The sequence below is a fragment of the Diabrotica undecimpunctata genome, chromosome 3 (assembly GCF_040954645.1).
Source record: "Diabrotica undecimpunctata isolate CICGRU chromosome 3, icDiaUnde3, whole genome shotgun sequence".
NCBI classification, from domain to species: domain Eukaryota; kingdom Metazoa; phylum Arthropoda; class Insecta; order Coleoptera; family Chrysomelidae; genus Diabrotica; species Diabrotica undecimpunctata.
The window spans coordinates 152,816,794-152,888,882 of NC_092805.1; the positions used below are offsets into that span (position 1 = coordinate 152,816,794).

Consider the following 72,089-nt stretch of genomic DNA (forward strand, 5'->3'; position numbering starts at 1 on the left):
CCTGTTGCAACCGTAAAATATAAGAATAAAGTATCAGGTCGTTTTGCTTCATATTCCGGCTTTAGCTTGCTTATATTCCGCTCTTCAGTGGGTATGTACTTTACTTCTTTTAATTCATTATCCCTTTCAAAAGTATTGCTTTCAACCATTTTACTTTAAAACTAACCTTGTTCAAAAATAATTTCAATTAATTTTAGACTGATTTTAATATTATTATAACATTTATATAAATTATTTTTATATTCGTGTATACCTTTTGTCAAGACAGGAAAGATAAGGTGTAATAAAAGAATTAAAATAATAAATATACAAATATTTGCTCCGATATTTTTTTTTCGTTGCTTTTTTTTAGTTGCTATATTAATAGTCCATTGAAAAGTTATAAGATTACGTTTTTGAGCAGATTTAATTTTAGTTTTGTAATGTGTGGGGGTGGTTAGTCTAATTTCAAGTTTGTGGGGTCGCCATCCTTGTCCACCGGCCGCCATCTTTGAAAAAGGGAGGCAAATGGTTTTCGCGCTGTATCTCAGAAACTGTAAACCCTAGAACTTTTATTTAACATTATTTGTAGCAAATGAAATTGTCTATAACTTTATATTTATTACTTTTTTGCATAAAATGCTTTAGCTTTTTAGCGTAAAAAATTTAGCTTTTTAGCGATAATGATTTTCAACCTGTTCCGTGTGGATGTTGTCTGTCGCCCATCGGACGCGTCCCCAGGTGGTGGATAGGGGAACGCCCTAACCAGTCCTAGGACTGGCGGGTAGGTGGGAAATAAAATACCACGCGTGAACCAAAACAGACTGGCATGGCAACCCAACAGAGTCCCTGGCCCTCCAGGTTGGGGGTTAGGCTAGAGGCTAACAACCTCTTCCTGTAAAAATCATATGTTACGGAACCTCAAGGAGTATTAGCCGGACGGAACTTACGACGACGACACTGCAAACTAAAAATGGAATTAAGATTAGGAACATGGAACACCCGAACCCTGTACCGAGCTGGAGCACTCGCATCTCTACTAGACATAGTGAACATGTACAGAGTAGATGTTTTGGCACTGCAGGAAATGCGATGGACGGGAACAGGCATTCTTGACAAGAGAACCCACTCCATATATTACAGCTGCAATGAAAACCAACACATAGATGGAGTGGGATTTATAGTAAACCAAAGAACAAAAGGCCTAGTTATTGATTTTAAAGCCTACAGTCAAAGAATGTGCTATTTACGCTTAAAAGGTAAATTCTTTAATTACAGCTTAATTAATGCACATGCCCCGACCGACGACAAACTAGAAGACATTAAAGAACAGTTTTTCGAAGACCTAGAACAAGCCTACAGAAGATGCCCCAAAAATGACATTAAAATAGTGCTAGGTGACATGAATGCAAGAATAGGACGAGAGCATGTTTTTATGCCGACTATAGGAAGGCATAGCCTACACAACATCAGTAGCGATAATGGATTACGACTGATAAACTTAGCAGCAGCACTGAACATGACCGTCGCTAGCACCTATTTTGAACACAAGAATATACACAAGGTAACCTGGACTTCCCCTGATTTAAGAACAACTAGTCAGATTGATCACATCTTAATAGATTCAAGACACGGAACGGACATAATAAACTGCAGAAGTTATAGAGGCGCAAACATAGACTCAGACCATTGTTTAGTGATCTCAACACTAAGGGCTAGAATTTCAAACTCCAACAAAGAAAAAGAAATAAATAGAAAGAAATGGAATGTACAGAAGCTGAGAGATGCAACTGTTGCAAAACAGTACTGGGAAAATGTTACCAATAGGTTAAGGAATCAAAGTCTAGGCGAAGAAGACCAGAGAGATATAGACTCATTCTGGAACAGGATAAGGGAAGATATTGAGTCAGCAGCACAAGATGAAATAGGAACAGAAACTTGTACCCGAAAAAATCACTGGTTTGACGATGAATGCAAAGACGCAACACAGAAAAAAAATGAAGCCTATGCAAAAATGCTTACCCGCCGAACTAGAACAAGTATAGAGAATTACCAGACAAAGAGAAGAGAAGAAAAGAAGATACACAGAATGAAGAAACGAAACCACTTAAAAAAGGAACTTCAATATATAGAAAACCTCAACAGAGAGAAAGAATTCAGAACATTCTATAAGAAAGTTAACATCAACAGAAAAGAATTTAAGGCAAACACAAATCAATGTAGAAGTTTAAATGGCGATCTCTTAACAACAAGAACAGACGTACTAAACCGATGGACGGAATATTTTAACCAGATACTTAATATAGATGAAGAAGAAAACCCGGAAGACGAAAGCTGCGAGGTAAGCGGAGCAGACGAGAGGGAGGAGGATCCACCAACGATCCTGGAAGTTAAAGACGCTGTAAACAAACTAGCCAGAAACAAATCAGCCGGAATAGATAATCTCCCAGCGGAATTATATAAAGAAGGTGGCCACGATATCATAATAGCCCTACAGCAGCTTATAAAAGAAATATGGATACAGAAGTCCCTTCCCAATGATTGGAATATTGGAATACTTTGCACCATACACAAAAAGGGTGATATCTTTGAATGCTCTAACTATCGAGGAATTACGCTCCTAAATGCAGCGTATAAAATATTCTCCAATATACTATGCCATCGTATGGCACCATATGCAGAGCGAATAATAGGACAATACCAGGCTGGTTTCAGAGGTGGTAAATCAACAATTCATCAGATTTCAACCCTAAGACAAATTCTAGAGAAAACACTGGAATACGGTGTAGACACGCACCACATATTTATAGACTACAAGGCAGCCTACGACTCTGTAAATAGAAGAGAATTGTTTAGAGCAATGATAGACCTAGGAGTACCAAATCAGTTGGTAAGTTTAACCAAACTAACCCTTGAAAAAGTTGAATGCAAAGTACGAATCCAGGGGGAACTCTCTGAACCTTTTAAAACAAATAACGGGCTACGTCAGGGAGACCCACTCTCCTGTATACTATTCAATCTAGCTCTGGAAAAAGTAATACGTACGTCACAAATCACAACTACCGGTTCAATATATAACACATCTGTGCAAATCTTAGCATATGCTGATGATATCAATATTGTTGGGAGAACGGAAAACGCAGCACGAGAGGCGTACGTAGCATTAAAGGAAGCGGCTACAAAAATGGGTTTAATAATAAACACCAACAAAACAAAATACATGAAAATAGGTACGCAACCACAAACACTACGGCCACTTGTTATAGAAAATGACGTCATCGAAGCAGTTAACGAATTTGTATACCTGGGAACGCTCGTCAATACTGAAAATGACACTACCGCAGAGATAAACCGCAGAATTTGCACGGCTAATAGATGCTATTTTGGGCTTAATCTCCTTTTTAAATCTACAGTTATATCAAGAAATACAAAAGTAAAACTCTACAAAACAATAATACGCCCAGTCCTAACATATGGTTCAGAAACCTGGACTTTAACAAAAAGCAATGAAAACATGTTAGGATGTTTCGAAAGAAAAATACTAAGGTGCATCTATGGAGCGGTAAATGAAAATGGTGTCTGGAGAAGACGATACAACTTCGAACTCTATAGGATATACCAGGAACCAGATATCGTAAAACACATAAAGATAGGACGTCTGAGGTGGGTAGGCCATGTAATGCGGATGGAACAAACCGACCCAGCTAGAAAAACGCTCCTTGATAGACCTATTGGTCAAAGAAGAAGAGGAAGACCCAGAACAAGATTCCTAGATAACATAGACCAAGATATGAGAAATATGGAAATACGTGCTTGGCGGAGGAAGGCGATGGATAGGGACGACTGGAGAAAAATTCTTGGGGAGGCTAGGACCCACACAGGGTTGTAAAGCCAAAATGATGATGATGATGATTTTCAACCTCCGATAGGAGAAGGAACCTGAAGAAGAAGCGTAAAATAGAAAATAAAAAAGTTAATAACAAAAAAGCTAACATTTCTGTACAAATCTCCTTTTGGGCATTCTAACTATTTTTCTGGTAATTTAACAAAAAAGACATCAAAGCAATATTATAGAGGGTTGTTTGTAAATCATTTTTACTACAGATTTGTTATTCTGAATTTATGTATTAATTACTCTGGATTTTCCATACATGCTTAGGCCTAAAAAATATACCATTTATATGGACTGAAGATGATTAAAAATATAGGAATTTTTTTACAATTTCATGCAAAAACCAAAAATTTTATTGAACGATAATTAGTGTAAAACCTGGTGCTTTTTACACTAAATCTTAAGTATCTATGGTACTTTAAGCTTACCTTAAATACATATCATAAAGTTGCTTGAACGTCGATGCATTCCATTGTTATATTTTAGGACTAGAGAAACGGTATATATGCAACACATAACACAGTAATTATTAGATACTGGTTAAAAATAATTTTAAAAGGTTGAAATGAAACAGTTGATAAGCAAGGGTTAACAAAAAGCGAAGTTTTGTCAATATTAGTGGGGTAGAAGGATTATTAAGTTTGATTCGTATGTCATAAATTGATAATGGGAGAAATTGTTTATGGTAACTAAACGTTTTATTGTTAAGGTTAAGTCCAACGAACAATGATCCAAAAAACTACCAAAAAACATACACAGAACTCTCCGACACAGATCTGTAACTATGTGTTCTATAATTATCATGGTTAACCATTTCCCTTTATTTTTATGGTTTTTTTTGTGAGGGTTTGTCATTTTTTTTTTCATTCCTTGTTAACAATATGAACTCGTTCGTTTGAGTGATGCGTTTTATCTATTGTTTAATTTTAAATCGTGTATACCACTCATGGCTATGGGTTCTGTGGAAACTTTTTTCTGCACAATCATAATATGAGGAGGTAACATGCAAACAACCTTAAGTTACACAAAAATCAAAGTTTTTAAGGGGATGGTTAGGTTGGGATGTGATTCTCGAGAAATAAGGGTTCATTTCGTAATAACTTCACTGCAAATAGGTAGCAACGCACAGGTTGATGTAAATGATAATAAAACACATTGCTTGATGTGGTGTATTCAGATGAAAAATAAAAAAAATAGACATTATTAAAACTACATTATATAGATACACACATGTTGATTACTATGCAGACAATATGACAATACCAATGAATATGGCAGACAACCTTTGACAGCATCCTACGTCACAGTGGTTAACAGGGTTGCCAAGTATAATCTTGTTACAAGTTGAGTTAAATGTGCCAATGCATTATTCTATTTGATTGATGCAAAAAAATATATTTCCAATGGTAACAGCGTGTTAAAAACCACCTTTACATGCAAAACAACTTATTTCCACTATACTGGTCCATGTAAACCAGCTTATTTCCAACCAACCAATAGAATTGCTGCAATTGCCACTCAGTACACCCAGTGAGCCTAGCAAATTTGAGGTTTTGTAAGGGTTTTGTATTAAAAGTTTGTGACTACTATTTAGATTGTCAATGTATTTAGAAACAATTAGTAATTACGTTATTACTTAAGGGAGAATAGATGGTGCAGATGGAAGTGTAAGTGTTGGTGAACGAAATGAAGGGACTAGAAAGAGATGAGTTACAGGAGGAAAAAGAAAAAGTGAACAAATTACCAGGTATGCAGCTCCTAAAAGAGTCCTGGTTTTTTTACCGTGTAAACACAACAATACACGTTTTAAGTGCGTAAAAATAAGGCCTGATTATATCAAAGCTTTCAAAGAAGAGTTTTTTAAAGTTCCAAACAAGAATAAACAAGACAATACAGTTGCCAGGCTGATTCATACAACACAAATCAAAAGACGTAGATCTAGGCCGGTAAACAAAAACAAAAGGAAAAAAACTTAAACCTGAGCGAAAGTATTCAATACAATACTTCTTTTCAACTGTTTCTGGTGTTAAAACTTCTGTATGTTTAAAATTTTTTTGGACTCTTGTTGGTGCTGAAGAAACTAGAGTAAAAAACATAGCCAAAAAAGTGCATTTTGGGTTTGTTGTTGAAGAGAAAAAAAGAGGTGACACCTCTGACGAGAGGAACTGAATTACATTACAACAGAAAGAAATCAAAAAGATTGTATCTAAGTATGGAGTTTAACATAGGTTTTAAGTCACTTGCCTCCGATACTTGCAGTACATGCTACCTTCTTAAAAAACAAATTAAAAGTGCACCAGCACGGTCTGCTGCGCACGTCGCAGCTTATAGTTGTAAAGCGAATTCATTCAAGAAGAGCAAAGGCGTTTTATGAGTACATGAAAATGAATGTTCCTCTTTTTGTTAGCCTTTGCTTTGATCTTCAACAAATTCAGCCACTACCAAAAAGTCCAATTCAAGAAGCTTATTACGCAAAAATTTGTCCTGGGTTTTATAACTTTTGTATTACTGATCTAAAAACTCAAAACCTCATGTTCTATAGGGGAAGTGTGCCTATGTTGGACCCCTGCCTATGATGGACCACCTGCTGTAATTTCAAATATGGCACGTTTACATGCACATCGCCGGTTGCCACTTACGCACGAACTTTGTAGTTTAGTATTTGCAAAGTTTCAGACCCTTGGCGGTTATAACAGTAAATTTGTAAAATAAAATTAAAATTTGGCGTTGCTGATGTAATAAAATTTTTTGATAAGTAATATTTTACTGGTAACATACGTTAAGCTAAGTATTGCTTTTGTTTTGTATAAAATGACTACACTTTCTTTGTCAAATACCATACTTTGTTTTAGGTTAGATTGGTCAAAACAAAAGTAACAGAATTAAATTTACTGTCTATTTGCCTATGATGGACCCCTTTGTTATTACCTATGGGGTCCATCATAGGAAAAAGGAAATAAGTTGCTACTTACCGATTAACATAATTCATTTTACAGGGATGGATTCTCATAAAAGGCAACAGTAGAATGAGAGTAACATGCAGCAAGCTGTAAAAATCATACAAGAAAAAACTATGGGGTTTAAGGTGGCAGCAAAAACATTTAACGTTCCAAAAACGTCTTTGAAAAGGCGCTTTAATAAGCAACAAGGAAGTACCAAAGGTGATTTTAATATAGTTGAACGTGGGGTTGAGTTTAAAAAAAATTGCAAATTGTGAGACATTAAAAAAGCAGTAATAAGGAGATTGTAAATGAAAAATTACATTTATAAATGCGCATGCAGAGAAAATAAGGCTGAGGATAGTAAGGGTGGATAATATGAGGAATTATATATTTCTTCATAAAATATCGTATGATATGAAAATTATTATATGGGATTTTAATGCAAAAATTACACCGAAGATCTACAGAAACAAATAACTAATACTGTATGTACTTGGACGAAGAAGCAGGCATGAAAAGTCAGTGTCGAAATATCATAGACTCTCCTTAACTATTTGACAGAAACTGATTTCCATGGCTGTTTTGTACTAAGGTTATTTGGCGATGATTGTGTTTCTCGAAATAAAAATAATATACTCCTGAGAACACCAATTTCTTTTTGTGGAAACACACAAAACATCAATCCAAAAGTTTTTATTGTATTTCCCTGTACGCGAACATAGTTTTTTACCCACCGACCGTGTTTTTGAAAGAATAGAAAATCATTTGAGAAAAAACCCATAATTTTAATTAAACAGGAATACCATGACATCTACAGTGGTATAGGCAAGATAGCACTAAGAAAAGATTGGCCACTACTAATTAGTGAAGTGAAGAGAATTGAAATACGTTACCGAACACAAGAAGAAATTGAACACCTACAAAAAAAAAGGATAAGGAAAGTCTTACAAAAAGATTGTATTGGTAAGAGGCTTAAAAAACTACAGGTATGAAGGAGAAGAGTCTTTTGTATCTTTGAGAAAGAAAGGAAAAATAATCTAAGACAAGTGAGACGAAAGAACTACCACTTCATCATGTGTTAACCAAAGAAAAGACCAAAGACGTTGACAAACTGTTGAAAAAAATGTTTGTAGAGAACTGGTCTACTTCTGATCCACGCCTTGGTTGGTATTAGAGCAGGACGAAATGTGTGTCTGCCTCGACAATGAGCGCTGTGACTTGCGTATTTAAAAAACTGTTGAATTAACTACCTATTATGACAATGTTTGTCACTTGGGTAAGGCCTATATTATTATTTTATACCAATAAAAGTTTATTCAGAAAACTCTTTAAACCTTTTATTTATTGCATTATTACTTTATTTACATGTCAATCATCTTATGTGCACATTTTATATAAAAACCGACTTATTTTTACTAAGTTCGTACAAAAGCTCTTATTGCCAAAACAAAATCAATTTTTTAAACTATTTTGTAGCTATCCTAACTAAAAGGAGTATCTTAATAGCATGTTTGGAACCAATACTATTGCATAACATTGATCAGAACTCATTACATTTTTCAGAGCAAAGCTAGAAGTTTTTTACCCTCCCTGAAAAATTACTTATTTGTGACTTAAGCTTCTTTGCATTTTACCTTCTCATATGATATAAAACTATAGGAAAGAAAGACCTCGTTTCTAAAATAAGTGCAATTTTACAATAAAAGATCATTCCAAATTAAATAATTTATTGGCAACTCAATATATATAATTTGTTTTTATAATATCATTACTATAATTTAAAATTTATAACCAACAAGTATATTAACTAAATTTTATACTGCATAACTAATAATTTTTTAGCAGCTCCTGAATTTCAACAATACTTTTTCCTGTTGTATTTGGAAATAAAAAGTAAATAAGAAAAGCACCAATCAAAGAAAAAAATCCGAAAATCCACATACACCAGTGATTACCAAGAGCTTCAGCAGCTAGGGGATAGCCTGAAATGTAGCAAGTTAGTATTATACTGGTGAAAGTAAGTATAAATGCCGATGCCGCGGATCGTGCCTCTAGAGGAAATAGTTCTCCAAATACAGTTATTGCAATCGGACCAAGTCCTATGGAATAAGAAACGAAGTACATCATTACACAAGTAAGTGGTATCCACCGAAAATGAAGTACGAAATCTGAACCAATGTATTTTAAATAAAAAAACAAACCTAGTAATGATATTGAAACTGAGGCTCCTGTAGACGATATAAGTAATAGTGGTTTTTTTCCTACTTTTTCTACTATTAAGGAACTGCAACCAAAGATAGCTACTTTTAAACAACCAACCATTATTGCCAATGTATTTCCAGAAAAGTCAGATCCAGATTCATCTAAAATAGGTGCCATTAAGGCCATAAAAACCGGTACACCACATAGATATTGCACTATAATCGGTAACATTCCCAACATTACACCAATTCGACCCTGTTTACTGTAAAAGAGACTAAGTATATTTATTCCTTTAGATTTTTTTGCTAATGACAAATCCTCACTTATCATTTTAAAATCTTCTTCTAATTCTATATAATTTTTGTTACTACGTAATTTTTTTATTATATTAAAACATTCCTCATTTCTGTCTTTGGACAAGACATAAACGGGACTTTCTGGAGCAAACGGGAAACATAGTAAAAAGGGAATTAAAGAAGCTGACGTCATTAAAGTAAATACTGTGAACGAAAATATAGATCCTATGGAATAGGCATAAAGTTGTCCAAGAGGTATGCAAAGGCACATAATACATCCGAATTTAGCTCTGTTGTGATTTTCGCATACTTCTGTTAAATAGATAGGAACTATTCCCAAAACACCAGAAAAAAAGAAGCTTAATATAGTAATGAAACATACTAGTACATCCATACGAGTTGAAAATGCCGCTCCACCAATACTTATAAACATCAACCATCCAACAATATATAAACTTCTTTTTCTTCCTATCATATCGCCTAACTTTGGAAAAATTAGGGAACCAACAATACCCATGATTCCCGGGATACCCAGTAATGTAGATATTTCAACGGTGGTTATTGGTCTGCCTAGAGGATTTATACTGGTGTCATTCGACGTTAATTTTAAAACAGCCGGTGATGACCATGCAATTGAACTGCCGCCAGCGATCCATGTTAAAATGACTAAAAATATACAAAAATCAAATTATGTCTTTCTTAACCTTAAGATGATATTAAACTTATATCTTATCGTTTTATACAGTGTTTTTCTTATTGACCGCATCAACCATAAAAGGTTATTAGCGGAGGAACAGTAAGTGACAAGTAATTACCATTTAAATATTTTTGTACAATCCAGCATATTTTAAAAAGTTTTTCACAAGTGCACTGGTTAAATAAGAAATGAAGAATAAAGTTGGGGATGATATGCATGAATTAGCAACAGCATTCGATATGGCCATTGATAACACATTCTTTCAAAAGAGAGAAACTTATTACATACAAAAGTGTACAAAATCAATCCCGCATAAATTATTTTATGACAAGAAAAGAAGATATACATGAATGTAAGGACTGCAAGGTAATAGTTAGTAAGACAGTAAAATATCGGAGAGGGCTACAAAAAATCAAGTGGTGGATGTTAAAAGATGAGAAAGGAGGTCAAAAATAGTAGAGAAAATGTGTTGAAACATGAAAAGAAGTTATAATATAATTTGGAGGAAGATGGTTAGGATTATTAGAGATACCGCTATTGAAATACTTGGAAAAAGTTGAGAAAGGAATTTGAGAATAAGGAGACCTGGTGGTAATCCATCTAAGTTCGATCAAAAATAAGAGAGAAGATAAGATTGCTGCAAGAAAATAGGTCTGACACCGATCTTCAAAACTATATGGTCGCCACAAAGAAAGCGAAAGTGGCAATAGTAAAAGCTAAAGCAGAAGCATATACAAATTTACACATCAACTGTACATACTATACTGTATCAACTACATACGAGGGAGAGAAAAGCAAAGATATATAAAATACCCAAACATAAAGCACAGAAAGCAAAGGATTTTGATCATATAAAATGTATCCGAGATAAAAATAGTAAAATACTTACCCACGGATGTCAAAAAGAGATAGAAAAAGTACACTGACAGGCTACTAAATAAAGAATTTAACAGGCAACCAGTTGATTTAACGGAGGTAGAAACAGAAATGGTGACCAAAATAGCAAACGAAGAAGTGGTTCAAGAAGTTAAAAAAATTAACAATGGAAAAGCAGTAGGACCAAATGATATTCCTGGGGAAGTGTTTAAAGCGGTGTATTAGTACCTGTCTACAAAAACAAACCAGATGTCTACAATAATGTACAAACTACAGGGCCATCAAACTACTTAGTCAAACCATGAAAATATGGGAGAAAATAATTTATTGATAGGGTAAAGGTTACAGTGATTGGCCACTTAAGCATTGGAGTTTGATAAATGTGTAAGGCATTAATTTGTATTAAAAACCATATATTTAAATAATACACTAAATATTAGACTACAGTATCCTCTTTATGACTCCGTATGTCATTTATTGTTTAAAAATGTTTAGTATTTATAAAAAAGGTTTTATTCTTGCAAAAGCAGATTTTATAGTGATTGGCCTAATTTTGATAATAATTGGCATAGTAAGTAGATAGTAATTGGCCACCAGTAAGAGACTAAGTTATCCTAGGTACATATTTTTCTTATTTATGTATCCTACGTGCGTTATTTTAATTTTGGTTAAAAAACTAAAAAACCATTAAAAATTTTAGTGATCAAAGACGAATTTGGTTTCAAAAATTTTTAATAAATGCAAGAAATTACAAACCATTTACAATGTTATCTTGTCAAAACAAACGTTACACAAACAGTTCTCCATTTCGAAGGATTTCGTGTTATATTATTAACACACGTATAGCACAGCCCAGTGTATATAGTTTTGTTCTTATATGGATTAGGAGCAGATGGTTTAATAATAACCATATTCGTGTTAATGATTCCTGTTGTCATCTTGACTGTTGTCACTAAACAGTTTTCTTTTTGTTTTTTCTGGCGCAACAGTAAGATAACTTTCGATGTTTTCAGGGCTATCTTGTAAGTCCATTTTTGACAAGGTTTTCGTTACGTTGAGTAAAGTATCACCATCGTCTGCGTGTACTATTTTAGATACTTCCCTGGTTGCACAGCTATTAACACTTACTTTTGGAGAATATTTAATATTGGGATCATTGTTTTCTATATCACCTGCTGTGCTTTTTACGGCTTCTGGATCTGTATTATTTTTAAAAACAAGTTTAACGTTAGTGTTGTTTGGTGATCTTTCTGTATAATTATGTTTAGGATTTCTTTTTGTTGCTGCCTTTTTTTTATTCATCCTTTTAGTTCTTTTTTGTTCAACCTTTCAGTCTTACGTTTCTCCTTTTTGATTTCCAGTTTTATTTTTTATAGCTATTTTTCTTTAATTGCCTTTTTCTTAACGGAAGAAGTCAGAACAAATGGTAGTTTCTCCGTCTCTCTTTTTCCTTTCCTTTCAGGAATTTTCGACTAAATAACATAATCGCTGATTGATGAAGATGACTTATTTAATAAGACGTGTTCAGAGGCGAGCGATGAAGTGCTAGGCATTTGGTTGTCGAAGCTAGTATTTTCTTCTATTAAAATAGAAATAGTTTCAATGTGTTCAATGTTTCAATTTGCTCATTTACGATAATTTCCGAAGTATGCTTAATAAAACCCTCATTTTTTTCATGCTGTAAATTTCCGATTTCAAGAGTTAATTCTGGCTCACAGATTTCGGATTGGATCGTCCCATGGAATTGGTCCGTTCCTCCTTGCTGCTCTATATCTTCGAGTTTATCCATATCTTCCAGTTGATCAATATTATTCACGGATGGACTTGCCTCCAAAAATTCTTTATAAACATAATAAAACGTCAAAAAATCGGAATTATGTGCATCACTTTCAACAAAGTTTTTAAGCCTTTCCATTTTTTCCTTTTTAACAATCTTTTTAAATGTTTCGAATGTAAATTTACTGACTTCCGTGTCTCTATCTTGTGTCATTTGGAATAATTAATTGCGGATACATCCCAAGGGAAAAGCCCACAGGCACGAAAACCATGTCTAATATTTTCTGGTTTTATATTATCAACCACTGTTTTTAAAACTGCAGCAAAATTGTCCTTTGTTACAACTTCAGTAGGGTACTCTCTTCGAAACTTTAATACAGCACTTTTTCATCCTTCTTTTAAGGGCTTAAAGACGGCCACATCTGCAGGTTGCAAGATTAGAGTCGAATGTCGCTATGGCTTTTCGCCTGCTACATACATTTATTACATCTAATTGATGTCTATATTGTCAGTTTTGAATTTTTGTAGATATTGTCGTTAATTGTATCAGGAATATTAAAGTATGGGTCAAGGTTATCATTTTAAATTTTTGGATATTTTTGGACTTTTACTGATGGATATAGAAATTGCTGTCAATATGTGGGCACGATTGCGTACAAAATTTCGACTTCTTCTTCTTCTTAACATGCCATACACCAAAGTGCGTAGGCGACTATCTCATTACTAGAATTCTGTTCTTGGCGGCGTGACACAGCTCGCCTGTATTGTGTATTCCTGTCCATTCTTTAATATTCCTTATCCAGGATAATTGTTTGCGGCCGGCTCCTCTCCTACCTTCGATCTTCCCTTGTAGGATTAACTGTGGTATTTCATATTTTGCTCCTCTCAATATGTGCCCAAGGTAACCAATCTTGCGTTTTTTAATTAATTCAAAGAGTTCTCTTTCCACGCCGGCTCTCTTAAGGACGTCATCGTTTCGAACTCTATCCACCCAAGGTATGCGCATCATTCTTCTTAATGACCACATTTCAAATGCTTCAAGTTTGTTGATGTTTTTTTCAAAGTCCACGTTTCCATGCCATAAAGCAAGATGGACCATATGTAGCACTTGACCATTCTGTAGCGTATTTCGAAATTTAGGTTTTGATTACATAGGAGCGGTCTGAATTTCACAAAAGCTTGTCTTGCCATTTGTATTCGGGTTTTTATCTCTTGTTTTGGATCCGATTGGTCATTGATTGTGGTGCCAAGGTATTTAAAAGTTTTCACGCGTTTTATGCGATCGTCACCTATGCATATTATCGGGTTTTCTGGAGGGTTTCTGCCAATGACCATATATATAAAATTTCGACTAAAGTATCCTAAAAGGTCATATATAAATAAAAATAAACTAGGACAGCACAATATTTTTAAAACTAAATCAATATAAAGGTTATCAAAAAGACCGTCCAAATATATCGAACAATAATAAAATACAGAAAATAATGATCTTAACTAGTGCAAAAACTGTTACAATAATAAATTAATAACAGTTTACTAATAAACAAAGCAGGTCAGGTCTTAACAGCAAAATAAATTAAAACAAATCTAAAAAATCAATTCATAATTAATTCTCAAAGCTAATATGGCCTAGTTGTAAAAATGTAAAAATTATTTATTGAAAGTTTAGATTTTCATTTTAAGCATCGTTTTATTGTTGCTAATAAATGAAGTCAAATGAAAAGGTAAAAGAAATAATAAGTTAGACTTACTCACAATCAATTTAATTTAACTAATCGGACGACCGGTTTCGCTTTCTATAATATGCAAAGCATCTTCAGGTCACGATACAAAGTTAAAATGCTGAAAATAATAATCCCATATTAGGGTGTTGTCTAATAAAGATAAAACAAAGGTAGGTGATATAAATTATATAAATTACAGTAATTATGCCAATATTGGATTACTGTAATTTATATAATTTATATCACCTACCTTAGTTTTATCTTTATTAGACAACACCCTAATATGGGATTATTATTTTCAGCATTTTAACTTTGTATCGTGACCTGAAGATGCTTTGCATATTATAGAAAGCGAAACCGGTCGTCCGATTAGTTAAATTAAATTGATTGTGAGTAAGTTTAACTTATTATTTCTTTTACCTTTTGAAATGGACTCACACAAGCAACACATTCATGATTTGAAGTCAAATGAGTTTTATAATCAGTCTGGAAAGGTAAAAGATACACCAAACATATTTAAGCTTAAAGCTTTTCATCTGCTCAATAAAAAAATTTCATCTTGAGTCTACCCCCTAATAATATACAAGCAGAACTACTCAAACTAATGGACAATGAATCAATAGCAATAATCGTAAAGATATTCAACAACATATACAACTCTGGAGAAATACCAACAGAATGGCTGAAATCTGAGTTAATTGAGCTTTCAAAAAAACCAGGAGCCAAAAAATGTCAAGATTACCGTACTATAAGCCTCATTAGTGATCTCCTAAAATTGTTCCTAAAGATAATTCATAAGAGAATCTACAAGCTGTGTGAAAGTCAAATTTCCCCCAACCAGTTGGGGTTCACAAATGCTGTTGGTACTGGAGAGGCTTTGTTCTCAGTACAAGTCTTATTCTAGAGATGTAGAGACGTCAACTGCGACGTATACGCATCTCTGGTTGATTACGATAAAGCGTTTGATCAAGTACAGCACCCCAAGATAATGCAAATACTAAAATAAGCCAATTAACAACCAAGATCTGAAAATAATTAGAAATCTTTACTGGAATCAGACAGCAAATCTCAGAGTTGAAGGTGAACACACTGACTATGTGAAAATCATGCGTGGAGTGAGGTATGGCTATATTTTGTCTTCTCTCTGTACTCTGAAAGAATATTTATCGAAGCTTTGCATGAAACTGAAAAAGGTATTTTACTAAATGGTTACCGTCTAAACAACATCAGATATGCAGATAACATCACAGTATTTGCGGACAACTTAGAAGACCTACAAGTTCTTATGAACAAAATCACCTATTAAAGTCAACAATATGGACCCAATATAAACGTTAAGGAGACAAAGCTTATGATAATTAGCAAGAAAAGGATAACAGTAGGTCAACTTTACGTCAACCAATCCCCTGTAGAAAGAGTGACGCACTACAACTACCTCGGCACCATAATAAATGAAGAATGGACCAACAACCAGGAGATTAGAGCGGAAGGAAAGAGCTAGAGATAGGATAGAGCTAGGATTAGAGGAAAAGCTAGATCCACCTTTAATCGGATGGGGGCCTTCTTCAAGAGTCACAACCTCTCTCTTGATATACAAGTAAGAATGCTGAGATGCTACGTCTTCTCTGTCCTTTTTTATGCTGTTGAATCGTGAATCTTCAACGAAAATATGTGCAGAAAACTGGAAGCATTTAAGATGTGGGTTTATCGGAAAATACTTAAGATACCGTGGACTGACCGACTCACAAATGAGGAGGTCCTCAGAAGAATGAATAAGAACCTAGAGGTACTAACCACCATCAAATCTCGAATTTTTTTGTACATATTATGCGAAATGAATCCAGATATGCTCTTTTTCAAGCCATCCTGCAAGGAAAAATATTTGGAAACCGAGGTTTAGGAAGAAGAAGAACATCTTGGTTGAAAAACCTCAGAATCTGGTTTAATACAACATATATGCAGCTTCTCCGCGCTGGTGCAGATAAGATAAAGATTGTCTTGATGATCGCTAACATTCGTAACGGATAGGCACATCAAGAAGAAGAATCACTGTTGCAATATTTATTTCTTTTATATAGTAAATTAGTAATTTAATTATTCTCATGCCATGGAAAAACGTCGCTATGTTCCTATTGTATCCATATGAATATCACCAAATGGGTTAAATCAATGCCGTTTTTCATTGATATCACATGCAAAGTTCACACTTCCATTCCATAAAACCAATTCGAGATAACGTAGTACTTGCCAATCTAACTCTTAACTCTAACTTTAAATATCTTGTACAAAAAAGCACTCTTCTTATTTTGTTGAAATTTGCTCATGTATGGCCATTGGCCATGTAGAAAAACTATTTCAAAATTTGTATAAATAAATTATTTACAATGTAGAGTAAATGATAAACTAGTGATGCAAATCATCATAAAACTGGGGAAAATATTATGTAAATAAAAACATTACAGAAAGCTCTGGATATTTTCTAAAAGGGCACGCTCACAAAAACAACGGCACTAAAAATGCGAGTGGCACAAAAGCATGGAAAGATCAATTCTCTGCTTGACAAAAAAAGACAAAATAAGGAATCAATCAATAAAGTATCAGTGACGTCGTCGAACGTATAGCCAAGCTGAAATGGAATTAGGCAGGCCACACAGCGAGACTGAAATACACAAGATGGACCAGAAAACTAATTGGCTGGCGCCCACGAGAAGACAAACACAGCAGAGGACCACCACCAACACGCTGAATGGACGACATTAGACGAATATCCAAAGAAATGGCAACAAGAAGCACAGAACCGTGAAAAGTGGCGAAAAATGGAAGAGTTCTATGTCTAGCAGTGGACAGAAGAGGTTGCATGATAATGATATATATATATATATATATATATATATATATATATATATATATATATATATATATATATATATTTATTTATATATATATATATATATATATATATATATATATATTCCCTAAACTATTATATTAAACTTACCTGTTATAATTGTAAAATACAAAAAGAAAGTTTCTGGCTTCTTGGACGAACTATTAGATTTAAACTGTGACATATTTTCTTGTTCTTGACCGACATATCGAACTTCATATAATTCTTTAATATTTTTCTCCATCTTGAGCAATGGACTTTTTATTACTGTTTACAAATATAATTTAATACTATCTGTCCTCACCCAAATACACAAATACCATATACTGTGATTACACTATATAAGAGATTATAAATAGTGGACAATACAATGATAGTGTAGAAGCCGTTATAACAATATTTTTAGCAATTTCTTTGCTTATTAATAATTTAATAATAAATATATCGGAGACGAGATAAGAGGTTAATAATGGTGCAAAAGTCATTTCCCACATTGATTCTCTTTACTGTTGTAAAGAATAATCTCTCTCTGAAGATTTTTTTAACTAAATCATGAAATGTAAGTAAAATTGAAAGTTTATTAATCTTTCTATGATTCTTTTCTCATTGCCCATCCAAACATTGACGATTAGCACATTCCGTTGTATATTGACCCATTTAACAATACACGAAGATTTTTAAGCCATGAAATTTTACATCTTTTAGGCCCTCACTTACCATCTATTCTTTCTTACAATCTACGTACAAAATTTCTGTGTTGTATATAAAAAATAGCGTTAAAACATAAAAAAATATTACCCCTTCAAAAAGGGGTTTACTGATTACTAATCAATGCATTACAGTAAATAAGTAACCAACCCCCATGCAAACGCTCACGCCAACCTCCACCCAATCCATCGACGGTATAAATTAACCGTCCGCTGTTTTCAGTAGTAGCAATGCATTGATTAGTGATCGGTAGTGTAATGGTGTCAGGGGGCTCGGGAGGCTGAGACTTCGAAAGAACTGAAGAAGACATCAAAGAGACGTCCAAAAGACGTCATATTCCTTTTAGTAAACAATAAAAATCGTGCTCCAGTTCTTTTGAGAATCTTTTCCAGTACTCGTTTTTAATTTTTTTAACAAGTGAATTGCACGTTTCATTTATTATTCTCTTGTTATCTTCGTAGGCTTGTAGCGGCTTCTGTAAAGTTTCTAATGTAATGTAGGTAATCTTTTTTTTTTTATCTTTTTTTGCAACATAAATTCATACATACATTCAATATTGACTTGTTGTTATGAGTACATCTCGATTTCTTACCTGATTCATTCACGATGTTGACTCAACATTCAACTCAACTCAAAAGTATAGTATTCAACTTAATAAAAATTACCGAAAGCAGCATTTAACAGTCTATCTTTTGGTTATAGCTAGATCGCGGTGACTAAATAATCTTTCTATTTTCTTATCTTCAGTCAAAATAACAAATCCGATAATCAGGTTGGCTTTATGTAAGGTAGTTCAACACTTTCCTCGAGAAATTCTGTGGTGGCCACTAAATAAGGAGTCCACGGTGAATATGCGAAGATTGTAAGATACATATATGGGAAGCATCACCTAGTGTAACTTCTTCATACCCTAGTAAGTAGAATTGCACCAATACTCGGCAACATTTCCTGGTGTTGATTGTCATCACCATAGTTTCCAATTTCTGTTAGATTTGTTTTTTTACAATATTATCATAATGCTACTATTCCATTTTTCTGATGTGGTTCCTCCAAAAAAAGAAGGAAATATAAAGAGTTTTCAAAACTTTTATAACGCATTTGCCTCCTAGTTTTATCATCACTAAACACTATATCAGGTGTTTAGTTATTGTTCATACCTGAACTGTGAACATCTCGTCTATATATAATATTATGCAGTACTTACTTTTCAATAATTTTCAACATCTCTTGTTGTTTATATATGGCATGTGCTTGTTTATTTTTAAACTTACAAATATTCCTTGTTTCAGTGTTTAACTTTCGTTTAAGAACTTTTAGGCTTTTGTTTTGTTCTATGATATTAGTTGTGTCTTTAGTGTTAAAGTTGTGTCTTTCCTAACGGCTTTTTAAATTGTTTTGTTTAAATTTCTTAGCTCTGCAATGCTCGCTGTGTGCTTGTCTCTCATTTCTCTTCTTTTTTGCACTAGTTTTCTTCTGTCTTCTGTGAATTTTTCATTTTACATTGTTTTCTTGGCTTGGCACTTCTTCTGTTCATTCTTTAGAGCGTCCACCAACATTTCGTGAAGTTTTCAAGTTCCACAAGTTTCTCGTCCTCCATGAATGTTTTGGTAATATAAAATTTTGCCATAAACCATATTCTTTGCCGTTGTAGTTTGTGAAGGTAGCCTGGTTGACTCCAGGGATTCTCTCCACATTACGTTCCTCTACATCGGAGACTGCTACCATGGCCTAGGTTTACCTGGGAGACTAAGTGCCTTTTATTTTCTTTTTTTGTCATTTGACGGGGTTACAATAGTATTAGTACGAAATATTAAAAGGGATATGCAAAACTGGATCAGTTAAAACAAGCTCTTGAGGAAAAGGTTTAAAACGTTGTAGGACCAAACCAGAGTATTTAGAACTTTAAGTTATATACGGAATTATTACAAATAAAATTATATCTTTGTTTGGTGAAATGATTGTGAAAAGTCATAGTTTTAAGTACCTAGAATCGGTATTTAGAAATATTGGGGAAATAAATGGAGATGCATGGTGTAAAATTATGGTTAGATGAATGAAGTGGAATATCCATAGATCCAAGAACAGTCATAATCTCCGCTATGATGTACGGAACAGAAAATTGGTCAGTTAAAAAGAAAGAGGAACAACGAAAGAATGTAGCAGAAATAGGAATGCTTAGATGCATAAGTGGAGTGACAAAAAAGGATAAACTTAAATATATTAGAGGGAATCTAGGGCTAGTACCAATTGGTAAGGTAGGATGATATGGTCATGATCAACGTCGAGATTTTATACCCAAATTAAGAAGTGCTAATCTGCTGGTTCCTGGAAGGAGTATGAGAGGAAGACAAACGAAGACCTGAGAGAGGACGCTTTGGTAGGACATGTCGATAAACAGCATTGTTATTGATATAACCCAAGATAAAAACTTATAGGAGAAATGTAATTAAATCTGCACAGGGATAAAGACAGACAATAATAATAAGATTAAAAAATAATTTTTTTAATTTATTATTTCCATAAAAATACAAACACGTTAACGCTTCATACTGCAATTAGGGATGTGAACATATGCATTTTGAGCTGGATTTTAAAATACAACATAAAATAATATTGCCAAAACAGGATTCTTGTTAAAAAATATTCTAAAAAAATGGAAATAAAACACCATCTGCCAAATATTATACTTTATTATAAAACTTACATGGCCAATCAGCAATAAGACATCTTATTATCACGGTAGGATTTTTTACATTGACTTTTAAATATTATAATATGACAAAACGAAATAAAGTACAGAAAAATTAGTTTTGTTTAGTACAAAATAAATTAGATGGCATTTTACTACTTTTGGTAATGTTTAATATAAATTTATAATTAATATAATTTAAAACTATGTGTTAAGTATAAAATTAAGAAAGCTTTTGCCAAACAGTATTTTATGCCTAACAGAATCTTACAACTTACAAAGTCTTTAGAGCCAAGCAGGAAAAATCTTATTCCAAATTAGAAGAAATTAAAAAAGGTATAGCACAGGGCACTGAATTGACTCCAACGTTCGACTTACTATATACCAGCGATACATCTAAATTAGCAAATCATACAATGACAGCTTTTTGCAGCCGACATTTTATCTTGATTGTAGTTAAAAAGACGAACTAAGTAATTCTGAAACATATAATAATTGAATTATTAACTATACTTAAAATATGGTATTAAGTTGATATTAAGTTAAGTATATCAATTACAGTGCAAACTGTATTGTAATCGTGATTGTGTAACGTAAATTGTGGAACTTAGATTTGTGTTTTGTGAATTGTGTATTGTGTGGTGCATATATATTGTGTATAAGTTTTTAGGTGATGTTTTTCGACCTCCTATTACTTCATTATTGTTGTTATCTTCTTGTTGTTGACTTCTTCTTGAGGTATTGGCAACCAAAGTGTGCTACATTCTGCAGAATGGTTGACTACACATTTTTTTTTCGCTAATTAGAATGAGTGCTGACATTCAGTGGTCTTCTGTTTCGGTTTCTTCCACGCAGAAATTGTTGCAAGCACACGGTATTTTATAGATGCAGTTTTTTTATTTGTCTTATGTGTTGTTGAGTTTGATTTTGCACAGGATAGTTCTTTTGGTCATTCTAATATGCCCTTTTTTGTCATCTTTTAGTTTCTTCTTGCGAATATTTCTGGATCGGTTGTATTTCTTTGTTATTTTCTTTTTTCAATCTTGTAGATTTTCTTTTTTCAATCTTGTAGATTTTCTTTTTTCAATCTTGTAGATTTTCTTGTTTTTATTTGACAGTCGGCAGTCTTTTTAGTTAAAACCTTTGTTAGCAGATTTTTTCTTCCTGAAATTGTATGTTCATTAGAGCAGGTGCTACGGGCTCTATCATACAGGGACTTAATGGGACAGTGGTAATTGAATGATTAAATGTCTAATGGACATTAACAAGAAAGAAGAATCAATGATATTAATTATAATAATATTATAATTATATTTTTCTTAATTTTTAGTCATAATAAGATCTTGCTCCTCTGCCCTTATTTGTTATATAATAATAATAATGGATAATGGAGAGTACCTAGACAGTACCTATTATTCTATCTACTGCTGGTATTATTCCCAAAAACCTCCTAGAGAACATAAAACAGCTGGGTCTAAATGAACATCACTATAAGATGTGTACGAAAATTTTTGGAAGATACCATACCACGATGATAACATAGTGACCTTTTTAAAATATATAATGTCAGATTGGAAGACCAAAATTTACCTCCAAATACCTGGTGAAAACCATATCGAAACTGAAAATATTGCAATCAACCGGGGCCTATTTCAAGGAGATTCGTTGACCCCACTGTGCTTTTTTCTTGCGATGAACCCCCTATCCCAGATACTAAACTCAACTAACACAGGTTTTAGCATCAAAAATAACACTACTGTTGTTGCAAAGCTTAATCATTTATTGTATAGGGATGATTTATAACTATTGGCTTTCACTCGAAGCCATCTGGATCAGATGCTAAAAACAGTAGAAAATTTCTCTAATGATATTAGTATGCACTTCGGTCTTGACAAGTGCCGTGTCTTAAATATAATCAAAGGAAAGATTCAGTCCGGCGGATTCGATACGCAAAACGCCCAGAACATCGAGGCCATGGGTAAAAATGATATGTATAAATACCTCGAAATAAAACAAGCGCGGAAGATTGACCATAAGCAAATAAGAACTGAGATAACTTCTTAATTTATGCGAAGGGTAAAACAGCTGCTACATTAACACGTTAACAGTAAAAAGTTGTTTAAGGCACTAAACACCTATGCATGTTCCATGCTTAGATACTCATTTGATATTGTTAAGTGGACAAAAACGGATATAGAAAATCTTCAGCGAAAAGTACGAACACACCTCACAAAAACACCATCCTCGAAGCGCAGTAGAACGAACGACATTACCGCGGTATTTACGAGGACGAGGACTTATGGATATAAGTAAGCAACTAGAAAAACAGATTACTAATTTAAGAATTTAGGTGCAGGCTGAAACATCTACTCTACATCGCGCGATTTGTGCAGTAGATGATAAAACACCGATCAAACTGAGGGAACCAGAAATGCGCATAAACCATCTTACTAAAGACGAAAAAATGCGCACCTGGATGGGTAAACCTCTGCACGGGCGACATCCCAATGAGATCGGTCAAGACCATGTCGACAATATAGCATCGAACTATTGGCTGACATCAGGAAAGATGTTCCCTGAAACAGAAGGTTCACTACTGGCAATTCAGAATCAGGTTATACCATCCAAAAATTAGCTGAAATATATCGTCAAAGACCCCCAGGTCCAAAATGACAAATGACGGTATGGATTCAAGCTCAGGAAACCATCCAACATCTTACAGGGGGCTGTCAGGCATTTGGTGCAACTGAATATAAGGAACGGCACAAGTGAGTAGGAAATATATTTTATTAAGAGATAGCTATCAAACTGGGACTTCTTTAAACAAATCATCTTCCATATTATCAATACGTTTCTGAGAGTATACTTGAGAATAACAACTACAAGCTATACAGGAATCGCACTGTGCTCACAGACCAAACTGTAGCACATATTAGACCATATCTTATACCAGTTAATAAACTAAAGAGACAACCAACATTAATTGATTTGGCGATACCCAACAACAATAATCTTCGTGTTAAAGAGAACGAAAAAATCGCCAAGTACAGGGATCTGTACTTGGAAAGTACCCAGACAATACCTATTATTCTCTCTACTACTGGAGTCATTCCAAAGAACCTCCTAGAAAACATAAAAAAGCTAGGTCTGAATAAACATTTCTACAAGACTATGCAGAAAGCTGTACTACTCTCAACGTCCAGATGTGTACGAAAATTTTTGAAAGGTACTCCAGCATACCCAGTCACCTAGGGCTCGATAACACGGAAAGAGTCCCACCAGAGCTCAATCCATTTGATACTGTAGGTATCTGGGATAAGTGAATTTTTCCCTTAGAGGGAGTGTGAGTCGTATGGCTAAATCTGGATAATAATAAATTCACCATGAAACAAGAAAACAATAATCACCTTTTTCTGGACGCGGGAATTCTAGGGAATTTGCGAAAGTAACAGAACCCACCAACTTAATAAAATACGAAATAAAATTGAAGAAGAGATGCGACCCCGTCAAGCAGCCGTATAGACGGCACAACCCCGCAATGTTACAAATCATCAACTAAGAAGTAGATAAGATGTTAAAAGAGGAAACTATCAAACCCTTCACATGTGGTTGGAGTTCCCGATTGTACTAGTTAAAAAAAAAGTCGTCAAGTCATTGAGCTATCAAATAAGGACAAATATCCGTTAACCTTTAACGGAATTTTTGGATAGAGTCAAAGAGGTAAATTTTATTTCATATCCTCGATATAAAACAAGGTTATTTCCAAATACCTATCGAAGAGACAAGCCGCCCAGTATCAGTATTTTGCGTACCAAAAAACGAGCTCTTTTTATTTAGAACTGCTCCATTTGGACAGCACTCCGCTGGGGCAACTTTTCAACTCCTACTGGATAATTTAATATTTCCCATAAAGAGTTTGCATTCGTCTACTTAGTTGATATTGTAGTAATATCGAAGACACTCCAAGAGCATTTAAATCATGTATAAGAAATCTTTCTAAGATTTTGAGAGGCTAGATTAGCGCTAAACTTCAAAAAATGCACATGTTTCTAGCTGGAATTCAAATATCTGGGGCACATTATTCGGCAGAAAGAATAAAAACCAATCCTTAGAAAACCAGTGCTATAACCGAACTTGCAGCACCAAAAAATGTGTGCCAGCTCCGCTGTTTTCTAAGAATAACTTTATAGTACCTCCGTTTCATAGAAAACTATTGACATAAACAAGTTTTTAAAATCAAAATTTACATCAGCCCCAGTGTTAGCATGCTCAGATTTTTCAAAAATATTTTACCTGCAAAGAGATGCGTCAAACTGTGGACTTGGTATTGTGTTAACGCAGAAGTATGAGGGACAAGATAAAGTGATTGCTTATGCCAGTCAAACTCTAACACCCGCTGAGACAAAATACTTTACAACCGAAAAATATTGTCTATTTATCGAATACGGAATAAAACAAATGAGGCCATACATAGGTTACAATTTTAAAGTCATCTCAGACCACCAGTCGGCTGAAGAACCTCAAAAATCAATAAAATTGGATCGATTAGCTTGGTGGAGCTTAGAACTACAACAGTACGACTTTAATAATACAACTACAACAGTACGGTAAAACACAGAAGGGGAGTCCTCAAAAAGGTAGCAGATGCTTAATCCCGGTAACCACAAGAAACTCGTAGCGAAGAACCAGAGTTTGAAATATTAGCATCAGCACTTGAATCGTGCAAATTGTATGATAATTTATACGAAGATGTCCTCCGAAACCTAACCAGATTTTCTGATTTAAAAATATTAGACGACAGACTTTATAAAAATATCTGTAGTAGTCGAAATTTAGCAGACCCTGAATATAACAATCAATGGAAATTATGTGTACCAGGGTATAAAAGGAAAGAACTTTTGAAGGGGAATCACAACTCTAATACAGCAGGCCACTTGGGATTTGAGAAGACCATTTGCTGAATGGCGCAAAAATACCACTGCCTTAAATGTTTAAGCAAATAGCAGAGTATGTTAGCGGCTGTAGGAAGTGCCTTCAGTATAAACCTTCACAGATGCAACCAACAGGAAAAATGCAACCATCCGTTGTAGAAAAGACTTGGCATTCGATCTCAATCGATAAAATGGGACCAATCGATAAAGAAAGCATCCGCAAGCCCTATAATCGACACTCTGCCCTCAAAAGTATTTATGCAGTTCGAAATCCCAAAGAAAGTCATCCCGGATAAGGGTTCACTCGTTTCTAAAAACATAAAACGTAAATCACGTCCTTGTCAAGATATACGGGGCTATGCGAAAAACTTTAATAAATTAGCAGCATTAAGGAGGAGCCATGTACGAGTACACATGGAACATACTTTCAAAGACCTGAAGAAATATTACAATCTAAGACGAAGGGACTGATTTCCGCACCCAGAATATCAGGTCAAAAGAAACACTATCTATCCTCAGCAAGCGAAGTGTTCTTCTTTAGAACTTACCATGAGTTCGCTCTGATGAGGCCAAGAAGTAGAAATATGCATATAAGCGAATCAAACCTAACCGTCTATTTTATATTTATTTTGATCTTTTTTCTTAATTTTTTCATAAGAAGACAAAAAATATAAGTACTTTAAAACCTAAACAATCAATTGTTATTTGAAATTACGTATCAGTCAGTACTATTAACCCTTAACTAGTCGCTACATGGTCAAAAAGACCGCACGTATTAAAATTTGCTAATATTTCGGAAAAAATTACATTTGGCAATCACAGCCTTCAGTAGCTTACTCATTCGATACAAGGAGCCTCAGTACTAAATCAGAGTAGCGGGAGGTTTGTTGATTAGGAGTTACAGCGCAAAGGTCATAATTTCCGCGAGCGTCTAGTCAGTTAAAAAGTTTTTATAAATCGTTTTATTGTGTTTCTTATCACCTTAAGGTATGTATAAACGCTAGTTTTTTTTTAAATAATATACTATTATAGTTTTGTCTCATTGTTTAGTAACCTTTTGAATATACCTCTCTTTCTTTTACTATGTAATTAGTCATCAAATTTTAAATTACTTTGCAGCAAATTACTATTACGATATTTCATAATCTTCTTTGTTCTATTATTGAGAATCAAATATTAATTTTTTTTAAATTTTAAGCTACAGCAAACTTTTATATATAACTTGTTTGGCTTTATCTTTAGAATGGACTATGAGAAGGAACAAAGGAGACTTCAAGCCCTCATGGAAGAAGAACCGCTTGATATAGAATATGACGACGACGATGACGAGAATGAAGTAAATCTGGAAGTTATTGATGAGAGGTCGGAAGATTCGGAAAGCGAACAAGAACAGGATTTAAAGGAAATAGGAGAAGTTTTACTGAATAATGTACAAGAAGAAAGTGTTTTTAGGGGATGGTACAGTGTGGAGAAAGTATCAAAGAAAAAACAAAAGGGTACGTATGAGCAAGCCTAATTTAGTAAAACAATCATCTGGGCCTGATAGATTTACGAAAAAGTTTATGAAATATGGAGTTAATTCATTGATGAGGACATGATTTACATAATTGTAGAATCCACTAATAAATACATTGAAAGTAAAACAAGCAATTTCTCTAGGAAGAGGGATGCAAAGCTTACAAACCCATCTGAAATTCGCTCTCTTATAGGACTTTTATATTTGGCAGGGACATATAAAGCCCATCACCTGAATACAGAAGATATCTGGCAAACTAATGGCGAAGGTATCGAAATATTTAGACTAGTTATGTCCTTATCCCGATCTCGGTTTCTTCTAATATGCATTAGATTTGATGATAAGGTCGATCGTAAAGAACGTAGGAAACTGGATAAGATGACCGCCATTCGAGTATTTTTTGACAAATTCGTAGAAAAGTGTAAATCAGGATATAACTCTTCGCAAAATTTAACATGCGATGAAATGCTTCCTGGATTTTTAGGGAATTGCCCTTGGATACAATATATTCCAAGCAAACCCTCAAAGTATGGGCTTAAAATTTTTAGTTTATGTGATGCTGAAATGTATTATACCATAAATATGGAGGTTTATGTGGGTCGTCAACCAGATGGCCCAAGAAGTTGTAAAAAGAATGTGTGCGCCAATAAAGAATTCTGGGCGCAACATTACTCTAGATAATTGGTTCATTAGCATTCCTCTAATAGATGTTTTAAAAAAAGAATTTGGATTGACTGTTGTGGGGACCATTAGAAAGAACAAAAGGGAACTGCCCCCTGAATTACTTCAAGGATCTCGTCCTTTAAAATCAAGTATGTTCGCCTTTAGCGATACATGTACCATACGGCCGGTTTCCGAAACGTTATTCAAATCTCCAATCATGTAATCAAGTATCAAATTTGATCAATTGTTAACAAGCGACAGGTTTCCGAAACGAAAATTATGGTAAAATTACGTGATCACCGATTATAGATTATTTGACATACGATTTTACATGGAAACAGTAGAATCGATTGTAATCGTTTATTATTTCTGTACGAATTGTTCTTTATCTTGCTCTAAATTAAGAAAGTAATGTTCCTGTTTCACTTTACCATCATTCCTGTTTATGTGTAATCTGCATTCTGAAAATCAACAAACAAACATAACCTAACTACTAATAATTTTGTGTTGTTCGTTAATGTTTACCAATTTGTCATTTATCATCTTTAATTCTTAAAATGAACCTTTGTAACAATATTTTTGGGTTCTTTCTAAACAACAGCTTTTTATAAAACACCTTAGGTTTATGTATCTTACAACGTAACTAAAGATTTTATTTTATTTACTTACAACCATTGGTACATAACCAAAGATTATAAGATTAATCGTCCAAAAATCTCAGATTATCTGACAAGCTAGTATGACAGAAGTTTGACATAGATAAAACGATAATTATGCATTTCGGAGTTAATGTGTGTTATGTGATTAAAGTTTGATCGATGTTTCTGCAACTCAAAATGCCTTTAATCGACTGTTAACAGTAGATTACCTAATTTTGATAATGATCAGCCTTTCCGAAACCGGCTGTTAGTGTCATATATCCCCAAAAAGAAGAAAGTTGTATTGCTTGTTTCAAGTCTACATGATGACGACGCTATAGATAGAGAAACATTTGAACATTATAAACCAGAAATTCTGACGTTTTATAACAAAACAAAAGGCGGGGTTGACGTCGTTGATCAGCTATGCTCCTGTTATGATGTTTCACGAAAAACAAGACGTTGGCCCACGCTAATTTTTAACACAATACTAAATATCGCAAGCATTAATTCGCTAGTAATTCATGCAAGTAACAACCTTGCTGATAATAAAATGCTTAGAAGAAAATTTTTGAAGCATTTAGCATTTTCTCTTATGGATGAACATCTACGGGTCCGAGCAACAGTAGACAATTTAAATAGAGATCTGAAGTTACATATTAAGGCATATGTAATATTCCTAACACAGACGGCACTCCAACGAATGAAGGACTACATGGTAGATGCTACTTTTGCGACCATAAAAAGAACCGGAAAACGACTGTTTCCTGCTGTAAATGTAAAAAGTTTTTATGCAGAGAACATACACGTGCAGTATGCGAAGAGTGCCAAACTGAACTTATTCGGATTAACTAAAAGTTTCCCTTTTTTATCGGAGTAGAAAATAGTTTTTTTTTTAATGTTCTATCCAGTGTTTTTAACATTAGTTTACTTTTTATATTATTTTGTAATATGTTACTCTACTTATTAAACCTTAATAAAATCGTGTTTTACTTAAACTGGTTCCAAATACTTTTATTAACACAAACTAAGAAGTAAAAGACCAAGCGGTCATTTCGAAGGCGCGCGACTACTAATTTTAAAAAATTCCTAGCGACTACTGAAGGATTAAATTTATTTATCCCTTTTAATGGACCTAGCAATGGAATACTAAAATAAAATATATTTACCTCAAATTTTTATCGTGACTTTTTTAAAAAAGAGTAATTCTTTAGTATTTCTTGAATCTCTACAATACTTTTTCCTTTTGTTTCGGGAAAGAGCAAATAAATAATCAAGGCTCCTAGCAAACAAGTAGAACCAAAAATCCACATACACCAATGATTTCCGACAGCTTCAGCAACTAAGGGATATGCTGAAATGTAGCAGGTTAAAGTAAGACTTGCTGTCGTCATTATAAAAGATGAAGAAGCTGATCGCAAATCGGGAGTAAATAATTCACCGATGACTGCAGGTGACATTGGACCAAGTCCTAAGGAGTAAGAAATAAAGTATCCCAAAACACAAACAAGTGGGATCCACTGAAACTGAAAAACAAAACTTGATCCTATATACTTTAGATAGAAAAATAATCCTAAAGACGATATTGAGATTCCAGCGCCTAAAGAAGATATTAGTAAAAGAGGCCTTTTCCCCACTCTTTCTACTACCAAAGATGTGAACGTAAAGGTTGTTACTTTTACACATCCCACTATTATAGCTATTGTATTTCCAGAGAGGTTTGATCCAGATTCGTTTAAAATGGGAGCCATTAATGACATAAAAACTGGAACCCCTGATAAATGTTGCACTGTGACAGGAATTAGACCCAACATTAAACCAATTCGTGTCTGTTTGGTACGAAATAAACATAAAATGTCAATTCCTTTAGATTGTCTTTGTAAAGATAAATCTTGACTTATTTTATTTAAATCTGCTGCTAACTCTATCTTGGATTTATTTTTACGCAGTTTTCTTAAAGCGTTTAAACATTCTTCTTTCTGTCCTTTCGACAGAATATATACCGGACTTTCAGGAGCAAAATAAAAAAACAACAAAAACGGAATCATAGGTGCTATTGTTAGCAAAGTAAATATTCGAAAGGAAAATACAGGTCCCACGCAGTACCCGTAAAGTTGACCAAGTGGTACACATACACTCATAAAACATCCAAACTTAGCTCTGTTGTGATCTTCACAAACTTCTGTCAGATAAATGGGAAGTATTCCCCAAGCACCACAGAAAAAGAATTGAACTAAACTGATAAAAACAATTAACATATCTATACTAGTGCAAAGAGCTGCACCAGCAATACATGCACACATTAAAAATCCAACAACTTGTAAACTTCTTTTTCTTCCGATTAGGTCAGCTAACTTTGGAAAGAGCAGAGATCCTAGAATTCCTACAAGTCCTGGAATTCCTAGAAGCATCGATATCTCCACCGTTGATATAGGCTTTTCTAACGGGTTTATGTTGGTATCGTTGGATTTTAGTTTTAGAATAGCTGATGATGGCCAAACTATTGTAGTTCCTCCAACAAGCCATGTCAAAATTGCTAAAAAGAAAAAAAAATGTAAAAAAGAGTCGATAATTGTTTTTTTTCCATAGCTAATGTTAAAGTGTTGCTATAACAACTGTTTTGAGTAGATAAAGTATCACTTTAACAGCAAGGGTAGATAAAGTGATACTTTAACAGCAAGAGTAGATAAAATGTTTTAACTTTTTTTATTCAATAAAATTTACAAATTTAAACACATTAAGGATTAAAAACAACTGAAATTTTACAATTAACATTATTAGAAATATCTATTTTTGGAGCATCACAACTTGTACTCGTTTGGTTAAACACTTGATTCGAGGTACTGGATTGATTTTCTGGTCCGCCAAGTATACACTTGGATACAGCAATCTTATTGCTTATTGACTCTTCAATGTAAGATTCTGCAACAGATGATATTCCGTCCATTTCGTATTTATTCACTTTGTACACAAAACGCAACAACATTCTCCGCAAAAACCAAAACGTAACATTTGTTTGACATTTGTTGACAGAGTAATTCATATCCCTAACAACGGAGCAACAAAATTGCGATTTTTGTGCTAAAAATTACAATTTTCTTTGAAATTCTATTTTTCACCTGAACTTGAAGTCTTGCTATAGAAAAAAAATGTATTGTACACGACGATAAAATCGCATTATCTTCTCGAGCATAATTTTATCTCCAAAAAACGCTCTCGAAGATAAAGTAAAATTTTGTCGTCTTGTACAATAAATAACTATTATTTATATTTACGTGCTTGGCAGCTATGGCCACTCGCACATAAGGAATTATAAACAACATTACGATAAGTATAGTAGCATTAATATGTTATGTAATATAAAAATATTTATGATACGATACTATTTTTCTAAAAAACTGAAGAACTCTGTCTTTCTGGTTGGGATCACTGAGAATGTCGCCTATCTGCGGTTTAAGATTTATCTCGTCTTACTTCACTGTATTGGTTACATTCGGTAAGAATGTGTTTCACTGAAAGTTGTCACTGGCATTTTTGATAGATAAGCCGGATATCCGGATAGCCGGAGCCAGTGCATAAAGGCTTATTCATTGAGTCTATAACCATTGCAAATTCGTCTTTATCTTCTGTCTTTGTCGTGAATGTTTTAGCCAGCCGTTTGTAATATGATCGGTCCATGGTATATTCAGATTTCTCCTAAGAAACCACACCTTAAAAGCTTCCAGCTTTCTCATTAAGAGACCATCAACAGTCCAAGCTTTACCATAAAGAAGAATAGAGTAGATATAATATTTTATCATCTGATATCGGATGTGCAGATTGGTATTTCTTGTTGGAAAATAAAAGAAGTCAGCTACTTCATTGATTTAATTAAACACGTTTCGCTTTATTCTTTTTTAAGCATCCTCAATTCAAAAACAGTTTGTAGGTTTTAAAGTTACAATGTAGGTTATAAAAACTGCATGGTTACCTAACATTAACACAAAAGACTTAACGAATAACAAAAAACGTTACGTATACCAGATGGCGTCGTCCTAAATAGTGAAGACTATAAACGTAAACGGTCAAAAGGTAAATCATTGATAGAAAAAAGTGACCTTAGTAAGGTTATTCCTTAATAATTTAGTTTTTCGGCTCTTCACCCCAGCAAGATATAAATAAAAAATATCCCACAAAAGTATGATATATATATCGCTATATGAAAGTTTATGAACTGTTTATAATAGTATAGATAAATCTACCCAAGTATCTATACATGTTTACATAGTCTTCTTGATATTTATATTTACTGAATGATTATCGTACTTCTCACTAAAGTTTATTTTTTGGTTTTTTATTTAAACATTCAGTGTTCGTCCAGTGGTAATCAAACCCATTAAATCTTTATTATTGATATAATTTCTTAAATAAATAATATATTTATTGTTTTTAAAATAATAGTTAATTAATATACTCATTTGGATTTTCCGTTATTTCTTTAATTGTAGAAGATTACACTGTAGGAAGTAAACATCATTGGATTTCACGCTGTTTTGACCCTTTCAACTTTTATCTCTGGATATATTAGATTACTAATGAAGATAGTTTTTAAAATATATTACTATTAAAACCAAATTCGTTTTAATTCTAATTAGAATACAAAACAGTATTTTATATATTATCAGGTTGACTGCCATGAGTACCACAATGTGGTACTCAGTTAACTTGCCATTTATGCTACTGCTCTTCTAGAGCACGTTGACCCATGAGGCCACGACGATTTTTTCCATGGGCCAGCGGACCCAGAGTATGCACTAGACAGTAAAGATTCGGACAGTGATGAAATGAAGTTTTGAGAAATGAAGAGTTAAATAATGAGCAAGAACCAGCACCTGAGAATGTTCCCATATCTGAAGATTGGCAAATACCTGATCAGTAAAGGATTAAAAATATAAATTATAATACGAATTTCGAAGTAGTAGGCGTAAACCTCTATCTAATAGATACAATGCAAGATACCAGTCCTTTTGATTTATTTTGTTTGTTTTTTGATGAAGAAGTGGTATCCCTGTTAGTAAATCAAACAAACAATTATGCTCAACAATGTCTTGGAGAACCTAATATAAAGAAAAATACAAGAATCAAAAGTTGGGTATTGACAAATCGACAAGAAATGCAATCCAATTGAAGTTACTAAAATAAAACTAAAAAAAGGTGATATTGTTGCAAGGCAAGATGATAATGGTGTAATGGTTTTAAAGTGGAAGGATCGGCGAGATGTGCTTGCTATAAGTTTGAAGCATATGCCTTCTTTGGTAAATGTGATACAAAGAAGGGAAGACAAACTTAAACCGCAGGTTGTAGTATAATATAATGCAGGAAAATACTTTATAGATGTATCGGACCTAATGAATTCATATAATTAATAAACCGAAAAGTGGCCTTTGATATTTTACTAAATGTTGCCGTTGTAAATGCCTTGTCACTTTATTCCAAAGTGACAAATAAATCAGTAAAAATAACACAATTTAGAGAGGAAATTATCAAAGATATGCTTATTAAACACGCTTGTGTAATGCCTGCTAATAATTTACACAATTTAGTAAAATGTCTAAAAAGAAACCGCTGCGGCCAATGCTATAGGGATATTGTTACCAAGCGTGGAAGACAAATAGCACAAAGGAGGCTCCACGTGTGTGGAGAAAGTGTTTTGCTTGCGCGAAATATTTGTGTTTTGACTGCTTTTTTAAGGTTCATGCTGCCAAACTACAGTAATTTTTCTTTATTAGCATTTATGTTAAGTTGCCGACTATTTTTTTGTATAGTTTTTTAGAGTTACGGTACTCGTTAAATAAATATTTCAGCCAAAAAAGTATTTTTATTACACTTTGATAACCTACCTTTATAAAAAAAATATAATACCATCTAGCTACTGGCTAAAATCATGGAACGGTTTTCTGAGGCTAAAACTTTAATTTTTTCCTATAAAATAATATATAAGCTGAGTGACTACTTAGGTACACGGCATGTTTTGTAAGTTATTGTTACGATTAATTATTTTTTTAGCAAGAGCAAAACAGCAAGAGCAAAAATTGGCAACGAACTCACTGAAAGTGTGCAGATCAAAAGAGGTGTCCGTCAGGGGTGTATATTATCCCCACTCCTATTCAATATTTATTCCGAAGAAATATTTAACAAATGTATGGAAAATGCAAATGAAGGCATGAAAATAAACGGCAAGTTAACGAACAATATAAGATATGCCGACGACACGGTGATCCTTGCCAGACCATAGACGAATTACAACAGGTAATGGAAAGAGTTTATTCAGTTATTGAGGAATACGGCCTGAGCCTCAACTTCAAGAAGACAAAGTAAATGCCTGCTCGACAGTAAGGGATAAGTAACATACTAATTGACCATGTAGAATCTTATGTGTACCTTGGCACCAACGTAAATGCAAAATAAGAACAGGCCACAGAAATTAAGGCGAGAATAGAACGAGCTAGAGCAGCATTTAGCAATATGAAAAAGCTCCTCATAAGCAGGGATTTGTCTCTTCCCCTAAAACTACGTCTAGTTAAATGCTATATTTTTCCGATCTTACTGTATGGTGTGGAGGCCTGGACGCTGACGGAGACGCTCACGAGAAAACTAGAAGCATTAGAAATGTGGGTGTACCGATGCATTCTTCGTATATCCTGGACCAAACATGTCACCAACATAGAGGTAATACAAAGAATCGGAAAGGAGAAAGAAATCGTGAATACAATTAAACAAAGAAAGCTTGAATATCTAGGCCACATATTGAGACACGATAAATACCGTCTACTGCAATTGATTGTCCAGGGAAAAATAGACAGTAAGCGAGGGCCAGGCAGGAGATGACACTCGTGGCTCCAAAATCTGAGGAAGTGGTTCGGGCTCACATCGGTCGAACTATTCAGAAGCGCCGCAAATAAGATCAGAATTGCCATGTTAATAGCCAACGTTCGCAACAGACAGGGCACTTAAAGAAGAAGAAGAAGAATTATTTTTTTATATTTAACCTGTAAACATGTTATTATTCTAACAAGAATATTCTCGTAGATTCTCTGAAACCTGTCTGGCGCCTCCTTTTCTTCGATAAAGGTCAATACCGCTGCGAGCCACGATGAGACCGGTATTCCTCCATGGTGTTCGAGCCAATTCAGGTCAACATCTGCCTGCTTCGAGGGGATTCCATAACTAACGGCTGTTTGGTATAAATACGGGAATTTTCATTGTGTGAGACAGTCGAAAATAAAATGTTGTATCGAATAAGTTGTATAATAAATTAATATAAATTATTGTGTTTTTTAGTGAATTAGAATAAGTGTAGAAGACTGTAATAAATTAGAATAAGTGGAAATAAAGATTAAATAAACTAAGTGTTTATCTTTTTTATGATAAATAAAGTTAATAAATTAGACTAATAAACTCAGTTCATTATACTGATTACCATATATGGCACCCAATATTTGAACTTCTGTTCTGGACTGAGTACCATATGTGGTACTTAAATGACTCTTTGACAATGCAAGGAAAAAGAGGCTGGCAGTCAACCCGTTATATAGGCATATTTTATATGTTATACGTTTGCTTTCTGCCATTTGCCTTAATAGGACGAGATCCGACTGCAAGCTTACTACGTCATAACTTAGTTAATCAATCTCACATTTTACATTATACATAAGAATAAGAAAATGCAGTGGTAACATGTGGTAGTAACTAATTTTTGAACAAAAATTTCGTTCATTTATTTTTTAAATAAAATACACCGCTCATGACGTATATTCATGTTTTTATTAAGCATATCATACTGATGATACTTTTTAAATATAATGATATAAGGTCGGCCGAAAAAATGATCGAAAATTAGGGTTGTCAGCTATTAAAAACACAAGGTATCAAAGATAAAACCTTATATCATTAAATTAAAATAAAATTAGCTTTAATTTAATATAAAAACATGCATAAACGTCATAAGCAGCGTATTTTATTTAACATTTGGTCTGGCGCAGCTTCCTACCTCTCATTATTTTACAGAACATCATTGGTCATTAGTAAATATTCTTTGCTAGAATAAGGATATTTAAATATTGTTCATTTTGATATACCAAAATTTTGAGAACCAAAATAATTTTGTAAATTTGTGATATTTATTAGGTTGGTAAGTACTATTTATACTACTACTACCTTTCCTTTTTTATGCAAAATTACATAATTTTACTTACACTTACTTTATAAACATCAAACTGATTTACTGCGCCTCTTTGTATATTTTTTTGTAAGATAACAAACTTATATTTGTTTTATGTAGGTCGGAAATACCCTTATCATGGCAAGTTGTAATAAAAAATATAACTTGGAAGATCCTAAAGATGTTAAAGAACTACAGAGATTGATGATTGAGACGACGAAGGTGATTTACGGGACGATTTTAATGATGAAGTGGATACAGATGCAGAATATGAAGTTGAACCTCATGACGTCGATTAAGATACCGAGCAAGAAGCCAGTGATAATGATGATTATGATGGATCTATCGCAGACTATAACAATTTGTTTTTTGGAAGAGTGAAAAGAAGAGTGAAAAGTATAGTCACAAAGAGTTAGTTAATAACAACATATTCGCATGTAACAGGTGTAATAGTTGCTGTAAGAATGGCAAAAACTCCTTTGGAATGCTTGAGTTGCACTATGGATGACGTTATATTGCGTATAATTGTAGAACAGACCAACTAAAATATTGAACGTGTTAAATTGCTCTTCAAATGCGATAGAGATGCTAATTCTATAGACATTGTTAAGCTAGAAGCATTTACAGGTCTCTTGTAGTTTGCTGGTGTTCACAGAAGTAACAGACAGAGTGTGCAAGACCTGTGGGGATCCGACAGTGGTATTGAAAAATTCCGACTGATTATGAACATCAAAAGATTTAAGTTCGTTATGCGTGTATACGATTTGATGATCACACTATTAGAAATGAAAGAAAAAAACCGACAAAATTGCAGCAATTCCTAAAATGTTTACAATGTTAGTCAACAATTTATAGAAATCCTATAGTTTACGACACAACTTAACGAATGATGAGACATTGCAAGGCTTTCTTAGACGTTGCGGAAATTTTCAGGTTTACTATCTCTATAATTTGGAAATATGGATTACAACCTGAAGGCCCATTTCAATTGAGTAAGTCACCGTCGGATGTTGTTCTGCGATTTTGCCAAATTATTTTTTAGAGAGGTTCACCAGTAGTCCATTAATAGATGAGTTACGATGTAACAACCTTTCTTTCGTGTTACACGTTGAAAAAAAAAATAAAGTCGAAATTTCACCTGAATTCTTCCAAATAAGACGAGAGCTAATAACAGTAGGTTGTTTGCCTTCAAAAATGGGTACACTTTGGTTTTCTCCCAGAAAAGGGTACTTTTTACTTTCCCAGATAAAGAAGATATGTAATTTTGGCATCTACATGAAGATTCCTGATCTTGAAACAGTAGATAAAAAAGAGCCATATATTATCACCTCTTTTAATCGCACCAAAGGCGGAGATAAACACAATAGATAAATTGTGTACATCATACAACGTAGCTAGAAATGTTCGTCGTTGGCCCATGGTGGTATTTTTCGCTATGCTTAACATTAGTGGAATTAATGCTGAGGTAATATATTTTGACAATAATTAAAATGTTATTCGAAAAAATTTTTTTTTTTAATATTTGTCACATGCATTAGTTTTACCTTATATGGTTTGACGAAGTTCAGAAACATCAGGAATTTATATCGGCCTATAACAACATCTAAAAGAATTTGCTCCATTAGAACAAGGGGAACAGAACACAGAAAATGAACATATCGGAAAACGCAAGAGATGTCATACATGCATTGGACAAAGACGTTTGACTAAGTATAACTGCAAATGATGTAAGAAAGCCATTTGTCGGATTCTAATAGATGGCTTTTGCAATATTTGCAGTCATATTTACAGAAATACCATAAAATAATATAAATGGGGGAAGGGTATAATACAGAACTTTATGCTCTTTTACGAGAACTATATCAGATTTAAAAAAAAGTTTCTTAGCATTTACATTAAGGAAAACAGCAAGATGAAACCTCCCTGTTAAGTATATACTAACATGCGTAACGGATAGATACCATAAGGTATTTATACTCCAACTTTTACCTTAATAATTTTCTTTCGTATCTCTTACAACAAATAACTTCCCCAAACTAATACCTCACCCACTATAGTCTAGACGAGCAGCACCCTGAGCGCTCGGCCTACTATAAGCGCTTAATTAGTAAGCAAAAATCGTTTTTAAGCTAAAATAAGTACAAAATCCTTACTGAAAAGTAATAGAAGAACATTCTAATTTGAACTTGGACAATCTTTAAGCCTTGCAAATGGTCATTTTTCATTTCATTTTGAAATTCTTAAACCCAGAGGGCAGAATAAATAGGGGACGACCACGTAAAAGATGAATTAATGATATGGAAGAAGACCTTCAAATTATAAGGGTCAGACGATGGAGGAAAGTTGCTACGACTCGACGGGTGGGGCAACTTCTCTGCGAATAATCCAGTAATCCTCAAATCCTAAGTTTATTGAAAGGGCAGGTTTATTACGAAGATCCTAACCACCTGTTCTCGTCAGGAAGTGTCTCTCCTGAATTAAGATTAAGATAGTACTTATAGTTATAGTGCAAATACCATATTGCTTTAAAAATCAAACTATTACGTTTAATTACCTTTAGATACTAGTAAAAGATTGTATAAATTATTTTAAAATAAGAGAATTACTTAAAAACAGTAACCAGAAGAGCAAAGTTCCAAAAATATTGTTTTTTATTATTAAATAGCCTTCCTAAACTCACCTGTAAATACTGTAAAATACAAAAACAAAGTATCCGGTTTCTTTTTCTCAGCTTCAGGTTTCAGTTGTTGCACAGTTTGTTCTCCAGAAGGTATATATTTCACCTCATGTAATTCAATATTATTTTTATCCATATTAATAGGATATAAAGTCCCAGGTAATTACCTTAAACATTCATTTTAGGTAATGTTATATTTACAAAGTGTTGATAGATAATTAACTCACTCAAAAATTTCAGTGTCGAAAAAAATACACTAAAATAAACATTATAATATAGCGCAGGTCTAATGATCTTGTAAATAATTGTTTCTTTGTTTAAGTTTTATGAAACAAGTATATAAATATATAAATATAGATAAGAAGTTCAATATAAGCACAACTACACAGTTTTACAATAAATTTTTATCACAAAGTACGGTATAATTATTATTATGTAGCAAATGTCGGTTTAGGGCCAAATTATGCAGGAAATGATAATGACAGAAAAAACATTCAATGTTTAAAAATTTGTTTGCTCCCAATAAGGAAAAAATTTATCGTATCCGACAACCATTGATTTAGAAAACCATTTCTAAAACAAATAATTCTCTAAATTTTCTACTTACACTAAACTATTACGAATAGTTGTATATATTAAAAGATTTATTTGAAATTCGAGAAATCCCTCTCGAAGATTCTCTAATCATCCTACACTAGATGAATTGCGCTTATCTACTTTTTCCATTTTAAGAGCCATTCAAAGTCTTCAGTTCTTAAAAAAAATTCTTGAAATGAAAAACTCAACATCAATTTAATAAATATTTAGAAATTGGTGTTGTTCAACCCATTTTTGAAGACTCTCTACACCTCCTTTGCATCGGTGGTCGATAATGTATCGCTAATATATCAGGTGGACAAAAGGTTTATACTATTACCCGTCAATTCTCTTGTCATTACTCTATTACTCTCCCATGAACACAATCTTTTGGGCCATAGTGAACCTCAGACTACTTTATCAAAAAATGTTCGCATCAAATGGTTTATGAACTATCAAAAAAAAATGTAAATAGTTACTCCAGTCGTCAGAGACGAAAATGAGTCCTCTAAATCTCTAAAAATTAGACGAACAAACTGAATTGCTGAGAATGTTAATTTTAGGACTCCAAAAAAGATGCTTTTATAAGAAGCGTCTTGCCTAGTATTTTGTTAACCCAAGTAAACCCATTAACCCCATAACCCAAAAAATTGCTTGTAATTTTAAAACATTTCTAAAACCGTCCAAATAATCCGATTTAAATTATGTAAAGTACTTTAGATAGGTAGAGTGCTTTTTTATAAGTAAAAAGTTGGCAAACTTCTATATGATCTAGTTTTTGTTGTGAAAGATTTTAAAAGAATTAAAATTGTTTTAAAAAAATTTAGATTTATTAGATTTTTTAGGCTAATTATAAAGGTCATAATAAGTGCAATCTAAGAGGTTACAAAACATTTAATAAGAAAAGTCTTGTTTCTTACTCTTTTTTGTATCTGTCACCACTTATTCCCAAAAAAGATCGATGCCAGAATTCAATTTCTAATGATTCTAGAAAGGTAAAATCTCGAAAATTTTAAAGTTATAATAAATGTCATCAAATTTATCACAATATTGAATTATCTAATTCAATTTTTATTTCAGGCAATTCTCATTTTAAAATAATTTCATATAAATACAATGTTGGATTTTTACAGTTATATTATTCGGAGAAAATCGAGGACAAAGTTTTCTCTGTTTTTCGAGCACTAATTTGAACAGCTCAAACTGGATTTACTGTAATATTTTCTTTTATGTATATATGCATGTATGTACTAAGAAATACTAAAATGAGTTTGTTTGCTACTTTTGGCCGCAAATAACAGTTTTATTGTGAGATGGGCCACTTTTGCATTTATCTGTCTCGGGATATTTTCAGATAATAAATGGCCCATTGTCAAAGAAATGAAATTACATGATTTCAAACCCAAAAACTCATTCAAAAATACTTTGTAATAGTCAAAAATATTTCCATTAAAAAAAGGGATTAATTATTATCTTCATCATCATTTTCTTACTATCCTCTGCAAATAAGCCATCATCTTCAGCTTGTATATTATGTGCAAGATTTAAATAAAAGCTAATAAGAAATATGATTAACAGAAATAATATTCAAGCAATGACAGCAGATCTTTGTATTTAGCTTTTTGTATGATTTTTCTCCCATCAAAAAGTGGATTTAGTGTAGCTAATTCATTGAAGGTTTCAGGTTTCTCCTTATTATAGCGAGGCTACTGTATTTATAGCAATTCATCATCATCAGCAAAATCATTTTTCGCAATTTTACGATGAGAAAGAGTGTTTCCGCACCTTTAGTAGAAAAAAATTGATGGATTCGGGTACAATGCTTCCTCCTTCTCCATCCAAAAGTCCCCCATTGGCGGGAGCCTAATTGAGGCTGAGGCAGTATCATTATCTGTGCCACCTAAAAAGTGAGTTTCGGAAAGAGTCCTTAGGGCCTCCTCGTCAGTGGAAGATAGACTTCCACTGGGAAGACACCTCTGATCCATCCCCGGAGTCGGATCTTTGGAGAGGACATGATGGAGCTAAGCTGCAGCGGACATGTGTTTTACCCTGTCACAGTAGGCTTTCCAAGCTCCTCTTTGAGCACTTAAGCAGAGACTTGTATCCCCTTCTTAAAGGATTCCCAGTGAGCAGGCCGACCAGTCCTCTTTGTTTATTGAAGAGACACCTAGTCAGCCTACGCTGTCTTTCTACCTGAACTGTTAACCAGAGAATAGCAGAACCAGCAGTACTCTGGTCTACAAGAGGCAGCTAGCTGCATATGCCGAGATCAGGGCTCCGGATAGGTGATCCAAAAAGATCTCTAGTAGTAGATCTCTCTTGTAGATCGTAGATTCATATATGAACTATTATGGAGCTTAAGAGCCTCTAGCTTGATGAGAATGGGCCTGTAACAGCGAAACCTCCACAGACAATCCGAAACTAGTCTTACTAACGCTGTAGAGCATAAAGTGAGGTCGATAATCTAACTTCTTCTAGACGTCATAAGCGTAGGTACAGAGCCCCAGAATTTCTAATCGGTTTACAGAGAGGTACTATAGTAGGGTAACATCTCGGGAATTAGCCACTTTGATTGATGAATTGTTACTCAGTTCATATTTTGGAATAATATACATAGTCAAAAATCATTCTAAAACTATAAAAGTCTCAATGAATGCAGCTCTTGTAAACACTGTAAATTATCACATAAAACTGATTCTGAATTACAGATGCAGAATTATATCAAAATGCAAAAGTGGTCTAAAGTGGCCTGGGGAACTAAATTAGGGTTAGGCTGTTAGTGTATTTTAAACTTCGCAATATTTATAGGTCGTTTCTACTAAAAAGTGAAATTCTGAAAATTTGTCGGTTGGGCCACTATTGCGCTTAACGCCTCATTTATACTTAAAAAAGATTTCTAAATTGGCACAGATTAAATATGGCTTTTGATAAAATAGCAATTACAGTAAACAATTAGAAAAGTCCACTTACGCGACAAGGGAAGTCCGTTTTACAACATGTAAACTTATTAAAATCTACAAAAAATCTATAAAAATAATAAATATATAATAAAATTATTTTATTCAAGTTGAAAAATATTATTTAAATGTTAAATATGCAGAAAACAAAGTATGAATCTTCACTCTAGTCTACAGTATCGCCTACTGTACCACTTTTTGTTGCTCTTTTTAGGTGTCCAAATAATTTCATACGCCTTTTTCTGATATCAGTTTCTATGTTCGAGATTTTTTTACAGTACACTATTATTACACATTTTTATTGTAGACATAAGTGATCCATTAAATTATTAAATAAACAACTTGAGAAACGAATAAAATCTAAACTTATGATCTCTCAATTGAGTTTGACCAAGTATTAATTAGAAAATGGAAAATTAGGGAGCAGAATGCTATTTTGACATCGAGTTAGAATCTATGAAGAAGCTATGAGCATATTAACGTGTATAATAAAAACTTCGCCAGTAGGTGTGGCTAAAGATCATACCAATATGGCGATGAGATCAGGGCCGGACTCGATAATATTAAAACTAGTATACAAATATGACTAGTTATTCAGAAGATTTAATCATAATCTAAAAAGTGCAATTTATTTTTATTAAACTATGATTTATTTATCCCACGGTAAACACTAAAAACACAACATATTATACATAAAGATAAATTAATACAGTCAAATAACAAGTTGTATCTAGAAGAGATAATAATATAAGTAATATTTTAAAAGGTAAAATAAATATACGTTTTACAACTTATATCTTATTTGATAACTACAAATAAACTGATACAGAAAAGTTATTATTAAAAAAACAAAATTGAATATCTGCCGAATATCACAATGGAAATACTGTGTAGAAATAAAAATAATTTTGTTGCAGTAGTTAATAAGAAATTTTAAGATATTCAGGATGAAGATATTTGAGTATTCTCAAGAATAGCACGATCTACCTTAGTTATAACATTTTTTATGAATACTCTTAATTTATTCTCTAAAGTACGGGCCATTACTTTGTTTACATATTTGTATACTAAGCTGTGGAACGTTATTCCTGAAGATTTTTTATTAACATTGCTTCCGCTACTGCAACTAAGTTGAGAACAAGAAACCATTACTATGGACTATCACAATATAATATTACAGTTTTTAGAAGAGTATTATACAAGTAAAAATATTCGAAAAACAACAAACGTAAACAATCATACACGATCTGTCAAAACGATTATAACAATATGGCCGAAGTGAGGTCACGTGATGCCCTCTCCATAGATTCTAACTCAATGTATTTTGATTAATGTATAATCTATAACTTAATCTCGACAGTACTCCACCTATAATTTTACGGTAGTAATTTTATTTAATTGGTTTTATTGGGGAACTTACATAAAATATATAATGTAATATTTATATACGTTTTTTTAAGATTTCTAAGTTTTTTATCATGTCTTGAATTTCTTCGGTACTCTTTCCTTTTGTTTCCGGCAATATCGTGTAAAATAAAACTGTTCCTATGAAAGACATAGTTGCAAACATTTCCATACACCAGTAAATTCCAATTGCTTCGGCTAATGTAAGAAATACTGCTAAATATACCGCAATCAGAATACCCACGCTGGTCAGAACTATCATAGAAGCAGCAGATCTTAAATTAGATGGAAATAGTTCACTTATCATTGAGTACGGTACAGGACCAAGTCCGAAACCATACAAAACAAAGTAACAAAGGATACATGTAAGGGGAACCCATTGAAATTGCAGAACAAAAGAGGAACTAATATGATTTAAGTAAAAAAAGATACCTAGTAGTGACATACATATTCCAGTTCCTAAGGAAGAGATGATTAATAACGGTTTCCTGCCAAGCTTTTCAACTACCATAGATGCTGTAATGAAAGTTATAATTTTAACCAAACCTACACACATAGCGATTGTATTTCCAGAGAGGTTTGAACCTGACTTATTAAAAATCGGAGCCATTAGTGGCATTAATACTGGAACACCGCATAGATTTTGTATAAAAATTGGCAAAAGGCTAAGGAGTAAACCAATTCGGCCTTCTCGTGTACTTAGTAGTTTACTAACACCTAATCCCCCTGTTGTTTCAATATTTGCTAAATTAACACACATATTCTCGAAATCAATCTTGATTTCTTCATTAGATTTATTGCTTCTTAGCTTTCTAAGAGCAATAAGGCAGTCAGTTTTTTTATTTTTTGTTAGAGAAAATATAGGGCTTTCTGGTAAAAGCAAAGATAGAACGAGATGTAAAAATAAGGGTAATGTCATAACCATCGTGTAAGTTTTATAACTAAACAACGAACCTATGATATAACAAAACAACTCCCCAACTGGAATTAAAGCTGCCATAAAACAAGAAAACTTGGCCCTGTTATGATCTTCACATATTTCTGTTATATAAATAGGACAGATGGCCCAGATTCCACAAAAAGCTACAACTGTAATAGCAGCACAAAACACTATGAACCCGACATACGTGGAAAATGCTACCCCAGAAGTACTTAGTATCATAACAAAGCTTAAAATTTGCAAGCTTCGTTTTCTTCCATAAATATCTGCTAATTTCGGCAGTAGAAGGGTCCCGATTATACCTCCGATAGCTTGTGATACAAGTAGCGCTGATACTTCAATTGGCTTTATTGGTCTTCCTATTGGATTTACTTCGGTATCATTTAATTGTAATTTTGTGATTGCTGGTGAAGCCCATACTATTGACATTCCTCCTACAAACCATGGCAAACTTCCTAAAGTAAATAAATAAATAAATAAATTTATATATATATTTATATATATATATATATATATATATATATATATATACATATATATATCTATGTATATTAAGCCTTAAACTAAGAATAATACTATTAGAAGAATTAATATTAAACTCAATAGGCTTCCGGGTTGAACCACGTCGATTATTACTGACCCGAGCTTTCGACATCCTTTCTGATGTCTTTTTTAGGGCTTCCGGCGTCTCAGTTTCCTCAGACACTACTACACTGATAACTAATCAATGCATTACTGCTACTGGGAAAAGCGGACGGTTAATTTATACCGTCGATGGTCACGTGGCTTGTGCTTTTCGCCGTTTACTGTTTTAAATGAGGGCTTGTTTTTAGAGAGAACTAGAGATCTCAGAGGGGATGATCTTTGCATGATCACAAAGGCGTATTGATCTAAAGACAAGGATATTATTTGTTAAACTGTTTGTTCTGACTGCTAGGCCGTTGTCTTCTGAGATTAGTTCTCGGCGTTTCGCCAACACTAGGGGTTGGCATCTTCTGGAGATGTTTCTGCTTCGCTTGTAACCTGAAACTGACGCCGCGTTGTACTGCGGAGGCCATATTTATATTTTCTACTCGCCTCCCCTCCACTGGTTTCAACGTGGGGGGGCGTGTTGTCGTTTGTAGTAGTTTTTCTTTCTTCGTGTTTTGTGGGAAGGGTTTTTGTGGATTTTAATATTGGTATCCATATTTTGTTGATTTTTTGTCATTCTTTTATCCGATTAAAATTATTTGGGTGCTTATATATCTCCACCGCTTTTCGATACAACCGTGGGTAGTACTGTGATGTCTTATCCAGCATCTGCGTTTCTTCAAGCAGTATCCGATGTTCTCCGCTTCCCAAAGCGTGTTCGGCAATGGCAGATTTGTCGATATGTCCTAAACGACTATGGCTTTTATGTTCGTTTATCCTTGTGTTTGTGTGTCTTTTCGTGGTTCCCACATATACCATTCCGCATGTGCATGGTATTCGGTATACTCCGGCCGTTGCTGATGGGCCTCGTTTGTCCTTCAACGATCTTAAACAGTCCTTTAATTTTCTTTGTAGGCTTAAAAATGGTCTTTACATTGGCTTTTTTAAGTATTCGCCCAATTCTGTCCGTTACCCCCGATATATAGGGCAAGAATGCTTTACCTATACATTCTGTTTCTTCGTACTTTCTTCTAGAGACGTTGTTCATCGCTTTATGTATTTCTCTTCTGGTATAACCATTAGAGGTGAGCGCTTTTTCAATATGAAGAAGTTCACTTTGCAGATGCTGTGGATCACAAATTCTCTTCGCCCTCTCCGCCAAAGTTTTGATGATACCTTGTTTTTGGCCTGGATGATGATTTGAGTTCCTGTTTAGGTATCTATCTCAAAAGCCCTGAACAAATAATCAGAAAAGTTAATTAGTGCCAATACATAGTAGAAACAAACAAAGGCAAGAAGTAATGGCATTGCTTGCAACGAGAAAGGAAAAAAAGGCATAAAAGCTGGAAAGCTATCGCAAATACGTATTTCTCACTATTCGGTTGTCATAAGAACGGTACAGCTAAGTTATAAGCAGCCATACATACATGTAAGCTTGTTTTTACCATTTTCAATGTAATATGTTTGTATTTTTTTTTAATGATGACCAGCTATCGATATGGCATCAGCCTTGCGTTAAAAGTATATATCATATTAAAAGACTATGATTTCTCATATAACTGTAGCATTCTCTGATGATGTTGGTGAGCTCCAACGAAATATTGAAATTAAAGAATAAAGAGTACACATAGCCTATATTCTTTTAACCGTTTTCCCAAAAAAGTATTTATCTTCTATATATATATATATATATATATATATATATATATATATATATATATATATATATATATATATATATATATATATCAACAGTTAAATTTTGGAAAGCTGAATTTGTTCGTGGTCGTACGAGTGTTTTTGATGATGAGCTTCCCGGGAGGCAAAATGAAGTCACCACGCCCGAAATGATCAACAAAGTCCGTGACATGATTATGGAAGATCGTCGAATTAAGCTCCGCGAGTTAATAGAAGTCCTAAACATTTTCTATGAATGCGTACACAACATCATTCACCATCATTATGATATAAAAAAACTATCCGCGCGATGGGTGCCGCGTTTGCTGACAATCGATCAAATGCAAAGACGTGTGACCACTTCGGAGACGCTTTTGGCGATGATACGGCGCGATCCGAAGGATTTTTTTCGCCGATTTATCATTGTTGATGAAACCTCGGTGCATTATTATACACCGGAAACCAAAGAACAGTCGAAACAGTGGCGCAAACGCGGCGAAGGGCCAACGAAGAAGGCAAAGAGTGCACATTCGGCCGGCAAAGTGATCAGGCGACATCGACTACTTGAAAAAATGAAAAACAATCAATGGTGAGTACTACGCAGCATTATTGGATCGATTCGATTCGAATTGGGCTATGAATTGGTTGAACACCCACCGTATTTTTCCTGTTTCCAAACCTAAAAAAAATGGCTCGGAGGACGCCGTTTCGCAACAAATGATGAAGTCGTCGCTGAAACTTCGGCCCATTTTGAAGAGCTCGAGCAAAAGTACTATTCGGATGAGATAAAAAAATTGGAACATCGTCTTACTAAGTGTATCGAGCTAAAAGGGGACTATGTTGAGAAATAAATCGATTTAATTCCAAAAAACATGTTTTTTCTATCAAAGGCTAGTTTTATATCAATCTACCCTCGTATATATATATATATATATATATATATATATATATATATATATATATATATATATATATATATATATATATATTATTTTTTATATAAAATATTTACTTACCAGTTAATGCGGTAAAATACAGAAAAAATGTATCCGATTTTCTTGCAACTTTAACATCATTATTATCAGAACATGTGTTAATATCTTCTAAAATACAATTTTCACAATTATCAGACTTAGATATTTGGTTGTCTGTCATAGTGCGAAATCTGAACACCACTATTCGAAAGCATATTATTTTTTCAATAATTCGGTGTCGCAAGACAATAATAAATTGATATCAGATATCTTCTTTAGTAAACTTGAAACTAATTAAAATTAATGAAATTTTCTACATCTCAGTATTCTTTAAGATTATATAATGATAATAAATAACTATTGAAAATATTGTATGTAAATAAATTGGTAATTTATATTTTAAAATTAACATAAATTTAGATATTAATTTAGGAATTTTTTTTTATTTAAATTAATGTGTCTCGGCTGCAAAGACCATTGACACAAACAATATTGTGTACAGTAATTACAATAAGCACATGTTACTAATTGCTACAGTTAATCTATAAGCTTAGAACCTGACTAAATAATACAACAGTTTTATCACTAAGTTATAAGTTAAAGGTAAAGTACATGTTTCTGTTAAGTTATAATTAGGTGGAATATATGTACTGCATATGGTTATTTGGTCGGGACACCAGACAGTTATTGCTATGGCGTCTAAATTGGTAGTTAGGATATATTGTATAAAAAATAAATCATTAGACACGAAGATAGATGTTACTCCACTTCTTGTACACGTAGTCCGAAGGAAATGGTAACCTTCAAAATTTTTAAGATTACGTCTTCTTTGAGAGTTTCTTTGAGATTGGTTTCTTGAAGGCAGATGATATCTGCTTTTGTATTATTAATTGTTGTAAGCGTTCTAAGCGAGGGTAGAACCCATCGCAGTGCCAATACACTAACGTGAAAGTAAAATATATTTTACATTGACAACGTTGAGAGGTTAGAGAAGAGTCGGATAATCCTCATCATTATTTGTAGATTGCGATGTTGTGCTTCCAATTTATGAATTGTCTATATTAAGTTGGTGTTTAATTTTCTTAGAAACTCTTGTAAATCTATTCTTGATTTTTCTATCTTCCAGTGAAGGGTATATTCTAAACATGTCGTCGAGTAGTGATCCAACATTTTGAGTAAACTGCTGTGCTTCTTGAAGAGGGTTATTACTGCCGAATGAGTTTTTCAGAAAGGCAAGAAAATTTTCAACCGGTAAAGAGAATAAGTTTGGATTTTCTGATAAAGATTATTGATTGTGAGAACAGAGGAGGCGGTTAATTTAGATTGATCGGGTGCGACTTTCTTGGATTTTTTAGTTTTATGTTTCTTATGCACTTTTGCATCGGGTAAAGGCATTTTTATGTCTTTGATTTAGTAGATGTGTTTGTTTCTTGAAAGGTAGAATCGCTGAAGTCAGAACGAGTTCGTTTCTGAACAGTGGTAGGAGAAAGAAATTCATTGTTTGCGGCAATAGAAGTGGTGGATATATCGACAGTTGTTATCTGTTGACTAGGAACCGTATTTTGTGTTGTGTTTGGTGGTGCCATATTGTTTGATATTGGGGTAGCAGGAACGGGGTCAGCTGTGGACGTTCGTTCATTTGAGAGAGGATTGCTAGGGGGATTTTTACAGTTATTTGCTATATGTCCATATTTTTGGCATAGGCAACATGCCATTTTGTCGGTGGAGAGAAATATTCTGTACGAATTATTGGCGAATGGAATTATTAATGAGGTTTCAATTTCGACGCAATCTTTGGTTGGAGTAACGTATGCCTGTCTTCTGAAGCTCTTAATATGCGTAAATTCATCACCGGGGATTCCATCTTTAATATGTGACACTGGTGAAGCAAGTTGAAGATCTATATCTTGAAGGTGTTTTTCTATAACTTCATAAGGTACTGATGGACAGACGTTGGAGATTATTAGTCTTTTGGCTGGTGTAACCAGTCTTCTTACGGGTAGATCTACAGAGTTGACTGTAATCGTAGGGGATTCTGTTAAAATATGTTCGACAAGTTCAGGATTTGTTAAGTAGATGCATATCCGATTATTGGAAATTCTTGAGGCGAAGCATATGTTTTTGGGGCTAACAATGTTACCTATAGCTTTGACGTAGTCGAGTAGTAATAAGTTTGGTTCAGCATGTATTAATATGGCTTGATCTTTTTTGGGATATTTCGGTTTGGGTTTTGACATGGTAGCAGTTGCAGCTGATTCTCCAAGGGAAAGTAAATGGTAAAAGAGGACCGGGAAGAAGACGCATTTCCTGGCTTCAAAATTTACGAAAGTGGTATAACACGACTACCACTGAACTGTTCCGCGCTGCAATAAATAAAGTAAAGATAGCCGTGATGATCGCCAACATCCGGAACGGATAGGCACTTTAAGAAGAAAAAGAGCAGTTGCGTATGAATTTGGATTATTGCTGATAATGTTGTTTCCAGACATGGCGTTGCTAACTGTAGGAGAACATTGATTTAAGTTGTTACTCATGTAGTCAAAAGTAATCTATTTTTGGTTTTCTTGTAATAAAGTTTCGACTGATAGGCAGCAATTGTATCGCATATCTGTATTACTGGTTGCCTGGCTAATACTTTGCCGAACCAGTCCTTGATATGGCTTATGTCAAATGTGACAAAAAATGTCAACACAGCTGAATGATTTGGTTAGAAAAGTATTAATAAACAATTTCTTACCGAATAATATTACAGCTCTTTATTATCTTTATCTGTATTACCGGTTGCCTGGCTAATACTTTGCCGAACCAGTCCTTGATAGGACTAGCTTATGTCAAATGTGACAAAAAATATCAACACAGCTGAATGATTTGGTTAGAAAAGTATTAATGAACAATTTCTTACCGAATAATATTACAGCTCTTGATGTTAAAAACTCTACACAACAATTACTAATTATTTTTTGTTGGTTAAATACTTTTAAAAACTGGTATTTACCGCGATAAACAGCCAGTTTTTACACTGATTCACAGAGCGGTATGTACTCGTTCGAATGACATACTGTCAAAAATCTAGGAAATTAATATATTAACGCATAAAATAAAATTTGTTTATGTGCGTAAAATTTAGTTTTTAATAAAAATAGAGAAAAAACAAGGGACAACCTAAAATTGCTTATAATTAAAAACCTTACAATATTAAAAAACTGTGATCTTCCTTGCATATTTTGCTTATCACCGTTTCCATACATATTACCATAGTATTAACCAGGAATTCCATTGGAGTGAAACTATCCATTTTTTCTTGGAGATTAATATGCCATTATAGAACACTTCTTAGAGGTTATGTCTTCGTGATGTACATTATATTAAATACTATAATTTATTTTTTTTCTGTTTACAAATTCTCATCAACCAGAAGGTTATTAGCAGGAAGTAAATTTTTACAATACTAAATATTAGATATTTACAAAATTACTAGCCTTTAAGTAATTAAGTAGATTTGTGAAGCAACAATTTGCTCTGAGTGCTTTCTCTAGGTTTGTTGGGATACCGTAATTGCATCTTGCTACAGAGAAAACTCTAGTCTATAATATATAAGTTCTACTTTCTCTTGCTACAGAGAAAACTCTAGTCTATAATATATATAGTCTATAATAATATGTCACTAGTATGACCTAATCTAATACTGGTTATTGTCACCTGATCTCTTCTTTTGGTGGAGAAACATCTCCAAGGTTTAATGTTCGGTTTAATATTCCGAAAATTGGACACTTTGGTAGAAAATTGGTCGAATTTTCACAAAAAATGATCGAAAATTAAATAAATTCGTGTTTTTTACTTCTAAAATTTGAAAAAGCGATAAAATGAACAATATATTGACGTTGTGATTTAGGGAAATTAATAAACTAATCAAATCTGTTTGGTTTTTTTTTCAGCAGATAGTCCAGTTAAAACTGACGATTTGAACGCAAAGTAACTTTTTTTTTCATCTTGAAAAGTTAGCTGTCATTTTCCTAATTTTTATATTATTATTTATTTTATATTTAAATTAGCCATTTGCAAATAAGGGGCCTATCAAGTGTTGCCCAAGAGCTGCTATATATCTAATTTGCCAAACTCCCAAGGACTCGAAAGGATTTAACGGCGGTAAGGATAAGACCTTCATCAAGAGACATGGAACAGCTAGTGGAGGATTGCGAGATAAATGGACTGCAACTGATTATTGGCTGTAATTTGTAATACCATCTGGCCTGAAATAGCTTATTCTATCACCAATAAAAGACAGGATTCATTCCTTAGTCTTAGAAAATGTCTATCTAATACATATTAATTTTGCTACATGGTTGACTGGAAGGAAGTTTCCCAGTAAGCGTTTTTATTTTTGGTTGCATTGTGTTTTTCAATGAGCTGAGGCAAATACCAGTGTGAAACAATTATGTGTCGCCACTCTTTAAAGCTTTTATTTCCTACTAATTCTAACAATTTCCTACCAATATTCAGACTATGACCTTAGAGTGTTTCTGAGATTGCCAGTAGCCTCTTGAATATCTATTCGTTTATTGATCCGCTTGTGTTTAAAATCTATGATGATATTTTCTTTTCTGATCTAATTATTACGTTACTCATGTTCTATTATAATATTAATATCCTATTCTAACCTCTTGACTTATAACAATGTGCACATGGAAACGTTTGGTATAGTCTTCATAGCTGCTATTGGTGTGCTCTAAAACTTCGTGTAATTCTAAACTAGAAAGTCTTTCCACCTTGAATAATTTGAGAATGATAATTTTTTGCTGCATTTTTGCCCAAAATTTTGAGGAGATACTCCACCATACCAGGTGGCCTAGGGCTTAATAACACAAAAAGTGTCCCAAAGGGGTCAATTTTTTTGATACTGAAAACATCTGGGATGACAAAATTTTTTCCTTAAAAGTAATGAGAGTCGCATAGCTTAAATCTGAATTTATTTTATACGGCGTTATAGTCTGAAACTTGCCTGGTAATTCTTGAAATCACCAGATCTCATAAAATATGGTAGTATTGCTTAAAATTCAGAAAACTATCTAAGAGTTTTGACATGAGTAAATTTAAAAAAAAAACATTGTACAATGAAATTAAATATAAGGGGTTTTGTGTTAAACTTTATTTTTATAAAAGTTTATAATTTTTAAGTAGTTGTTGAATTTCGACCACACTTTTTCCCTTGGTTTCAGGTACCACGAAATAAATAATAATTGTACCAATCATGCAACATATTCCAAACGTCCACATACACCAATGTGTCCCTATTAATTCTGCCACAATCGGGTAGACACTGATTAGAATCGTTATGTCAAGAAACCCTAAAGTCATAACAAACGCACATCCTGTGGACCTTATATCCGAAGAAAACATTTCGTTTACTAAGGTCATAGGAATTGGTCCAAGTCCTATGGATATAAATAAAGTATATATTAAAATGCAAACTAGTGGTACCCACGAATATTGATACACCAAGGGTGAATTTATATATTTCAAATAGAAAAATATCCCTAAAAGAAATATAGGTAGTCCTGCTCCAACAGCTGAAATCAGGCACAGTGGTCGTCTTCCAAATCTTTCCACTGTCATTGATGTAATTATACCTAAAATCACCTTTACCACACCTACGCATATAGCAACAGTATCCCCAGATATGTCTGATCCAAACTCATTAAATATGGGTGCCAATAGTGTCATTATTGCAGGAAATCCAGATATATGTTGAACAAACATTGGAATGAACGCCATGAATATACCTAAGCGTCCTTCTTTAGTACCAAAAAGTTTTCTAAAATTAAATCCTTTACTTTTATCAGTATATTCTAAACTCTCCTTAATTTTAAAAAAATCTTGCTCTAACTCTGCTTCAGTTTTATTTTTACGCAGTTTTTTTATTGCTTGTATACACTTTTCTTTTCTTCCATTGTGTAAACTATAAACTGGGCTCTCAGGAGCAAGAAAGAACAGTACCATGAATGGAATCAATGGAGCTGCTAATATTATTGTAAATATTTTATAACTAAACATTGGACCAATTATAAAGGTACAAAGTTCACCAACAGGAATGAATACCCCCATAAGGCAAATAAATTTTGCACGATTGTGGTCTTCGCAAATTTCTGTTAGATACATCGGTATCATACTAAGTAATCCAATTACAGCTGCACTTGAAACGACGCTGAAAGCGGTCATAACATTAACGTTTTTACTAAAGGCTAATCCTATTAGACCTATATAAATAATTACAGCCATCCAAAATATGCTCATCTTCCTGCCGATTAAGTCTGCCAGTTTTGGTAGAAATAGTGAAATTACTAGCGAGAGTATTCCTTTAATGCCCATAAACTTGGATAATTCATAGGATTTTATTGGTCTTCCCAATGGATTTATATTGGTATCGTTAGATTCTAATTTAACAATTGCTGGAGATGTCCATACTAGCATAGTTCCACATACTATTGCTGTCAACATTACTGAAAACATAACACAGAGTTATAAAAGTATAAAATTATTTATAAATATATTAGTTAAATAAGAGCAATAAAAAGGTTATGGCAGCACCACACTGCCCTATGTGCTATTTGTTATGTGTGAAAATTTTCAAAGCAATCTGCATGTAAATGTACATTGCAATTTTTATAAAGGTAAATAGTATTATTTTTACCCTCTTTGCACCTTTTTCGAATTTAATTATTGTATGTCCAATTTTATCAAATATTACTTCTGGACGAACGGATTCTCTTGGTGGCCTCTTAATGCTGGTACTTTTTGTAGCATTGTCTTCGCATTTTATCAGACAGACTACCAAATAAGACTTAAACTCTAATTGAGACATACTTAAACTATTTGCTATTCTATATAATTTTCGTGAATTAGTTATAACGCTATATTAAGTATTGATGAAAAGAGGCCACCACCATTTTTTACTTCGTATATTTGTATTTTACTTACTTTGTCGTGTCTGGACATGTCATTCATAAAATTTTGGCCCAGACTCGGGCTACGTTGGTTCCATCTTGCTTGGCGAGCCACAAATCTTCGAGTGTACTTCGATGAGGACAGTTTCTGCATGTAAGAAGATGTTCCATATTCTGTGTTTCTCTAGAGTCACAGTTCACATCATCTTGGTCGATTTTTTCCCATTTTGCCATGTTTGGTTTTACTGGAGCGACCCTTGTTCTTGTCTTATTTATAGTTTTTCACGTTTTAAAGTCTAGGGACTGGCCGGTCCATTTAACGTGGGGAAGAGGAAAATACTCAGCCGGTTCATCCTGCACTGTTCCAAGGAAGCTTTTCCTAGATTTTAGTCGCTGGTGTACGAGTCTTGTATAGGGCGTGCCGCTCATCTGCGATCTGTTTAATTTTCTGTAAGTGCTCTGTAACGCATCTGAGTGTTGAGGGTTCTGCAAAACCCACTACTTTATATAGATTAGAGAGTGGCGTTGGTTTTATGCACCCCGTTACTATCCTGCATGTCTCATGAGCGCAGTATTAACTTGTTTGGTGTGGGCAGATCTACCCCAAACGGGGCACGCATATTCAGCAGTTGAGAAATACAGTGTCTGTGCCATTGTTCTTAAAACGCCAGGACGTGCGCCCCATTTACTTCCCGTTAGCTTTCTGAGTATGCTGTTCCTAGTTGTTACTTTCCCTCTCGTTTTTATGCAATGTTGTCTGTAGGTGAGGGAACGGTCCAGAGTTACTCCAAGATATACAGGTTGGTTTGTGTGTTCTAATGTATTACCATTCCACGCAATTTGGAGTTTTCGCTTGGATTCCTTTGCGCGAAGGTAGAAAGCGCAGACTTGGGTTTTAGAGGAATTGGGTCTCAGGAAATTCTGCAGGAATTACGCTGTTATTGTTTTTAAGGCAGTCTCGAGTTTCTTCTCTACTTCTTCAAAACTATTTCCTTGAGCACATATTGCAAGATCGTCAGCATAGAGGAAGTGCTTGGTTTCGGTCGGAGTAGGCTGGTCGTTTGTGTATATATTGAAGAGCATTAGTGCTAAAACACTAAAACAATCCTGTGGAAGACCATTTTTTTGAACTCTCCACCTACTTACTTTACCCTCCACCATAACGAAGTAACGTCTGTTTCGCAGTAAGGAATATACGACCTTACCCAGATGGTGGTCACTGAGAGTGTCGTATAATTTGTGGAGCAATGTTTTGTGCCTTACTGTGTCATAGGCTGCTGTCAAATCTACGAAAGCAGCCCCTGTTATAAGTTTTTCTTCAAAGCCCTCTTCAATGTGTTCTGTTAGTGCGAGAACTTGACCGGTGCAAGATTTGCCGAGTCTGAATCCTCCTTGTTGTGGGATGAGGTGCTTGTCGACATTTTTTTCTATTCTGGCGAGTATAAATCTCTCGTATAGTTTGAAAAAGTGACACAACAGCGAGATAGGTCTGTAGCTACTGGGGTTTTCTGGGTCCTTTCCTGGTTTTAACAAGGCTATTACTTTCCTCCATGATTTTGGAATTTCGCAGGTTTTGCAGCACGTGTTATAAAATTGCAAGATCCAGTTTTTTGCTCTTTGGCCTAGATGCTTTATTTGTTCACTGCATATATCATCCACACATGTAGCTTCCCCGTTTTTTAACCTGTTCATACCGTCGTGGAGTTTTTTTAGTGTAATAGGAGTACCTAGGTGGTTTGTCTCCGAATCCAATCTTCTTCTAGTGTTTGGGCCTTTATAACGGTTCGTAGTTCTTCCATTCATAAGGAGTTGAGCAGCAACTTGGTTTGCTGTAACCTTGCAACGTGGTTTATGTTCTTTTGGATCACCGCTAAGTTTTTTACAAGGTTCCATGCTATTTTGCTACTACGTGTCATGTCAATTTTTTCCAGGGTCTCAATCCATTTTTCCTGTCTGGCTTGACTTAGCCGTTGGAGTAGTACTGCTTCATAGTCAACCGTTTTTTTGCTAAAAGGGTCAGTGGAATAGAGGGTTTCGTATGTTCTCATTAGCTCTTTGGACTCGCTGGACATCCCAGTAACATATGGTTGTCTACATCCTGTTTTGTGTACCTCAACAAATTTTTCATAGTTCGTTACTTTTGGTTCAAGACGTAGCAGCTCAGAATCTAGCACGTCTGCATACTTTTGCCAGTTTGCCTTTTTGAAAATAAATCTCCTTCTGAATGAAACAGTTTGTGGCCTGACAATTGGAAAGATATTTATATCAATTGGTCTATGCTGAGTTTTTGGTATAGGGCCATATACTACTTTGGTACATCGGTCTTCGAGGTTGTTAAACATAGACATAAAGCTCCTCTGTCTTTTTTTGGTAATATTTTGGCCCCCTTCTAAAGAAGCTTTATTTGTTCGATTTTCTCGAATGGTACTCGTAGCAAAATAATTCATCTGCTATAAGTTTATAGGACGAAAAATAATTATTAAAAAAATTCTGTCATGTAATGGATTTTCAAGTGAAGAGAAAAAGTCAATCACTATATGTTTACCAAGTCTAAGTGAAGATTTTTCTTTTTCCGTTTCTTTATCTGATGAACACAAACACGACAACTTACAGGAATGGTTGCTACAGTGTTGCGTCTTATCACCGCTACTGTTTAATTTGTATTCGAAGTCTATATTCAGAGAAGCATTAGACGATGTCCAAGACGGAATTAAGATTAACGGAATCAGCATAGACAACATCAGATATGCTGATGATACGACAACATCAGATATGCTGATGATACCGTCTTAATACGCACAACAACTACAAAATATAATAAATGCGGTGGTTCGCTACGGCGAAATGTTCGGTTTACATCTAAATTTTACCAAAACAACTTTAGAATTTTCAATGACACTAATAAACGTACAGGTGTATGCCAAGGGCCAAATAAGAGAACAGGTAAATTCCATAAAATATTTGGGAGCAAATATCAATAGTCAGTGTAATCCAAAAAAAAAAAAATTTCAGAATCGAACAAGCAAGGAAAACATTCATGGGCATGAAAACATTTTTTACAAAATCAGACCTTAGTCTACAGCTTAGAATCCGAATGAACAGATTTTTCTGCCTTACTGTATGGCTGTGAAAGTTGGACAATGGACTCTGAAATGGAAAAAAGAATAGATGCCTTTGAGATGTATATATATATATACATATATATATATATATATATATATATATATATATATATATATATATATATATATATATATATATATATATATATATATATAGACGAATGTTGAGAATTCCATGGGTGCAAAGAGTTACTAATGTTGAGGTACTTCGTCGCATGTGTAAACAAAAAATGACTAAGAATAATCAAAGAGAGAAAAATGCAATACTTGGGTCATGTGTTGAGAGGCGAAAGATATGAATTACTTCAAGTTATACTGAAAGGGAAAGTACAGGGCAAAAGATCAGGAGGAAGACCCCAGAACTCCTAGCTGAAAGACCTGAGGAGATGGTTCGACCGTTCATCCGCAGAAATCTTTTGGGCAGCAGTTTTCAAACCTACAATTGCTATTTGGATTGCCAACCTTCGAAAGGAGACGGCGCCATGAGAAGAAGAAGGAATGATGACCAAAATAGGGTACCATTTGTTGGTCGATCGAACATCAAAAAATATTTGCGAATGTATTAGTTTGATTGAGATTTGCATTGTTTGATAAATGGATATTTCTTATGATATTCCTGAACATGTTTCTACTCATATATTTTTTTACAACGGGCAAACCCTCTCTCCCTCCCCTCCACCCTCAAAATAGGTATAAGTCTGATTGCGGTCATGTATGGTAACCCGATAGTATCAAAATACCAAAAAAATTTTTTAAGTTTTTTGTGCAAAATTGAATATCCTGACGATTATTCTCACGAGAATATTTCACTGAAAACTCAACTATCATGGTCAAAAGTTCTTCGTCAAAAAACATTAAAAAAATTTCAAGTAGTGTTTTTTACAAGAAAATCATCGTTTTTTTCCTGACACATATTCTTCCGGCTCATCGCAAATGTCATTATTGATTAGAGGTGGGCTAAATATCACTACTCTGTGATTTACCAGCTGTGATTAGAAAATAACAATTACGACCTGTAAATAACAACAAAATATACTGTGACTGTGATTTCGGTCTTCTATGTCTGTAGTTCTTGATCGCCAAAATATGATATTTAACGTTCTCGTCTCAGTCACAAAGTTGTGAAATGATGGACGTGTAACAGGATAACAAGAAACAAAGAAACAAAATACAGGTAGTCGGAGCACCGGCAGTATTGAGAAGTATCTATCTAATGAGGAATGCAAAGGTAAACATAATGTTTTATCACTTTTGGAGGAATATGAACATAGATAGTTTAGTATAATATTGGTACATAAACAAATATTAGTTAAAGAAAACGAAAAGGGTATTTAGAGTTAAAATATGTCTTTTTGGCATAGCTACGTTCAGTAAAACGAAAAGAGATATACAAAGGTACGTGGGTCTCCCCAGATGGAAGGACGGTGAATCAAATAGATCATGTTATAATTGAAAGTAAATATACGAATATCCTTTGGAAGGTAAGAAGTATAAGAGGAGCTGAAATCGTTCGGACCATTACCTTGTTAAAGTCACATGTGGGAGGAGGCTGGAAAAAATAGAGAAATCGAACAATAAAACGAAGAGAAAGTACAATATTGAAAAACTTAAGGAAGTAGAAATAAAAAATAAATATGAAGAAGAAATTATTGTACAACAATGTAACCAAAGTTTACAGACAGATCAAGCCTGGAAACAAATTAAATCTGCCGTAGTAGAACCTAGCGAGAAAATAGTTAAATGCTACTCCAAGAGAAGTACAAACAAAGATTGGTTTGACGAAGAGTGTCAGGCGATAGCAAAGGAAAAGAAGAAGATCAAACAATAAATATTAACAGATAATAGAGAGCGTAAAAAACAAGAATATAGAATAATTTGAGGAAGATTGAAAGTTCTGTGTAGAAGGAAAAAGAGATACCACAATAAGTTGAAATTAAAAGAGATAGAAGAGAAGTTTAAAAACAAGGAGGTGAGGTCGTTCTATCAAGACGTTAAAAAGATGAGAAAAGGTTATCAAAACCACTGTAGTTATATGAAAGGTAAAGACTAAAATTTAATTAGCACCACCTTTTTTAATTACTCCACCATATCAGGTCGCCTAGGACTTAATAACACAAACAGTGTCCCAAAGAGCTCAATTTTTTTGATACTGAAAACATCTGGGATTACAAAATTTTTTCTTTAAAAGTAATGAGAGTCGCATAGCTTGAATCTGAATTTATTTTATACGTCGTTATAGTCTGAACCTTGCCTGATAATTCTTGTAATCACCAGAATTCATAAAATATGGTAGAATTGCTTGAAATTCAGGAAAATATCTAAAAGTTTTGAAATTACTATATTCTAAAAAAAACATTGTACAATGAAATTAAATACTAGGGTTTTGTGTTAAACTTTATTTTTATAAAAGTTTATAATTTTTAAGTATTTGTTGAATTTCGACCACACTTTTTCCCTTGGTTTCAGGTACCACGAAATGAATAATAATTGTACCAATCATGCAACATATTCCAAACGTCCACATACACCAATGCGTCCCTATCAATTCTGCCACAATCGGGTAGACACTGATTAGAATCGTTACGTTAAAAAACGCTAACGTCAAAACAAACGCACATCCTATGGACCTTATATCCGAAGAAAACATTTCGTTTACTAAGGTCATAGGAATTGGTCCAAGTCCTATGGATATAAATAAAGTATATATTAAAATGCAAACTAGTGGTACCCACGAATATTGATACACCAAGGGTGAATTTATATATTTCAAATAGAAAAATATCCCTAAAAGAAATATAGGTAGTCCTGCTCCACCAGCTGAAATCAGGCACAGTGATCGTCTTCCAAATCTTTCCACTATCATTGCTGTAATTATACCTAAAATTACCTTTACCACACCTACGTATATAGCAACAGTATCCCCGGATATGTCTGAACCAAATTCATTAAATATGGGTGCCAATAGTGTCATTATTGTAGGAAATCCAGATATCTGTTGAACAAAAATTGGAATGAACGCTATGAATATACCTAAGCGTCCTTCTTTAGTACCAAAAAGTTTTCTAAAATTAAATCCTCTACTTTTATCAGTATCTTCTAAACTTTTTTTAATTTTAAAAAAATCTTGCTCTAACTCTGCTTCAGTTTTATTTTTACGCAGTTTTTTTATTGCTTGTATACACTTTTCTTTTCTTCCATTGTGTAAGCTATAAACTGGGCTCTCAGGAGCAAGAAAGGACAGCACCATGAATGGAATCAATGGAGCTGCTATTATTATTGTAAATATTTTATAACTAAACATTGGACCAATTATAAAGGTACAAAGTTCACCAACAGGAACGAATACCCCCACAAGGCAAAGAAATTTTGCACGATTGTGGTCTTCGCAAATTTCTGTTAGATACATCGGTATCATACTAAATAATCCATTTACACATGCACCTGAGACGACGCTGAAAGCGGTCATAACATTAACGTTTTTACTAAAGGCTAATCCTATTAGACCTATATACATAATTACAGCCATCCAAAATATGCCCATCTTCCTGCCGATTAGGTCTGCCAGTTTTGGTAGAAATAGTGAAATTACTAGCGAGAGTATTCCTTTAATGCCCATAAACTTGGATAATTCATAGGATTTTATTGGTCTTCCCAATGGATTTATATTGGTATCGTTAGATTCTAATTTAACAATTGCTGGAGATGTCCATACTATCGTAGCTCCACATACTATTGCTGTCAACATTACTGAAAACATAGCACAGGGTTATAAAAGTATAAAATTATTTATAAATATATTAGTAAAATAAGAGCAGTAAAAAGGTTATGGCGGCACCACACTGCCCTATGTGCTATTTGTTATGTGTGAAATTTTTCAAAGCAATCTGCATGTAAATGTACATTGCAATTTATATAAAGGTAAATAGTATGATTTTTACCCTCTTTGCACCTTTTTCGAATTTAATTATTGTATGTCCAATTTTATCAAATATTACTTCTGAACGAACGAATTCTCTTGGTGGCCTCTTAATGCTGGTACTTTTTGTAGCATTGTCTTCGCATTTTATCAGACAGACTACCAAATAAGACTTAAACTCTAATTGAGACATACTTAAACTATTTGCTATTCTATATAATTTTCGTGAATTATTTATAACGCTATATTAAGTATTGATGAAAAGAGGCCACCACCATTTTTTACCTCGTATATTTGTACTTTACTTACTTTATCGTGTCCGGACATGTCATTCATAAAATTTTGGCCCAGTCTCGGGCTACGTTGGTTTCATCTTGCTTGGCGAGCCACAAATCTTCGAGGGTACTTCGATGAGGACAGTTTCTGCACGTAAGAAGATGTTCCATATTCTGTGTTTCTCTAGAGTCACAGTTCACATCATCTTGGTCGATTTTTCCAAATTTTGCCTTTGGTTTTACTGGAGCGACCCCCGTTCTTATCTTATTTATAGTTTTTCAGGTTTTAAAGTCTAGGGACTGGCCGGTCCATTTAACGTGGGGAAGAGGAAAATACTCAGCCGGTTCATCCTGCACTGTTCCAAGAAAGCTGTTCCTAGATTTTAGTCGCTGCTGTACGAGCCTTGTATAGGGCGTGCCGCTCATCTGCGATCTGTTTAATTTTCTGTAAGTGCTCTGTAACGCATCTGAGTGTTGAGGGTTCTGCAAAACCCACTGCTTTATATAGATTAGAGAATGGCGTTGGTTTCATGCACCCCGTTACTATCCTATCTATCATATACTATACTATCCCCGTTAGCGCAGTATCAACTTGTTTCGTGTGGGCAGATCTGCCCCAAACGGGGCACGCATATTCAGCAGTTGAGAAACACAGTGTCTGTGCCGTTGTTCTTAAAACGCCAGGACGTGCGCCCCATTTACTTCCCGTTAGCTTTCTGAGTATGCTGTTCCTAGTTGTTACTTTCCCTCTCGTTTTTATGCAATGTTGTCTGTAGGTGAGGGAACGGTCCAGAGCTACTGCAAGATATACAGGTTGGTTTGTCTGTTCTAATGTATTACCATTCCACGCAATTTGGAGTTTTCGCTTGGCTTTCTTTGCGCGAAGGTGGAAAGCGCAGACTTGGGTTTTAGAGGGATTGGGTCTCAGGAAATTCTGCAGGTAGTACGCTGTCATTGTTTTTAAGGCAGTTTCGAGTTTTCTTCAAAACTATCTCCTTGAGCACATATTGCAAGATCGTCAGCATAGAGGAAGTGCTTGGTTTCGGTCGGCGTAGGTTGGTTGTTTGTGTATATATTGAAGAGCATTGGTGCTAAAACACTTCTCTGTGAGAGGCTATTTTTTTGAACTCTCCACCTACTTACTTTACCCTCCAGCATAACGAAAAAACGTCTGTTGTGCAGTAAGAAATATACGACCTTACCCAGATGGTGGTCATTGAGAGTGTCGTATAATTTGCGGAGCAATGTTTTGTGCTTTACTGTGTCATAGGCTGCTGTCAAATCTACGAAAGCAGCTCCTGTTATAAAATGTTCTTCAAAGCCCTCTTCATTGTGTTCTGTTAGTGCGAGGACTTGACCGGTGCAAGATTTGCCGGGTCTGAATCTTCCTTGTTGTGGGATAAGGTGCTTGACGACATTTTTTTCTATTCTGGCGAGTATGAGTCTTTCGTATAGTTTGAAAAAGTGACACAATAGCGAGATAGCTCTGTAGCTACTGGGGTTTTCTGGGTCCTTTCCTGTTTTTAACAAGGCTATTACTTTAGATTTCCTCCATGATTTTGGAATTTCGCAGGTTTTGCAGCACATATTATAAAATTGCAAGATCCAGTTTTTTGCTCTTTGGCCTAGATGCTTTATTTGTTCACTGCATATATCATCCACACCTGTAGCTTCCCCGTTTTTTAACCTGTTCATACCGTCGTGGAGTTTTTTTAGTGTAAAAGGAGTACCTACGTGGTTTGTCTCCGAATCCAATCTTCTTCTAGTGTTTGGGCCTTTATATCGGTTCGTAGTTCTTCCATTCATAAGGAGTTGAGCAGCAACTTGGTTTGCTGTAACCTGGCAAGGTGGTTTATGTTTTTTTGGATCACCGCTAAATTTTTTACAAGGTTCCATGCTATTTTGCTACTATGTGTCATGTCAATTTTTTCCAGGGTCTCAATCCACTTTTCCTGTCTGGCTTGACTTAGCTGTTGGAGTAGTACTGCTCCATAGTCAACCGTTTTTTGGCTAAAAGATTTAGTGGAATAGAGGGTTTCGTATGTTCTCATTAGTTCTTTGGACTCGCTGGACATCCCGGGAACATATTGTTGTCTACATCCTCTGGGGATAGCTTTTCTAGACACATTTTTGAATACCTCTACAAATTTTTCATAGTTCGTTACTTTTGGTTCAAGACGTAGCAGCTCAGAATCTAGCACGTCTGCATACTTTTGCCAGTTTGCATTTTTGAAGATAAATCTCCTTCTGAATGGAATAGTTTGTGGCCTGACAATTGGAAAGATATTTATATCAATTGGTCTATGCTGAGTTTTTGGTATGGGGCCATATACTACTTTGGTACATCGGTCTTCGAGGTTGTCACTTGAAAAACAGATATCCGGGTTATATCCTCTTTTCCCAACTTTACTTTGAAAAAATGGTGGAAGTTTAGGATCATGGATTAACGTGAGGTCACTCGTTTCGGCCCATGCTTCTACTGCGTCTCCATTTGCGCCCGAATCTGCATAGCCCCAGAGCAAACTCTGACTGTTAAAGTCTCCCAGTATAAGCTGATTGGGTTGTGATTGGAAGTAAGTTGGGGGTGAAAATATAAAAAGCTGGTTTGGAGGCTTGTATACCGAGGTTATTGTCCATTTTCCGATTTCAGTGGTTATTATCTCTATACCGCGTACATTTGTTGTTCCCACAAATGAGGATATGGTTTGAGTTCTCACAAATACCGCGCTCCCATGCTTACTGTGTGGTACCTCTGCAATCAGTTTCATACCGGAGACTTTCGGTCTCGCTGCAGTTAGGTCTCTGTGTGTTTCCTGGATGCACAATACCTCACATTTCGTGTTCTTGCAGAATTCTGATAAAATGTCTTGTTTGACTGTAGTGATGCGCTCGATATTTATGCTCGCTACTGTCAGTGTTGGCTCTGAGAAGAACTGTTGTGGCTTGATGTTTGCCATCTGATTTGGTTTGTTCCGGTGTTGGAAGGATTAGCCGTCTACTAGTAGACGTTTCCAGGGGACGCCGTCAATAGTGTTTACTTTGTAGTTGATGTGGCACTATTGATCTCGTGGAGTCTCCTTCCTTGTCCCCCCGTATATTTGTTATATGTAATTAGCAATGGCGTTTTAGTGAAGATCCACTTGGCCCATTATTTCTTATATTGTGAGGTTAGGTTGTGAAATCTATTATTTTATCTATTATTTTAATATCTTTTAAGTTTTTTTCGGTTTTATCTTCTAGTTATTGTAAGTAGTTGAACAGCGAAACTATTACTAGCGACTGTAACAACTGAATTAAATATTCCACCTAACGAGAGTAGTTGGATTTTTCACTGTAAACATAGACATAAGCTCCTTTGTCTTTTTTTGTTAATATTTTGGGGCCCCCTTCTAAAGAAGTTTTGTTTGTTTAATTTTGGTACTTGTCGCAAAATAATTCATCTGCTATAATTTTTCGAAAAGTTTATGGGACGAAAAATAATTATAAAAAAAATTCTGTCATGCAATGGATTTTCAAGTGAAGATAAAAAGTCAATCACTCTATGTTTACCAAGTCTAGGTGAAGATTTTTCTTTTTCCATTTCTTTATCTGATGAAAACAAACACGACAACTTTAAATCAAATCTCACCGGCTTTCCTTTTACAATTATCTTACAGGAATAGTTGCGACAGTGTTGCGTCTTATCACCGCTACTGTTTAATTTTTATTCGAAGTCTATATTCAGAGAAGCATTAGACGAGGTCCAAGGCGGAATTAAGATTAACGGAATCAGCATAGACAACATCAGATATGCTGATGATACCGTCTTAATAGCAAGCAACGCACAAGAACTACAAAATATAATAAATGCGGTAGTTCACCACAGCGAAATGTTCGGTTTACATCTAAACGTTACCAAAACTAAAACTTTAGTATTTTCAAAGACACCAATAAAAGTACAGGCGTATGCCAAAGGTCAAATAATAGAACAGGTAAATTCCATAAAATATTTGGGAGCAAATATCAATAGTCAGTGTAGTCAAATAAATAGTGAATGCATTCAAATGGGACTGGACATCAACAAAGATAAGACTAAATTTATGATAGTATCAAGGAGTCCAATAAATAATGAACAACTAACTCTTGGTGGACAGCAAATAGAGAGAGTGACAAAATATAAATATCTGGGAGCTTACATCAACACAGAATTAGATCCAGACCAAGAGATCCGGGTACGAATAGAAATGGCAAGGGCAGCGTTCTTAAAATTCAAACAATTGTTCTGTGACAAAAATCTGAATACTGCGCTGAGACTGAGGTTTGTTGAATGTTACGTCTGGTCGCAACTATTGTACGGGGTAGAAACATGGACACTAAAAGCGCAAATAGTTAAAAAGATTGAAGCCTTTGAACTTTGGATATACCGGAGAATGTTGAGAATTCCATGGACTGCCAGGGTCACCAATGAGGAAGTGCTGAGAAGGATAGGTCGAGACAAAAAATTGTTGAGAACGATAAAAGTACGCAAGACTGCATACCTTGGACACATACTAAGAAATAATAAATATAGTCTTCTGCAGGTCATCAGGCAGGGTAGAGTCGATGGCAAAACGGGAATAGGTAGAAAGAGGAAATCATGGCTGCGAAATATTCGAGACTGGACAAACATGACTGTAGACGAATTATTCCACGTTGCAAAAGACAGAGAAGCTTTTAAAAATGTGGTCGCCAACCTCCGTTAATGGGGACGGCATAGGAAGAAGAAGAAGTGTAGTCCAAAAAAAGAAATCCTATCAAGAATCGAACAAGCAAGGAAAACATTCATGGGCATGAAAATATTTTTTACAAGATCAGACCTCAGTCTACAGCTTAGAATCCGAATGATCAGATGTTACGTTTTTTCTATCTTACTGTATGGCTGTGAAAGTTGGACAATGGACTCTGAAATAGAAAAAAGAATAAATGCCTTTGAGATGTATATATACAGACGAATGTTGAGAATTTCATGGGTGCAAAGAGTTACTAATGTTGAGGTACTTCATCGCATGTGTAAACAAAAAACAATTATTAAGAATAATCAAAGAGAGAAAAATGCAATACTTGGGTCATGTGTTGAGAGGCGAAAGATATGAATTACTTCAAGTTATACTGAAAGAAAAAGTACAGGGTAAAAGATCAGTAGGAAGACGCCAGAACTCTTGTCTGAAAGACCTAAGGAGATGATTCGACCGTTCATCCGCAGAAATCTTTCGCGCAGCAGTTTCCAAAACTACAATTGCCATTTGGATCGCTAACCTTCGAAAGGAGACGGCGACATGAGAAGAAGAAGGAATGGTGACCAAAATAGGGTACCATTTGTTGGTCGAACGAGCATCAAAAAATATTTGCGAATTTATTAGTTTGATTGAGATTTGCATTGTTTTATAAATGGATATTTCTTATGATATTCCTGAACAAGTTTCTACTCATATATTTTCTTACAACAGGCAAACCCTCTCTCCCTCCCCTCCACCTTCAAAATAGGTATAAGTCTGATTGCGGTCATGTATGGTAACCCGATAGTATCAAAATACCAAGAAAATTTTTTAAGTCTTTTGTGTAAAATTGAATATCCTGACGATTATTATCATGAGAATATTTCACTAAAAACTCAAGTATTATCGTCAAAAGTTCTTCGTCAAAAAACATTAAGAAAATTTCAAATAGTGTTTTTTACAAGATAATCATCGTTTTTTTTCCTGACACAGATTCTTTCAGCTCATCGCAAATGTCATTATCGATTAGAGATGGGCTAAATATCACTACCCTGTGATTTACCAGCTGTGATTAGAAAATAACAATTACGACCTGTAAATAACAACAAAATATACTGTGATTGTGATTTTGGTCTTATGTGTCTGTAGTTCTTGATCGCCACAATGTGATATTTAAGGTTCTCGTCTGAGTCACAAAGTTGTGAAATGATAGACGTGTAACAGGATAACAAGAAACAAAGAAACAAAATATAGGTAGTCGGGGCACCGGCGGTATTGAGAAGTATCTATCTAATGAGGAATGCAAAGGTAAAGATAATGTTATATCACTTTTGGAGGAAATCGATAGTTTAGTATATTATTAGTACATAAACAAATATTAGTTAAAGAAAATGAAAAGGGTATTTAGAGTTAAAATGTGTCTTTTTGGCATAGCTATATTCAGTAAAACGAAAAGAGATATACAAAGGTACGTGAGTCTCCCCAGATGGAAGGACGGTGAATCAAATAGATCATGTTATGATTGAAAGTAAATATATGAATATCTTTCAGAAGGTAAGAAGTATGAGAGGACCTGAAATCGACTCGGACCATTACTTCGTTAAAGTCACATGTGGGAGGAGGCTGGAAGAAAAAGAGAAATGGAACAATAAAACGAAGAGAAAGTACAATATTGAAAAACGTAAGGAAGTAGAAATAAAAAATAAATCTGAAGAAGAAATAAATAAAATTCTACAACGATGTGACCAAAATTTACAGACAGATAGCAAAGGAAAAGAAGAAGATCAGACAATAAATATTAACAGATAATAGAGAGTGTAAAAAACAAGAATATAGAATAATTCGAGGAAGATTGAAAGTTCTGTGTAGAAGGAAAAAGAGATACCACAATGAGTTGAAATTAAAAGAGATAGAAGAGAAGTTTAAAAACAAGGAGGTGAGGTCGTTCTATCAAGACGTTAAAAAGATGGGAAAAGGTTATCAAAGCTACTGTAGTTATATGAAAGGTAAAGACGGATATTTAATTAGCGATCAGGCAGAATTAATGATGGAATGGAAAACATTTTGAAGAATTATTAAATGGTGAGGTCGAGCATGAAGCAGTAGACAACTGGACGGTTGGAGAAGATGCGATAGTTGAAAGGCAGCCTACAGGGGAGGAGGTGGTGACAGCAATACAAGAAATAAAAAATAACAGAAGTTCTGGTAAAAATGACATATGTATATAAATGTTCAAGTTTGGTGAAGAACAACTACAAAGAAAAATATACCAGCTACTAGTGCAAGTATGGGAAAAGGAAATAATGCCATCGGAGTGGTATAAGGCCCGCATATGCCCTATGCATAAAAAAAGATACAAACTGAAGTTTGACAACTATAGAGGTATAGCCTTACTAGACACGGTATACAAAATCTTGCACGGCAAGAATATTGAGAAACAAATTAAATTGCTATACGGAAACAATCCTACATGAGTATCAGGCCGGCTTTAAAAATGATAGATCTACTGTAGACCAAATCTTCTCATTAAAGGAGATACAAACGACTTGTTATGAAGGTAAAGTTTTCTGCATGTTTTGTTTGTGGATTTTAGACAAACATATAATAGAGTTAATAGAGTAAAAATGTATTGAGCAATGGAACATTTGGGTATACCAAAGCAACTGATCCGGCTATTTAAAATGACACTAAATAACTTTACGTGTGAAATTGCTTGGCAAGGTCACATATCAGATCAATTTATGGTTGCAAAAGGCTTGAGACAGGGAGATCCTTTATCCACAATATTATTCAACTTAGTGTTAGAAACTGTAATGAGAAAATGCAACAGAGAACGAATTAAGAAGACTTGTGAAGAAAATCATTCAAGAAGCACAGAATTTAGGATTGGAACTAAATGAAGACAAAACTAAATATATGATCATGGGAGGGACAGAAGGGAAAAAAGGACACTTTAGTGTGAGGTCAGTAAGTGGTAAAATATATAGTTTTAAAAGGCTGAACAAATTTGAATACCTGGGTATAGTTTTCGATGAAAATGGAACAGAGAAGGAGCTCGAAGCCAGAATAGCAAAAGGGAATAAAAAATTAGGCAGTTTTAGAGTCCTATTGAACTCAAAATACGTTTCTAGACAAGGTAAGCTCAGAATATATAAAACAGTAATTCGACCAACAGTAACATATGCCGTTGAGACATGGACATTAAATAAGTAGGAAGACGATACTCTGGAAAGATGGGAAAGGAAAATATTGAGACGCATATTCGGAGGACGGAAGAGAGAAGATGGTTGGGAGAGAAGAACCAACAATGAATTTATGGCTTTATATAAAGAACCTACCATTACTAAGTTCGTCAAGTCACAAATAATCAGATGGTTGGGACATGTCGAAAGAATGCCAGCAAACAGAATGCCTAAACTAGTAATAACCAGAAAACTAATCGGCCCCAAAAGAAGAGGTAGACCCAGAACGAGGTGGATTAGTAAAGTGGTGGAAGACCTTAAACACGTGAAGGTTAGGGACTGGAAAAGAAAAGCACAAAATGGAAGCGAATGGAGAAATATTGTCCACCAGGTCCTTCAGAGCAGTTAAGAATGTTGTATATAAATATTTAAGTTAAAGTTTTGTTTAAAATAATTGTAATTAGTTAATATTAGGATTACGTTTAAAAAAAAATGCCCTAGGCCTTAACGGCCTGTTACGGCCTGCAACGGTGCGTAAAAATAAATAAATATTCAGTAATAAACATCAAGGAATTGCTGCGTATTTAATCATAGATTCAGCCAACGGTGCGCTAACGCATCACTATATAATTACCATCTGATTCTTATAAAAATAAACAACTTATCACCAAAAATGACCTATACATAAATTTCTATATCTTTTCAGAAAAGTAGTAATAAAAAGCGTCCAAACAAAAATATATCCTATAATTTATTTTTAAAATTATGGATAGGCATTTTTAAAACGGTAAACATGAACTTTATAAAAAAATTCACAGAAAGCAAGAAAACAATAAAAAGAGAAAAATAATACCTCGAAACAAATCTTTAAGGATTGTATATTAAACAACCGCAATCGGGTTGTCTGTTGAAATCGCTCATTGAATGCAGAACTATCCTAAGTCCATTTTTGTCGAAAATTGACTTTCAACGCTATCATCTTTAATTCGGACTGCAGAATATGAGCGGAGAACTAGCCTATCGCCCTTCCACTCGATCCCCACCTAATGAGAATTTTCTATACTATCCTAATACATGGTACAATGAATACACTTGTACCATGATCCTAATATGTACATCGTATTAACTCTCAGTGCAGAAGTAACTTTTAGAGGTGATCTATACTAAGTCCGTATTTAGTTTGGACATAGACTAGTTCTGCTTTCAATTTTCGAAGTATAGTCCTATAAGTATTAATTAATTGCGGACATAGGTTAGTTCTGCTTTGTATCGAAATAAAAAAAAAACGATATTATTATTTAAATTATATGTTTACAATGACTTCCAGAACTCAGAAGATAATGTTGTCTGTCAACAAAAAAATTGAAGATACTCTAAAGACAGGTAAGAGGAAAAATTAGATTTCAAAACGTAATTATAATTCATATATTTTTTATTGTAGACATCCAAAATCTAGATAAAAGAAGTGC

General features: G+C 34.2%; 5 protein-coding genes across 7 annotated transcripts in view; all 5 read right to left on the minus strand.

Moving 5' to 3' along the window:
- The window catches only part of LOC140436239 (probable metabolite transport protein CsbC), a 7,804-nt gene extending 7,578 nt beyond the window's left edge, over positions 1-226 (minus strand). The window contains exon 1 of the mRNA XM_072524935.1: positions 2-226. Within this exon, the coding sequence (XP_072381036.1) occupies positions 2-149 (148 nt within the window). The 5' untranslated portion in view covers positions 150-226. The remainder of the gene's footprint in view (position 1) is intronic.
- An 8,356-nt stretch (positions 227-8,582) lies between these two features.
- LOC140436240 (facilitated trehalose transporter Tret1-2 homolog) lies at positions 8,583-17,654 on the minus strand. Its single transcript, XM_072524936.1, has 2 exons — positions 17,383-17,654; positions 8,583-9,977 (listed from the first exon to the last, which is right to left on the minus strand). The coding sequence occupies exons 1-2, from the start codon at positions 17,513-17,515 to the stop codon at positions 8,641-8,643; spliced, it is 1,470 nt and encodes a 489-aa protein (XP_072381037.1). The 5' UTR covers positions 17,516-17,654; the 3' UTR covers positions 8,583-8,640.
- A 2,997-nt stretch (positions 17,655-20,651) lies between these two features.
- LOC140437599 (facilitated trehalose transporter Tret1-like) lies at positions 20,652-39,668 on the minus strand. 2 transcript variants are annotated; one of them, XM_072527207.1, is made up of 4 exons: positions 39,521-39,668; positions 39,297-39,460; positions 29,586-30,952; positions 20,652-21,147 (listed from the first exon to the last, which is right to left on the minus strand). In XM_072527207.1, the coding sequence occupies exons 2-3, from the start codon at positions 39,427-39,429 to the stop codon at positions 29,595-29,597; spliced, it is 1,491 nt and encodes a 496-aa protein (XP_072383308.1). In that variant the 5' UTR covers positions 39,430-39,460; positions 39,521-39,668; the 3' UTR covers positions 20,652-21,147; positions 29,586-29,594. The 2 variants fall into 2 exon arrangements, with proteins under 2 accessions (XP_072383308.1, XP_072383307.1); XM_072527206.1 differs by having other exon boundaries at positions 20,652-21,832; positions 39,297-39,633.
- A 3,244-nt stretch (positions 39,669-42,912) lies between these two features.
- Positions 42,913-48,722, minus strand: LOC140437600 (facilitated trehalose transporter Tret1-like). Its single transcript, XM_072527208.1, has 2 exons — positions 48,494-48,722; positions 42,913-45,625 (listed from the first exon to the last, which is right to left on the minus strand). The coding sequence occupies exons 1-2, from the start codon at positions 48,630-48,632 to the stop codon at positions 44,268-44,270; spliced, it is 1,497 nt and encodes a 498-aa protein (XP_072383309.1). The 5' UTR covers positions 48,633-48,722; the 3' UTR covers positions 42,913-44,267.
- A 4,870-nt stretch (positions 48,723-53,592) lies between these two features.
- The window catches only part of LOC140436241 (trehalose transporter 1-like protein), a 21,914-nt gene continuing 3,417 nt past the window's right edge, over positions 53,593-72,089 (minus strand). Inside the window, exon 2 of one of the 2 annotated variants that reach the window (XM_072524940.1) lies at positions 53,593-54,948. In XM_072524940.1, the coding sequence (XP_072381041.1) occupies positions 53,603-54,948 (1,346 nt within the window). In that variant the 3' untranslated portion in view covers positions 53,593-53,602. Of the gene's footprint in view, positions 54,949-60,839; positions 62,262-72,089 lie in introns of those variants that run through there. The other variant, XM_072524937.1, reaches the window with a different exon arrangement.

Bases quoted from the DNA above. Each gene is read 5' to 3' on its own strand.
- LOC140437599 (XM_072527207.1), bottom strand. From the start codon at position 39,429: ATGGATAAAAATAATATTGAATTACATGAGGTGAAATATATACCTTCT. The intron at 30,953-39,296 runs GTGAGTTTAGGA...TTTTCTTTTTAG, and splicing joins GTATTTTACAGTATTTACAG to CAATTTTGACATGGCTTGTT.
- LOC140437600 (XM_072527208.1), bottom strand. From the start codon at position 48,632: ATGACAGACAACCAAATATCTAAGTCTGATAATTGTGAAAATTGTATT. The intron at 45,626-48,493 runs GTAAGTAAATAT...TATTTACTTTAG, and splicing joins GTATTTTACCGCATTAACTG to GAAGTTTGCCATGGTTTGTA.
- LOC140436240 (XM_072524936.1), bottom strand. From the start codon at position 17,515: ATGGAGAAAAATATTAAAGAATTATATGAAGTTCGATATGTCGGTCAA. The intron at 9,978-17,382 runs GTAAGTTTAATA...GTATATTTTTAG, and splicing joins GTATTTTACAATTATAACAG to TCATTTTAACATGGATCGCT.